The sequence below is a fragment of the Anopheles bellator genome, chromosome 1, assembly GCF_943735745.2.
Source record: "Anopheles bellator chromosome 1, idAnoBellAS_SP24_06.2, whole genome shotgun sequence".
In the NCBI taxonomy this organism is placed as follows: Eukaryota; Metazoa; Arthropoda; class Insecta; order Diptera; family Culicidae; genus Anopheles; species Anopheles bellator.
The window spans coordinates 11,905,635-11,966,529 of NC_071285.1; the positions used below are offsets into that span (position 1 = coordinate 11,905,635).

Genomic DNA, 60,895 nt, shown 5'->3' on the forward strand with positions numbered 1-60,895 from the left:
GAGTGCAGATTTTGGCCAGATACTCTCCGCGTCCCCGCGGGTGTCGCGTCCTGAGTCAGGGGCTGAGAATGCGCCCACTGTGCGGCCGTTTCGGAGCAGAATTTCGAAAGTTTCCGCGACGGCGGCGGAAAATCCGCTACGGTATCGTTCCCCGTTCGTTCCGCGACCCACAGAGCCCGTGGCCGCGAGAGAGAGAGAGAGAGAGCGAGACGGCAATGGTGGAAAACAATCGCTTCCAGCGCGCTGCCGTTGTCCGTAGTCCATACCCCAATTCACACGGATTTATTACTGCTTTTTTTACTGGTGCTGCGGCGGTCGTGCGTGGCGTTTCTGCTGCCTCCAAGACGCGAGCTCGTTTGGTCTCTATCTCGCGGCGGCCAGCTCCGGGCGGGCTGCCGTATCTATATCGTGCAGCTGATTGGTCGGTCCGTTCCGTTCGAAACCCACCCGTCCCGGAGAGCTGGCGAGTTAAATTTCGTAGTGTATGGCAGCGTTTTCGGTGCGGCCGCCGGGGGCCACCGGTGGGCCAAACGGTTTTAAAGCGGTCGCTAGACGAAATCGAATCTCCAAGAAACTCTAAGCGTTTGCCAAATGGCAGCGTCCGTGGTTTGGTTGAATTTGGGAGCATTGAAGAGAGAAAAGTCGGAGACAGGAAAATGACAAACGGTACGCCATCAGCTGAAGTATCTTAGCTTTTTGCTGAACTGGATCAAATTCAAAACAATTTCGCCACGATTTTAGTCGTAAAGTTTGAGAACTCTAACAAAGAAGTCACAGAATATTTTGTGAAATTCATTGTTCTACTTGATCTGTAAGACGCTCAAAAACGCTTTGACAATGAACGAGCGTTTACTGAACAATTTTCATATATTCATTGTAAAGTTCAGTTTGACGATCATTTGGTTATTTTGTAGAATCTTTTTGACATAAAAAAACTGATTTAGAAAATCGCTTGCGAGAGTTTACAACAGCTAAACTACATCCGTTCTCAGTAAATTCTACGTTGATGGGACAATAAATTACTCTTTCTCCTCGAATCGCTCACAAAAGATGATAGTAACTAGAGATATGTTGAAACTGCAAGATTCCACACTTAATTCCGAAATTTAATTAGCAAATAATATTTAATAATTGTAAGTAAAATTATGTTATTGTTGCACTACTGTGACCAAAAAACAGCTCTTTCCGAACTTCCGGCGAAACTGTTGAAAAAAATCAGAACCCCACGTATCTTGAACCAGGTGGACACCTTTTCCAGTCAATAGTTGAGATAGAAGCCGAAATGAAGGCCCTTCGTAATCAGACCTTTTCGGACAGTTTCGAACACTGTACCAAATGTAGACATAGATTTGCTGAATAGAGCAGGAATTTTGGACATGTCTCGATATTTTTGGATACAAAAGTACACCAGGCGAATGAAGGCCTGTCAAAGCCCTTTTAAATAGGAAAACATAAGTTTAAAGTGGCGCTCGAATCCTGATGAAAGGCGATTCTATCAACAATCTGATTGCAATAATTAGGTCCATCAACAGTTAACAACGCTTGGTACTTGGTACTGATTTGCTAGTAACAAAGTCGAAAAGATCGAAGTTTACAATATTACCGTAAAGTTTAAGTGATTATCAGGCATCATTCGAAAGCTTTTAAGCTTTCGTCACCCGTTAGCCGGCCGCTCGATGGCTCCGTTGTCCAACCGACCCGATCATCACCAAAGTGGTGGCCTCCAAAGGCCTGAATGGGCCCGTCTCCCCGCCTGGACCACGGTGCGAATGGCTTTGATTTGTTTTTAGTACCCCCGGGCGGTGCGTCGAGATCAATCAACGCCCCATCTTGGCATATAAACCGGAAAGACGTCATAAAATATGGAGCACTCCAACCCGACTCCAAGCGACCGCAAATGGGAGATCACTCCACACGATCGTTCGGGGTGGGCTGGTGGGCTGGAAGTATGCTAACGATATGGATGCAGGTGAACGGCCACCGTCAGCACCTTCGCCAGCAGCCGTGTTGACGTTCCGTTCCGCGCGCACGCGCGGTGACCTCTTTCGGAGCGGGGAGCGGTGGTGCGGCCGCGGCGGGGAACGCCACGGCAAACGCAAACATTGCATGGCACGTAAAATGATGAATCGCCTGCCGGCAAAGTGAGGTTAAGATTTTGCCCCTTTGCCCACTCGGCCCCCTCCCGGGAAGGGCCAGACCCTGTTACGGTACGCTGAGTTTTCCATCACTTTGCGCAAACTCATCTCATTTGTTGCACGGCAGCAGCCAGTCTTTGTCTAGGTCAGATTGCTCCGGGTGAAAGGGCTTTGCATATCGGCGACGGGCGGGGCCGAGGGCCGAGACCCGGCCCGAGTAATTAATCAAATATGCAATGGACGCGATGTGTTGCCGGAGTTGATGTTGTTGTGTGGGGGAGGTGGCCTCCGAGGTGGCGCAATGGCTCCGCAATAATGGAGCAGTTTTTCATTGCTTCTCACACCGGATCGCCGCTAACGGTAGTGTGCGGCCGCCAGACACAAAACCCCCAGGATCAGACCGGGGCCCCCCCTTACGCCGACAACATTTATCAAAACCGAAACGTCAGTATTAGTCCGCCCCGTGTTTCGTGGCCAGTCGTCCGACCGGAATCCTTCCCGCAAATCTCTGGGTTCCGATCGATCCGCCGAAAACGCCCTCTCCCGGGTCCCGGGAGAAGGAAATCCCGGACCCGGGCGAAAATGGTCGCCTTCGGTGGGGGCCGTCCCCGGATCGAACATTTTCTCACTTTTGCATACAGAGGCAACATAATTTATGGTCGGCCACCTCGAGGGGCCCATCGTGGCGCTCTCTCTCTCTCTCTATCTCTCGATTTCGCCTCTGGTGTGCCTTATGATACACGCGATGGATCGCCGTTTCGTGTTTACCGATCGCATCGGTCGATAGCGGGCCGACGACGACGGTGCGAAGACGGTTCCAGGGGGTCCAGGTTTAGGGAAGGAAGCGCTTAAGAACCCTCGAGTTGCGTGCCGAGGTGTTGCGGCATGTTAATGAATTTGTTCTCCGGCGCGAGAAAGGTGTTTCGCGATCACAGACCGCTGCCGCTAAGAGTCAAGGCAATCCTTCGGAAGGATCTTACGGGCGCGGTGGATAAAACATATTCATCAACGAGGCGCGAGCACACGCGGAATTACATGTTTATTGGGATGATGTTTTATTTATTTAAGGCGCATCGCATGGCCGGGTGTCTTGAAGTCACACCACCAAGGACCATAAATCTGGTTCACCTCGGAGCGGAACACTTGCTCCGATCGCACAGCATCCCACACCATCCAGCGTCCGGCGATTGGCAGATTTTGGCACGCATTATGCCTTCACCAGGCCAGACCGGGCGCATTATTGTTGGCCGTAAACATAAATAATGGATTTATAATTCATTCATTAAGATAGACATCATCCGCGCTGCTCTTGAATTTTAATTTCGCTCTAAAACACGCGCACGACAAGGTGGACCTGTCTCTCTCGCTCTCTCGCTGGGGTCCACTACTTCGGACCACTTCAAAGGGGCGATTTGCAGCCTCCGCAATTTTGGTTTAATGTATCACCCCGAAGAAGAGGAAAACCGCGGCACAGTCACCGTCACCGGTGGCCGTCAGTGGCGGCAAAACGGTAAACTCCCTTCGCCGTGACAAAATGTTCTGCGCTTTCGACTTCTCGTGGCACTGTCCCCCAAAGTTGGCGGGCTTCGAGAGTTTATTTTGAGAAAAATTCAAATCAAATCCATTGTGCTGTAGTTTCCCGCCCGGTCCGCGCAAGGTTTTGGCCACTTTCGATGGTTCGGGCGGCCACGACGGACACGATGCGGCGTGCTCAGGTGAATGGCGTTTTAAAAGTGATAATTTGTACGTTGATTTAATAACCGCCGGCGGTTGAGTTGACCCGTTGATGTCTCCTTGAGTTTTGGGCCGGCCAACGGCCGGCCGTTTTGGCACAACGGCTCATCACCTTCATCGGGCGGCGATGGCTTTCTGTTTCTTTTTTTGCTTCGCCAACGGGGGTCACTGCAGTTCTGCGGTGCCTTTAACCTTAGCCATTAATCACTCCGTTGGATGATTTCATTTGGAGTGGATCACGGCGAGCGAAATTTGATCGAATTCATTCGCTCAAATGAGCAAACCCCTCATTATGTGAATTAGATGCAATCCAAAAAACCGATAAATGAATTGCATTCCAGCGCATCGGAAACGATACCCTTTATGAATGAAAACCAGACCCATAACTCCCATTGAAAACGGCTGAAAAATCACAAACTGCGCCGGATTCCGCGAAAGCCGGTGGAAAATAAAATACATTCTAAGCGCTGCAAAGGGTGGAACCGAACCGCAACACAACGTACCCGGAACGCCGGAATAGAATTTGTGCGATCTTCAGCGTGCTGCTGCGGGCTCCGAATCTCTGATCTTCGATCGATCCGCGAAGAGGAGCCGCTGAGCAAAAAGGCCCAACCGGAACGCGGTGAAGGTATAAAAGAAATAAAAACTTTGACACTTATTAATGTTTATATCGGGCTCATGCATAAAACATCCCTTCCGCGCGGCCCGCGAGGAAGCCGGAAGCCGCGGATGGACGCGGCGCGCTCCCTCCAATCGGAGCAAAATCGAAACCTCGGAAAGCTTCGGCGTGGTAGATGTCACGCGTGGTGCACCCTTTTTGCTCTCCATCTCGTAGTGGGCACCTTAGCGAAGGGACCACGGCACCGGGACTGTCAGGGAACAAAAAAGCAACCCCCGTGGGGGGGCGGTGGAAGGTGTCCGGTGGCGGGTTTGACAGCGGGGACAGCATAAGAAGCGCATAATTTTTGCCACGGACCAAAACGGACTTCCGACGACGGCGACGACAAGCCGCAATTGAATTGCAGCATTGCGGGCCACGGACCTCAGGGTGCATAACGACTTCAAACGAAACGATAGGGCGGGAGGGGGGTACAAGTGAGGGGACCCGCGAATGCAAAAACTTGCGACCGAAGGTGACTCTTCTAAGTGACTCTGGCCAGCGAAAGGAGCCGCAAAAAAAAACGGCAGGAGATGAGCAGAGAGCTCTCGCGCGGAAGCAATAAACGGCACAAGGGAGCAAAAAAAAAACGGGTCCACAATATCGAAGCACCGGGGGCCGAGAGGGGTAATATTGAACCGCTACGGTCGCTACGAATATTCTAAACGGACCTCCTGGTTTCGTTTTTTTTTTCATTCTCTCCGATTCGCTGAAGATCCGTTAGGCAGGCCGCGGCCGCGCTCTACATAAAGTTCGAGGGCCGCGTTGCGTGGCGCATTTTTATTGGATTTTTAAAGAAATCGAAAGCCCTCGGCTCGGTTCGGCTCGGTATTTGCTGCCAAACTAATTCAAAACCAACGACAGGGCATAATACAGTTCTGGATGGGAATTATGCGGCGATCCGTTCGGTCCCCGCATTCAGTTAGGCGAATGGATAGCTGAGGTTTAAAAGATGGTCTGCAGTGGACTTTGTAAAGTTCAAAACTGTCTGTCTGTCTTCCTTTTTACGAACATTAGACAACACTAGTACGAATGAAAGTGGCCAGTTACTCGAAAAGTTTTCAGCCAGTTTGAGCGTGTCCGTAAGAACTGCGGGAGACGATGAACGATCGATCAAATACTGCAGCTACCGGTTAAATCATCGCCAAAGTTCACACAAATGGTGTTAGACCACCCCCGTATATGAGGTCCTTTTTTAAAATGACTACTTCAATTTAAATAAGTTTTAAATATAATTACTATCGCCGCTGTTTCGTTCAATACTTTAAGTGACGTTTGGTTGACTTGAGCCTTTTTCGCTACTTTTTGATTGGACCGCAAGAGATAAAGTTTTGATTTTCTTCTTTCTATTACATTTCATTTTTATTTTCGTCAAGTAATTTTTACGTTAAATTTAATTATGTATAGGTTTCCAATAATTCTATTTGGTCTCTATTACCAAAGCATAAATCCTTTCTAGTTCGAGACTTCCCCTGTCGGCGACAATTGCACGGTACTGTCTGGCGGTCCTGCCCACAGCCTACTGTGCGCCGCGAACCTTATCGACCAATGTTGTCGCTGTCGCCGTTGTCACCGCCTGCCTTTGGAGTCGCCATTGCGTGTAAATGTTGTTGCACTTCTGCGCCCCAAAATGCACCAAAGACCCCGGATCGAAGGAAGGGCCGCTTCGTTTGTCGTTTGGCTGGCTGCGGATGTTGGGTTCTTGGAAATCCCCCTCCACTTTCGCGCTCCTCGAGCATCGCGGATCGACAACATAAGCAGTGCGCGCATGCAGATGCCCGCGTCCGCGCAAGAAGATCACACAGAACCGCGCGCGCCCGCTTTCGCGGGTTCGTCGTCTCAGTCGTCGGAAGATTTCTTTTGACCACGGAGTCTCCCTTTTCTTAATTTTCCACACATCTCCAGGCCCCAGGTCCAACGACGACGACGAGGATCGGCGGCCTTCAGAAGCGTTCGATTCGAGCGGCAGATTTGCATGTCGCTTATGCTTCTGCGGCTGCTTCTGCTGCCGTTAATGCTCGGCGACCCTCGACGACGACGACGACGACACGTAATGCTGCGGGTATTGGCAATTTTAATAATCCCGAAACACAGCCCGGGCTGGCTTGTGGTTTTATTATTCCTTCTCACTCAGCTCGGTCGCGATATCGTCGCCGGGCCGAAGAGGGCATCGCGAGCATTAGGCGCAGCATAGCAAGGCTCGCCAGGAGCGTTATGTTGGCCAGCTCCGGTTGGCTGGTTCGGCCGATAAGTGATTGGTGTGGGCAAAAATGCGTCCAAAGCCGAGCCAAGTCTAGGCGAGCGGCTGGCGCGGCCATTATCACTCGAGCCGTGCGCCGCTGAAGACCCGCATTACGCAAAGCCGGCCCGGGGTCCTTCCGCCGCCGGTGATCCCGATAAGGCGGGAGACACACACAGAGAGACGGAACAATTTATAGTCCCACGGGTGGCGACGACGCACGATGAGATATTTAATCGCAAAAATGTAGAATATATTATATCATTAAATCGTCCTCCGTCCTCGGCTAGACAACGGTTAGAAAAGGGGGGAAACGATCGCGGCCACATACCACAACGCCCTGCGCCGTCCGTTACCGTTTTTCCCGCTCATTTCCATTACACCTTCTGGGCTGGGATGCTAGGGCTGGCCCCGAGCTCGTTAGGTGCTGGTTAGCGATGGTTCAATAAATTTACCGCTACGATCCCGATCCGCGGCCGGCTGCTGGTCAGTAGCAGCAGACTAATGGCAACTATGTGTGGTGTTAGAGCGCGGCGGTGGTACTCGATCCATCCCATGTCCGTGCGCACGGAACGATGGGCCGTAGAAGGGATACTGCAATTGACTGGCGAGGGACTAGCGATCGACGGCGGATTTATGCTATCGGCCATATTTTTAACATTCCACCGAAGCATTCCCCGGGGCGGTTGACACTTTTTCAAGCCGCTATGCATCCATCCCGAGGTTCCTGGGGTCTTGTTTCCGTAAGGGTGGAGAATTGGTTGGCCCGTTTAGGGTTCGGTATGCCAAATTGTCTGACCGGTCGAGGATCTTCAAGCTGTCAGCTTTTAAAAATATCCACAATTTGAAGCGTTGGAATTTATGTACATGTAGCCCTCAAGTATTACATGCAGTGGGTCGAAAGCTGTTCCTGAATTTCCTACCAAACATCGCTCAGCATCTCGAGGAACCTTCAAAACGGATTAAAATGAAGGAAGTTAGTGTTAGCGTCCAGACTCGAATTGGGAGACCAAAGATCGTTCGATCGGTCAAATCGATCTTTATAAAACATGGAGACTCGTCTCATCCGGCACGAGAACCGCCGAGCTACAGAGACAATGTTAATCTTCCGTTGCTTTCTGTAACAGTGTGCTTAACAGCGACGACCGTTACCGATTACTCCATCAACGGCGAATTGGAGAATCGTGGAGATTACGCTCTCAAAATCCGTAGCTTCAAAGTATGTCAATTGCTAACGGCGCGTCTAGGACCTTTCTTGCCGCGCAAATCCCAGCGTTGTAAATCAATAGCTTAGATGTCCAGCTTAGAGAGGTGTAAGGCCGTCCCCGGTCTCGGAGGCTGTTGTATCGATCGGCAGCAACCCGATACACGAGGCGGGCTGTCAGGCGGGTCAACTGCGGCAGCAACTACCGTAACCCGGGGCTGGCCACCGGATTGGCTGCCCTTGGTTTGGCTGCCACCGGGGAAGCCCGGTGTCAGCGACCGACCCCAACCAGCGACCGATCGACCGATGGATATGGAAATAGATACGATCGCTCTCGGGTCGGGGGTCTCGGGTGTATTACAAGCGAGCTCGCCCGCGATCTCGCCTGGTGGGAACGGTTGCCACTGGCCACTTCCGAGGTTTCGAGCGCGAAAAAAAAACATGCGACGATGCGATTCTAATAGGGCTGCGATAGGCAAGTGCAGCAGTGGCCCTTGGGGTGGAAATTAGCTCGTCGAAACATGAACTGCGCGTAGTGCGTAGTGCTGAGTCCTGTGTCCGTAACTTTGGTCCGTTTGTCGAGAGAAAGATTCGATCTTCGGTTCCGTTCGCTTCACCAACCGACGACGGATGTTGTCGCGAAGGGTTGTAGAGTGTCCGGTTCGGTGTACGGAAGGGACGCTGCGCAACAAAACAGCGAAACGACACACTCGTGCTCGGGGACGGTGGCCAATCCCCGGGCTCTCTTGCTCTCTCGGGGTCCCCGGTTCGTTCGGAATGTTTCATGTTTCGTATTAATTATAAGCGCAAAAGTGTATCATTACATGATTTCCACCATCCGAAAATGGGGGGGGGGGTTCGGACTGCCGCTGAACTGGCGGAGGTCAGGTTGGCCGACTCGGTCTTAAACCCGGGGCGAAAGAAATAAAACCTTAACCCCCCGCACCGGGACATGTTGCGCATGTTATGGTTGTTTTTCATGCCCGCCACCCGCCGGCACACGGGGCGCACTCTCTCTCCAGCACCCAAGGAGAGGGTGGCATTCCGATTTAACGGTGCAGTTGCGATCCGTCATGTACACCTGCGCGTGGTGCGTAAGATAGGCGCACGTGGCGGTGGTGGCCCGGAGGGAGGTGTTATGGACCACCCGCTGGCCCCCCTCTAGCTGTTCGGCCCACCCCCCGAGGCTCCGGGTGTAGATCGTATTAACGTGATCGCCGAGCCAACCAGAGCCGAGCCGAGCTGAACTCCGGCACGGCTTGGATCTTGGCTTTCGCGTTTCGCTTGAAAATGCGTAGCCCACCCCCCCGGGTGGAGGTGGGAAAACCGTGGGAATTTGTTGATTGTTTCGTGTGTTTTTCCTCCTCTTTTTGCTCGCGCCACTCCGAAAGCCCCCAGCTCGGTGAGCCGAGCGTCGGCTTTATCGGTCAGCGCACAGCTCAACGCCGCGGAATGGCTTCTGTGTTCAGAGCAGCGCAGCACCACTCAGCAACGGGCGGCAGCATTAATTAAATACGCGATTTAATTTATAATTTTATCATCATTAAATATGTTTTTTCTTCTACGCCGCCGCCACCGCCGCCGCTGGCTGATGGTTGCGTGCGCGCGGTTCGCTGTCTCTCTCCGGATCGTGGCTTCGTTTAAGTCTCTCTCTCTCTAGAGCTCTCCGTTGAGGTTGAAGGTGTATAACTGCAGTTTGTGCAATGCACGCGCGGCCTGTGATTGAACGCCGCCGTCCAACGAAGGCCTCCCCGGGGGGCCTGTGGAGACCTCATGAACCTCCGAACCGTTTGGGGGTTGTGTTGAAAGAGTTGCCCGAGTCTGGGGATACTATCGGACATTTTTGGGAAGCCGCAGAGTTCGTGCAAATAAAACCCACTTTGTAGTGACCTTTTATGCCACCATTAAAGTGGTGGGCATCAGGCAGACCTCGCACGCGTTAGCAGCTTTGCCGTTGGCCGTTAACCGTCCGATCCGATTGCCATCTAGCTCTGCTCCTTAGCCTCAGCCTTGTGTGCCTCAAATTTACGACACTTCCGCCAGATAATTAATCATCACGCCCGGTAATGATTTCCGCGGCGCTTATCGGGGAGTGCGCGGTCCCGTTCATCAAGCTCAGTTTTCCTTATGACCCCTGGGGTCTGGTTTCCCCTATGACAGTACGCGTGACGTAACAGCAGATCGAACGGGAATCGTTCTTTAGAAGCTTCTCCTCAGAGTAGGATAATGTCGTAAAACCCCGAAGTGGCCGCTATGCTGGGGCGTAGCATACGTAGCACCACACGAAAAAAAATCCCAAACAGAACGGGAAGTGATCGCTTTCCGGAAAAGCTTTAACAACGGAACTGAAAACGGAGCAGAGCACCAGAGCGCAGGGAGTAGGAAATTAAAAAGAAAAGGCATAACGCCGAGGGCCCCAGAGGCCGGGAACGGAGCAACGGAGCAACGGGGGAAGAGGGCGAAAGAAGCCCGCATATCGGGCGGCCGCCGACGTTCCGCGGGCGCATTTCCCATGAAAACTCACCGAACCGAGACCGACCCCCCCCCCGGGCAAGGGTGTTGGTTGGGTGGCTGGGTGGGGAAATGAGTCGAGTCTATTTTAGCCCCCCTTTGCCTGTGACCCGACCGACCGGTGAAGCAGGTGAAGCGGTGTGCTTTCTCCTCTTATCAGCCGGAGATTGCGATCCGTTCTCCGAGACCGAGCTCGAAGGAGGCCTCGAAGAGCCGACGAGGTTAACAAGGGACGGGGACGACTACGGGGAAATTGGTTGGCGAATTCAGCCGAAAAATGTCAATAACCTAAAGCACTTTACCCGGGCCAGGGACATTAAAACAACGAAACGAATCTGGCCAACGGTCTGGCCATTTTTTTTTTGTTGACGATGAACTATCATTCGCTTTGTAATTTATTTATTTATACACATTCAATTCGTGGGGGGGGGGGCATTAAGAAGGAAGCTCTCCTCGAAACGATCGGAAACGATCCGCCTCGGGGTCGATACTTTGAAGCCCTTCACTAATAAGTTACTACACACAAAACAACGAGCGGGGAGGCTCGGGCTCGCGAATTACTATTTTTAATGTAATAATCAAATCTTTCAGAGGGAACTTTCCTCCCTAAATGTGTGCAGCACGGCGCGGTCATCGATCGGTTAGTAGAAATCACACACCTCTAGGAAAGCCTAAGGCAGAAAGCTAGTTCCGGAGTGCGGAGTAAATCATAATCCTGGTGATTTAGGCGCCCCCGAGAGCCGGATTATTCTCACGAACCGAGTTTTGTGTGTTTTTGGGGCGTTGTCCATTGATTTACTGCGACCGAGTAACCTTCGCGGGTTATGATCCTAATTTTCTATCCTCCCATCGGAGCGCAGTGCGCGGATTAACTAACCTATACAATGATGCGTTTTTCTGGGCGATTCTAAACCTGGGGTTCCTTCTGGCGCCCAGTTGTGGGATCGTCCTGCATGCTGACGGCCACTGACGGGGGCCCGTAGAAAAGGGATCACCTTCTTACTTAAACACTGGAACGCTTGGTGCGAACGAAACCCGACCGACTTAAGGGTATTGAAAATTTGTCTCACCACTCTTCCGTGTTTTCCCCCTCGGAACTGGATAAACCAAGCTGGGGTCCAAACCCTGGACTTGGACCCACAACTCTCTCCTCCTTTACGGTGGGTTGTCGGTTTTTTACAGGATCGTCATATGTGACCGGGAGTGAATACAACTTAAAAGCTAGCCAAAACTCTAATGGGGGGGGCTTTCGTTCATCTAGACGATTGCGGTGTACCTTAACGAGTGAGTAATGATTTATACGCTTCCTCTTCTTCTTCTCCGTCCTCTTTTTTACATTTAACTAGGCTCCGTCCGGGAAAATCTCTTAATAACGGGGTCCTGTCTGCTGCTTGAGTATTACGCGACCTCTACGGCTCTCAGTTGCTGTAGCAGGTCTTGCGGACCCCGGCCAGGATGTTGCTGAACTCGTCATCCTTGAGCTGCTCCTGCGTCACGTAGATGTCCCCGAGGGTGGCATGATTGGGACCGAGCGCATGGCCACCGCCGGCACCAACGCCGTGCTGGAGCACTGCGCCTCCGGTTCCGGTTCCGGCCGCCAGATGTGAGTGCTGCAACGGGAGCGCATAGAGGGCCACCGGTGTCGTCGGCAGCATTCCGGTGTCGGTGTGCGATTTGGCCATCGCCTGTGATTGTTGCGGTTGCTGGTTGTGCTGCTGTTGCTGCTGCTGCTGCTGCTGCTGCTGTCCCTGCTGGTGCTGGTGTTGCTGTTGGTGGCCACCGGATGGCTGATGCTGGGGCGACTGCTGAGCCAGAAGCCCGGCGCCCGGCGAGTGATGATGGTACCCGTAGTGGTGGTGATGGTACTCGGTTCCCTGCCCGGGCAACCCGTACAGCGAGGAACCCCCGGAACCAGAGTTATTGCCCGCCACGTGATGCTGATAGCTGGCACTGTCGCTGTAGCTGTTAAAGTTCTGATTACTGTCCGGATACTTGAGGTACTTGTCGAGTTCCCGCGCGTCGACCGGCTGCTCCTGCTCGGTGGGGAGCGCCGCGTGCGTCTCGTACATGATGCCGTAGTCCTTGTAGGCGTACGAGTACGTCGGCAGCGTTCCGTTCGCGATCGAGGCCGTTCCGTAGTAGCTATTGATCTGCTCGTTGGCCAACTGTTGCTGCTGCTGCTGCTGTTGCTGTTGCTGTTGCTGCTGCTGGAGATGCTGCGCGTTGGCCGAGTCAAGGTGCGACATTTGGGCGGAGCTGGTCGACACCAGCAGTCCACCACCGTTGGCCGCCTTAGTCTGGCCACCGGCGGAAGTGGAACCGTTCGCGTTCGATTGTTGCGGCTGGTTGTTTGTACTGAGATGGGCGCTCGTGGTCATGGTCGTGGTCCCGAGTGTCTGATGGTCCTCGGACGTGGCCAACGGCGGGAAGTACGTCCCGGTGACGATGTGGCCCTGATCCAGGATGCTCCGGTTCGTGCACATCACGTACATCCCGTTCACCATGGCCGTGGTCGTGGTAGCGCCCGAGCTGGTACACAGATAGTTGCGCTTCTCGTGCCCCAGACTAATTCCTCCGCCTCCGCTACCATTCACGAGGGTCGCCCCCTCGTACGAGTACCGCTTGTCGTTGTTCATCATCCCGAACCCGGCCGCCGAATAATCTCGCTTCAAACTCTCCTGTTGCTGCTGTTGCTGTTGCTGATGCTGTTGATGCTGCTGATGCTGGTGATGTTGCTGATGCTGCGACTCGTGATCGTAGCCGTAAGTGGCCGGAAGTTTCTGCTCACTCTTGACCCCGGCACCACCACCACCACCGTACACCACTTCGTACGTCAGCTTCTGTTTGCTCTTCAGATCGTCGTAGCTGCCGGCGTGGGTCGAGTGAAGGCCCGCCACGAACGGTTCCTTTTCCAGCTCGAGTGGGCTCATCTCCGGCGTTGGCAGCGCGGACGAAACATCGTCCAGCTTTTGGCCTACATCCGACCCACCGCTGGACCCGCCACCGTTCGAATTGGCCGAACCCCCCACGGCCGCCAGCTTCCGGTTGCCGACGGTCGGTGGCACCAGGATCGGTTCCGGACTCTGCGTTGGGCTCGAGTCCGGCGTGTTGAGCGCATTCTGACCGGTGCCGGCGTAGTAGTGCGGGTTGTACGTGTACGGGCTCATGCGATGGGACGAGTCGCCGTCCCCGAAGTTTAGCTCACTCGGGGACGAAGTGCTGACGATGGTCACACCGCCCGACTGGCCCTGCGATCCAGTGGACGCCGCTGAACCCGGAACCCCGACCGGGCCGGCACCGGTGCCGGCCCGGGCTTTAGCGTGCTTCCTGCGCCGCGGACGGTACTTGTAGTTCGGGTGTTCCGTCATGTGGATTACTCGCAACCGTTCCGCTTCCTCCACGTACGGCCGGCGGTCCTGGGGCGTCAAGGAACGCCACTTTTTCCCTGCGGATTGGGGAAGGTGTGTAAGATTAGGGATTGGGTGTATAAAAAAATGGGACCACTTGCCGCCGAACGTCCAAGCCAAAGCTACTCTACGTGTGATCGTGCTTGAGGTGAACTACGTGGTACACTACGCTAAGGGTTAAAAGCTATGTAACTGTGCCCATGGAAAATTATCATTTCAGTTACGATTTTCCAAGCATTATAAATTTTTTTTATAAAAGTTTATAAAATCAAGGATCGGTCCGTGAAATATGTACAATTAATTATTTAAATGAAAGAATTCTTTAAAAAATCGATTCGTTTCGATTTAATATAAAATAGTATTGGTTTAAAAATGAGAACGTGATTTTTGATAACTTTATAGCTAAATGGTCACAATTATCAGCTCCACAGCGAAGCTATGTAAAAGCTAGACAGCAACGAATGAGCGAAATGGGTGAGGTGCATTAACAGCATATCCGAAAAATTCCGATGCCATCCGCAAAGTGTTGCTCCAACTCCAGCGGGAAGGATGCTCCATTCCCGTGCACTCGAAACGGCGCGTGCCAATTATATTTTTCTTACATGCCGCGCGGATCGAGGTGAGAACCCGTAAGTAGGGAACGGACGAAGCAAAAAAAAAGGTTAGCCATCCACCAGCCCTCGGGGCACTGAATTGCCACCCAGAGGGCCGACCAGGCGAACGTGAACGTGGCTGTTATGAGAGGTTCGAATGAGATTCGCGATCGCCGATCGGTCGACCGGTCGGCGGAGGGTTATGAAGACTGCAACGAAGAGCAGCACCGCCGCATCAGGGCGCGACTTAGCGCTGCGACTGGCAGTTGGCAATATTTTTATTTCGCCGCACCAAGAGCCTTTCGTGTTACCGCCACACAGCAGTTCTTCTGCGGGCGGCCTGCGCATCGTCGTGGGAGAGTAAATTATGTTCCGGCGATAAATAATTCGCTCGCTTTCGTCTTCTGGGCGGCCGCCGGGCGGTTTTAAGCCCTCTCCCCGTTTCGTTGCACTTCGTCGATGCGAGTCGCTTCTTTCTCGTGCCGGAGCGTCTTCCGAGTCGCGATCGGTGATTCGAATCGCATTGGCCGAAGATCCTTTCTGGTTTCGTTTTTTTTTTCATGGGAAGAGGTGCTGCTGTTTGGCGCGCAGCGCGGTGCACAGCATAAGAACAGTGCGCTCGCGCTCGCGATGACATTGGTTAAATTAAGTTTGACATTTATTATCACAGCACAAGCACACTTTCGGGGGCCCTTCCGGTGATCGGTCCTGGCGGGGGGGGTGGGGGGGTCTCAGGCCTCGGGGGCTCAGAGCTCATAAATCTGGCGATTGTTAGCGGAAGCTTCGCGACGATGGAGCGGACTCGGTGGCGATTCGTTACGCTGTCGAAATCAATTTAGCGGCGCGACCCCCCGAGCCGGGTGTCAGCAGCTTTGCCACGGTGGCCGGCAGTGATTAAACGCAGAGCATCAATTGCCTCCGAAAGTGCTCATTACGAGAGTGTTTGATGATAAGTTCGGCTTTCGTGCTCCGCCGCAACTGCAGCAATCGTATTATCATCGCATTAAACGGTAACACCATGGTAACGAGGCGAATGAAACGTCCTTTACATCGCAACGAACTGGCTACATGTTCTTGAAAATGATCGAACATTTTGACAAACAAACAACAAACGAGGTTATATAAATTGTTCAATAAAATGTTGAATAAGTATGCCACATTCGATGGGCTGCCGAGTTTTGAATAAACATAATAAAATTACAATCAAATCACACCATCAACCCATCGATCGGACAAATCAACTCCCTGAGCGGCTGACTCACGACTCCCAACCAACCAACCAAGTGCACCGAGCATAGGACAGCATACTATTCCGTCCGCCCCCCACGAGAACTCGGCCCTCGGCCGAGCACAAGACAATCGAACAGTTATGGTGTGGGGTGTTGTAGTGAATTTGTTTTATGCTAAGCCAGCGGCGTCCGCGGTTGACAATTGCGGACCTCGACCCGGCGAGGAACACCCCGATGGAAGTTTGTTTGAAATTAGTTCGTCCGACTCGAGGGGCCACGACAAACCCTACCACCACCGGACCGGGCGGGTCTATTATTCAAATAGACTCCTCTCCACGGCAAGCCACCTAGCGGTCATTGTACCGTTGTTGGTCTTCTCCCCGCTCGCGAACCCATCCGTTTTTGGACCGAGGCGGGCGACGAGGTGGCCCGTGCTAAATGTGGCCGCGCGACACGTGGTTCGTGGATAAAATTTTTAATGCGCAACAGGCTCGTGGTGCGCGCGCGCTCGCGCGCACGCCATTTCTTTTGCGCGCGGCACACAAAAAGGCTTCGGCTCCGGGTGAGATTTGGAGGTATGTTTTCTTTTCTGTTGTTTAGCGGCGGACTTCTTTTGGGGCTCCCGCCAGCCAAGAACAGGTGCCCGTGGTCATTTGGCGCGAGCTCGTCCGTCCGTCCGTCCACCAGAAAAAGGAAAATGTTAATCAAAACGTGCGTCTCTGACGTGGCCTCGCGTCGGTGTTAGGGCGAAAGTCACCCACCAGGCGCGAGTGGGTGAGCACGTGTTTTGGAATTTTCGTTATTATATTTTACACAGTCACCATCTTTCGTTTTTTTGGGCGAGACGGCAATGGTTATGATTAATGTTCGATACCTTTACTAGGACCCTGCCCGGGGTCCACGCAGGAAGGTGGTGAAACAATGGTGGTAATTAATCAACAATTACACGCTCGTCGCGCGCGCGTTGCACGTTGAACTCGAGAGCGTCATCCGATCGATCGCATTTCAACGATGAGTTCATCGGTTTGGCCCTCACGGTTGACATTACTCCGTGCCGTGGAGTGTTATTTTTTCTCTCTCTTGCCTCTGGCGAAGAGGATCTCAATCACGAAAGATGGCTCATTCCGTGGCTTCGTTTTGAATTTGATTTTTCTTCCTCGGGCTTTTAATCGCGAATCGCGCAATCGTGCACCAATTAGCAAGAGTTCCGACCGTGTGTGAGGGGCCCGTGAAGGGAAGCAATTATTTTTGCAATTTTCTCCTTTCTGGCCAACCCCGGACGTGGGTAGGTGGTTGTCATCGGGCGCGCGTCTTGTTGCGATGTTGCGTGTTCCCGGTGATCTTGTTTGGTCGGGCCGATGCTTCGTCCCGGTGTCTACCACAACGCATTAACGCTATTTGTTTTATTTTTCACGCCAACGTCACGCGTCGAGGAAGTCGTGGGACTTCGTTAATGCGTTAGGCCCAAAAATTGGGATCGATTCATTTTGATATTTTTTTTGGGGTTTTTTGTTTAAGGCAAATAAAAGAGATTGAAAATCGAAAAAGCTAGGAAATCGTTAAGTTTGTAAGAGTGAGTGAATTGAAGATAATGAAAAAAGCCAAAGGAACCACCAAAAAGATGTGAGCGTAAAATATAAATTTCATGAAATGATTCCCAAAATGAGAAAATGCGAGAGGGTCGACTAGGAAGATGTGTGCGCCGTGAAGATAATTGTCTGTCTAAGAAACGAGGATCGCCGTGCACGATGAGCGCACGACAGAGTGAAGGCCTGCGTCCCGTGCCTCCAGTAACTCCACACTTAGTCCTATGCCGTAGCGAAAATTATAATCATTCTCTGTGCGACTCGAATGCTCACTCGAAAGACATAAAATCCACCTTCCGCCAACACCTACGGGTGAGTCACCCAGGGCACATAAAACACAAAAAAGTGATAAAGTGGCGGATGAAAGCAAAAACGACGAAAAGAACGAGTTATTACGAAACTGAGCTGAACTGAGCTCCTTGCCAAAAGCCTTGCCTGCATACGGCCCAAACCTGGCCGCACACCGAAGGAACAGCGAATAAAAATCTTTCGCAAACCCGGCTTTTGATGAGTTTTGAATTATTCATTCCACTGCACTTCACGCCGGACCTCTCCGGAACGGCCGCCGGGCCGGGGTGGGGTGAAGTGTGATGGCCTGGCGTTTCCAAAAACGTTAAAAACGCAGCAAAAAGCCCGTGGCCAGCTTTTGGGCATCGGGGGGCCCCGGCAACATAAAAATCGGTGATCGGTGGATTAAAAATTCTAATCAGCCGCCGGTTTTGGTGTTGGTCAATTTCCGAGAATGGCCTGACGATTTCAGTTCAACGGTCCTCACTGCTGCTACTGGGTGATGGTGTCCCCCGTGGCAGGACCTTTCCGAGGTGGCCGAGGAGGCGCAGTAGCGCGGGTAACCGTGCATGGACAACACACGAACGTACATAAATTTCATTGCTCCGTTTCCGCCGGAGCGTGGCCACCGTAGCCGTGCGTAGGTAGAATGCGGCGTGGCGCGGCGTGCTGCGCATCGATCTCCGTTGGCGCCACACATTTTTTGTTATTTAAAATAATAATAATAATAATAGAAAAGGCGCCCAACGTCCGGCGCTGGCCACCGCTAGCCTCCAGCCTGCCTGGCAATGATTTATGGATGGGACCCACTTTTCATAAAAATCGAATCGAACCCCGAACGGATCTCGGGCGGTCACGATTTTCGGCCGACTCCGAAGAAGTGCGAAGTCGTTTCGGGGGTGGGTGGTGATGGGTGTCCCTCTAAAAGTGCGTGTGCCCAATCAGAGCAATGAACCGCGTAGACCGCCAAGCGGCGCCGTCGGTCGGTGATTTGAATTTTTAATAAATTATAACTTCTACTCATGTTCAACCCAAAGTGCGTGCTGTACCAAGGCACGACTTTTGCCGCTCTTCCGGTGCGTAATTGGGTAGACGCAGCGCGCCTGCGTGTCGAACATGAATCAATAGACCACAATGATCGACCGGGGACCAGGGTACAGGCGGGCGATAGAAGTAGGTCTCGAAAGGCACTCGAAACAAACCGTAATCCAATCCCCAAAAACCGAACTCAACAATCGGGCGGAAATATAAATATTGTGGGGGGCCAATGTTGGAATGTTTTGGAGAGATTACACTCCGATCGAACGCAAACGGCATAACAAGTGGCGCAATGCAATGCAACCTTCGAATCCGGGTCAGTTTGAACGAACGAAGCTCGTGTTATCAGTTCGCATTCGCGGGTAGCAGCACTCGCCTCGGTGCGCGATGTATCGCAGTTTATGGCTGGTGGTCAGCTCGACCATACTCGTAAGCCTTGCTGGTGAGAAGCAGCAGTCGGAGGGTCTCTTCTAAGCCTAAGCCCCCTTCCGTCTCGATTGCAGTCGATCGAACGCCACTGCGCTACGTGCCGTTCCGGTGCCGAAACGGTATCCCCGTATCGATCACGTTCCGTTGCGATGGATTCGCGCACTGTCAGGACGCCTCCGATGAGCAGGATTGTCAAGGGCCGAGCCTGCTCGAAGCACCACCACCCGTGGTCAACGTGTCGGTAGGCGAGCGGATGAATCTAACCTGCCGTGGAACGGGCACACCGGCACCGATCGTGTCCTGGCGAATGAACGGAAACGAGCTGCTCGATCCGGTTTGCGATTGGTGGACGGAGCCCGACGGAACCGGCCGTCTTTCGTGTCGGATGCGGCTGATCGACGCCGGGAACTACTCTTGCCATCTGCGTAATCCGCTCGGATCCATCGATGTGCAACCCGTGACGGTGGCCACCGTCCAGGGGAGTGTTTGCGGGAATGGCGAATATTCCCCACACGATGCCGACGGGCCGCCCTCCTGTCTGCCGTGTTTCTGTGCAGGAGTTTCGCAACTCTGCCAAGCGGCTGACCTATACCGGTGGAATGTACGTTTCGCGGGGTACCCGGGGAGATCGGAACACGTTTTAATGTCAACGCATCTCTCGCTAGTACACGATGGCCCTGAACGACTGGAAGATGCGCTTCGCGACGTGGGATGGCCAGGGCCAGGTGGAGAAGGTAACCGAATGGCGCACATTCCCCACTTCCAGACCACTCTACTACGACCTGCCGTATCGGTTCATCGAGTACCAGGCGCGATCGTATGGTGGCTATATCCAGTACGTGGCAGAATCTCACCGAGAGCCCGGTGATGATGTTCCAGACTTGATCATGATGGTAATCCTGATAGGTCTCCCTGAAACCGACCACTAAAACACTCTCTTCACAGGGCTACAATCGCACACTGGTCTACGCCTCATTGAATCGCACCGAAAGCTCACCTCGCTCGGTAAAGATTCAACTCGTGGAGCATAACTTCGGTCTCCTTAACGGCAGCACCATCGATCGGCTCGAGCTCATGATGGTCTTATCCTACATCGATCGATTGCTGATTCGCTTCCACCCACAAAATGGTCACTACGAACCGAGTGGCAACGAAATTGTGATGGATGCGGCCACCACTCTCGACAGAGGGATCGGCAAAACCACGGCCGTCGAGGAGTGTCGCTGTCCGGCCGGGTTCCGAGGGACTTCCTGTGAACGGTGTGACGTCGGCTACGACCGGATATTCATCGGGCCTCCGATGGGCTTGTGTATGCCGTGGAAATGGCACCGTGATCGATACGTTCCGAAGAGCACCACCGAGCGAACTTACCATTACGTGTGAACGAATTAGCTAGTGCAATGTGCGTAGCGAAGGATATGAAAGTACTCTAAGAAGTACGTCACTTACCTAGAAAAGAGACGAAAAAAGAAATTGATTAGTTATGAGCTGGAAAGTAATATTTGAAGGAATTTTCGTATAATCGGTCTTATGAGTGACGTACTCGTCCTGCTAAAGCTTGTTTTTGCTAAGACTGCTTTGAAAGCACACCGTTGCTGCGCAACGCCTAAGCGATCCAAGTAATCTTAGAGTTTATGTTCAGAAATGTCAGTTCTGTGTTTGGAAATGTAAAACCAATCCGCAACGACATTATTTTGTTCGGAGCCCTATTTTGAACTCAAATTCAATTTCTTGTATTTATTTTAGAACCTTCTTGGCCGTGACGGCGTAACGCATCAATGACTCCCCATGACGTGGCCCAGCTGATTTATTTTTATAACATCAAAAAATTGAGTTCATCATCACGCAGAGAGCGTCCCGGGACGGGACACACACGCGGGGTCCGCCGTAGTTCCCCCTTTTCCGGAGACCGCCCATCCTTCCCCGCCGACAGCCAGTGTCGGCGTCGTCGCCGGCGTCTTAGGAACGCACCGCACCCGTTCTGCTCTTGTGGGCCCGCGTTCCGGTTCGCCGGTCGTTGGTGAGAAATTTTCGCCCAACCTCTCCCGTGCTGGGAAAATTCATTCAACCGGCGACGAGGTCTCGCCTTCCCCCCCGGTGGGGAGGCTTTCGCCCACGCCCTGCCAGTTCAAGGTGGTATGAGTGTGGTCGTAACAACATTTCTTCCGAGGGATGTTTGTCGAACACACGGAGCGACGATAAAAGTTAACGGGGAACTAATGTCCCGGCGGCGTGCTGGTGAATCGCCCTGTGCCCTGGGCAGACGATAAAGTGGAACCGGGGCGACCAAAAGTGAGGTCAAGCTTGTTGCGACGACGACGTCAAGAGGTTCGTCCGCCCTGTTGGATGTGTTTTGGTTTGGTTGCGTGTCCCTTTCCAGACATTATACGGGTGAACGAACCCCTCCTGGGGCACCGCGACGTAGTCAGAACTTCCGCGCGGCCCCTTCAGGCGCGCGAGAGCTGATATTTCCGTTCCAGTGAGCACAGGTGTCTTCACTTCCGTTCCGGAGCGGCCCCGTCTTGGGGCTGCCCTCTTTAAGCACCCCTCCGTTTGGTAAAGTCTTGGACGATGATCACATGGCTCTGCGTGTGTGTCTGTGATCGGATTCGAATCGCAAACCGGGTTCGTTGTGGCGAGACTGTGTCTGTGTCGGGGATTAATTGCTCGCCAAAGGGGGTCTGTGGTGTAAATCTTATTGAGACCGCAATGCTTCACTGAACCGAAAGAAGACAAGCATTGGGTGTTGCTCCCGGCCGTGGGAGAGATTTTTCCCAGGATCGTAACTATTTCCGCTTGGTTGCCAACCATGTTGTGGCAGCGTGAAGGAGCGATCCGTGTTCGTTTGCACGGAATTCCGATGAATGAGTTGTAAACATTCCCCAAGGTCACGGCTAAGTATGTCTTCCGCCACACACACCGGGATTGTGCGTTGATGTGTTGAATATTGCACCTTCTCGAGGGCACTCAGTTTTTTCCCCCCCTTCTCGACCTCGATTGCATGACACAGGAACACAAGAATCCGGAATACCTACCGGATGCACCTCCTTCATAAGCTAAATGGACTGCCATTCGATTTTTGGGGATTGAGCCCCGCAAAAACCAGCGTATCGCGGGGCCTGCCGAGAAAAAGTCGAAGCCCGTCCGAAGAGTGACATAAAATTAATGCCTCCCTCCCGGAATGCCAAAGACGTCCTCTGGTTGGCAGCGCAAAAAAACTGCACGATGGGCGATTAATTTACCTTTGGCCCCTACGACGACGGGTCGGATCAACGGGTTGGTGTATTTCTGAGGCCCAACTCCCGAAGACTGCCGCCAAAAAGCAAAAACTCAAGCCAAGCCGCACGTCGAACAAGGAATCGAAGAATCCATTCCAAGAAATCGACACACGTCCCGATCCCGAAGACGGCCAGCACAGGTGATTGATCGACATCGATCGACGACGAGGACGCAAGAAAGCGGGAAGAAGAAGCAGTCAGACATAGGAACGCACAGTTGGCTCTGGAATCGCCGCTTGATTTGTTACTTCCTTGCGTGATCATCGCTTTTCGGTGGTTAGATAGCTTCTTCATTTTGGGCCTCCCTCTTATCTGCTTCTTGGTGGGATTTGTTTCTTGGTTTCTCCCAGGTCCCAGAAGCCTACTGGAGATGGTTTTGACAAGTTGTCCGCAAACCGCAGTCCACCGAGCCACACCCAACCGGGAAGTCTTTTGGGCGCAAAACACGAACCTGCGGGGGGCGACCTATCGGACGAGGACCATCTGTTTGACGTCCAGCCCTCGAGCGAGGGGATCACGTAGCAGCACGGAGGGGCAAATCAATCTTCGGATCAAGCTTGTAGCGGATCCTGTCAGCATATGATCGCGATGTGTATCGCCAAACACGGGTAGCTCCGTGCGGTGTGTGCTGGCGAAGGCACAGGAAATACGTACCGCGATATGATCGCGACGACAAATGTCACTCAATTGACTCGTTCCAAAATGGCGTCAGCTCTGTCCTGGACACGCGCGTCTTGGAGTCTGAGCGGGCCCGAACCATTCTCTCTCTCCCGCTTACAGAATTACAATGTGTACGCGAACGCGTAATTAAGTCGTCTATGGGAGTGAAATTAGACGCACGATGAACTCGCGATCGCGGAACCTCACTTTAACGATCGATCGCTCGCTGATCTCATCGCCTGATCCGACGTCCGAACCTGACACAAAGATCGTCTGGGAGATTCTCGGCGCCGGCGGCGACTTCGATCTTTCGCGATCACCCGAAGGCGATAGCGCTGCTCTGGGGATGGCGTGCAATTTGCCGGCTAATTCACTTCCATTAACGATCGCATTATTGGACAGCGAAAATGGCGGACGCGCACGGCAACTATCGATGATGCTATTGCTATAGCGACGAGCTTATTAAATATTTAATTACACAATGTCGTGCACCGTGATTGGCGCTCCGAGCGAAAGAGAGAGAGATGACGCTCGACATGATGGACGACCCCCCCCGGCGACCCGCCGCAATTTATGATAATTTTTTCGCTTTTGATTGCACTGTGCTGTGTTTAGAAGAAATAAAGTCATTTCGGGCGTTTGCGCGGCCAATCTCCAATCCGTCTCCGGGAGCGACGTGATCTTGATTAAACTTTCCAATTTCACTTTTCACTCCCGCACCGCACCTTGGGGGCGATTATTAAACCTTGCCGGAGAGCACACATAAATCATCGTTCACCGTGGCCCAAAAAGGTGCTGATGAGCTGCTGCTGGCTGAGCTTTCTAGTTCCGCTCTGACCCAGACACGGGATCCACACGCCATCCCCAGCCCGGCCTGGGAATTGTGTCACAGCGCGGGGTCCCTCTCATTAACTGGAAGCCACCAGCCCACCAGGTTGGGGAAAGTGTGAAAAATGTTTTCCAAATGTAAATCACCGGCAAGACCAGCTTTTCCTTCCGTGCTTGGTTGACAGAATGTAGTCTTCTTTTTATTGGAACTTAAATCCGAGACTTTCGGTGGGAGGTGCGGCGCCCATTAAAAATGGCATCCCAAATCGCGACCAATAAGGTGCACAGGTCCATCAGATCACATCACGGGACCCCGGAGCTACGAAATGTCCAGGGTTTGGGCAGTGGTAAATGAGGCACGCCTGGTGAAGAAAGTGGATTAAGCACGACGGCCGCGCACGCGGCGTGGCGCGCGTGAACATCACCACATTAGCATATGCTCCCACGCGACGCAACGCCACATGACGACGCAGGGCGCCGAGGGTAAACAACATAAATTTTTCATGTACTTTCTCTTCCTCTTTTTCCTCCGCTGGCTTCTTGGGGGTCCGCGGCCCGCCCGGAACGCGGAATGAACCATTTAATGCGTACGGCGCGCGTCTACACTCCCTGCGTAAGAAGGATCCATTCCGTGCCCGTGCCAGTGTGTGAGATTTATTGAGGATTACGACGGAGCACGAACGGGGTGGTGCCGTGGCGTGAAACAATGGCGCAGCATCAACCGCCACCGCCGCATACCGGCCGAGGCCGAAGATACCACCCGTCCGTCAGCCACCCTGAAGGATGTTATCGCACGTGGAAAATTTTTATTTTTCTTATTTGATTTCCTCGCCCGGGGCCACGGGTTTCTAATCGAATCGATCTCATTCCGTCGCTGCCGAGATCGACGGCGAGCGATTGCGAGCGTCGCTCGGGACGGTGGCACCTCACTCCACGCGGCGTGTGGTTCGCCGTGGCGAGGGCTTCCAATCTAAAAAGCATCTCGATCACCGTTAGGTGCCGTTAAGGTTCGTTCCGGGGATCCCCTGATTGTCACCGTGTCGACCGGGAATTCTGATGCATCCCGATTTTCGACTGGAACAGTTCGGAAGTTTCTGAAGAAGTTCTACACCACAAATGAAGTGGCTCAACGAATCGAACCAGGCCGGAAACCAGCGGCCATCCGTTGAAACACCAGCACGGCGAATTGTTTTGATGTTTGCTCATTAACATTAACCCTACCCTGTGTCCTTCACCAAGTACCATCCACTTGGCGCACACCAGCAGCAGCACCATTGCAAAATCGCGACCGCAGGCCGCACTAACGACATGCTAATGGCTCCGCCATTCGGCGACACTCGTCAACCTCTCGTCAGAGCGACACCGCGAGCTTGCTGATGATCGGCTACGATCAGCGATCCCACGAATGACGTCAACAGCTATGTGTCTCTGATGTTGTTCATAAGTTTTACATTGATCATTAAATACAGTTTAGACCCTGCAAGCTACTTGTACTGGAGACTCCTCCACACGCTGCTGGGTTGTGTTCGGAGATGATTTGTCCGTTCATTTAGCATCGATTTTTTTATCCCCAATGGGGCATACGAAAAAGACAGTTCTGTGAAGGACAAGAACTTTGCAGAAGCAAACAAAATTGTGATCGAAAGCGAAAGAATCATTGCAGAGAATGATCATTTGATCATCAGTGTATTTGGCCGCACTTTGGCCTTTTTTTTAATGTTTGCAGGAAACTTTTAAAACGAGAGAAACAATTGGAAGTAGAGTAATACACTAAGCTGTTCAATAAGTTCGTGGCCTCGTTACCAGAGCGTGCTGTTACGATCCTAATTGTTTTTTGTTATATTGGTACACTGTTCATATGTTAATAGTTTATTAGTTCATATGAAGTGAAGTTTCATTTCAATCGATCATTTAATTCTTTTTTAACAAGCCATTCAGTATCGACCTGTCACAGTATTGTTTACACTGGAAAAAATTAAGTATCGTGCAGTAATTGAATTTTTATTTTTGGAAGATTTTAAAGCAAAGGAAATTTATGAACGAATGTTGAACGTGTATAAGGACTCTTCGCCTTCAATTAGTACTTTAAAACATAGTCTAACACCATGATCCTGAATCAAAACAAGAGGCTAAGGAGTGGTGTGAATCTGGATCTTCGGTTCCGAAACGAATTAGTGTCCAGAAATCGCCCAAAAAGGTGTTCAGTTTTTTGAGATACGAATGGAATTTTGTTAGAGGATTACTTGCAAACGGGTAAAACAATAAATTTCAGGAAGGCCATACTGAATAATAAAATGAATTTCAAACCACACAAAAATGTGTTCTTCTTATCGACCATGCGAACTTATTGAACAGCCTAAAGTAGAGGGACTAATTATAAAGGGGCCAGGATAAATAATGAGTCTAAGTCAAATAAACATTGTAGATCGAGAGGCACCTTCTCCCACTTAGTCCACTTAGTTCCACACGATTAATCCGGGCGGCGGAACCGACTCGTCGCAGGTTCAGGGCATGTTTCTAACAATTTTGCCGTCTTCCTCATTGGCGCTCTCGCGTAGCCATTACTCCGGTGCTTATTAAAACTTTGTTGCAGACCGTTGGACAGCTTCCTGTTAGACGCTAACACAGGCGTATCATGCCAACGTCTTCGGTTCGCCCGGTTTTTCCTCATCGAAGTTCATTCCGCAATCTGCGCAGAAATCTCATCCGCCCCGGTGCGCTGCGCTGCGATAGGCTGCTGGGCCGCTGTTACACGGAAAACCTGCAACCAGCCTTACCACCCACCCCGACCTCGGGATATCTGACGTCCGCCATCGCCCGTCCCCTGTATGGCCATATTTTCTTTTCCGAACTCTACTGCGGCGCTGTTGGGCAATGTTTGTGCGGTGCGATAAGGAAAACATACCGTTGCAGCACCAGTGCCGGGCACTACACACTGGTACTGGTGTCCGTGTATTTGTGTGTTTTCGTGTGCCTCCGTGGGCCTCGTCGCTTTTTTTGCGCTCCCATCACGTAATTTGCGGGCGGCGAGACATTCGCGAGATTTCCACCCATTGTTCCGCCTCGCACATGTTGTTGTTGTTCCCACAGTCTAGATTTTTCTAGTTCTTTTTTTTTCGTTGTTGTTGTTGCAAAGTGTTTTCCCCGCACCCGGTCCGGTTCCTGGCGAAGCAGCTGCCGCTGCTACTGGCAGGCTGCTGCCAAGATGCTGATAGCGATTTCGTAGCCACAACAGCTGATGATGATGATGATGCTGCAATGCACGGGCTAGACGCTAGAGTTGCAGGCTGCAATTGCAGTAATTGTAACACGCCCCGCATGTACTGCAGTTGAGGTCGGCCAAGATGTAGAGGCGAAAAAACATACACATTCACCACGACAGAGAGAGAGAGAGAAATCTCCGGCATCTCGCCCAGTGTTTAAGTGTAATTCGTCGTTGTGCTAAATGCGGCAGTATCATTAATGCGATTACTGTTTTCTTAATGATCGTCATCAACATCGCCCGTCATTACGGCTCACCAGGGACGTGGCAGCTGCTGTTGCGTTGGCACGTGGTGCTACTTGGCAGCCCCCAAAATCCTTCTCAGATCGAGGATCGCGAGCGTCAGCAGATGATAGCCAGTTGATCGATGAGGGCCGTCGTGTCATCCCCACAATAAATCTCGAGTAAACGTATGCACTTTACAACGTGTAATAGGCCCTCAGTACGTACGGTAACTGCGATCGTGAATTGATTCGAAAACCGATCGGGAATTGCCATAGAATTATTCTCTAACGAACCCAACGCCCGACAAACTATTTCCTGCAAAGGTATCACCACTCAGGTGACAGAGTCTGCTTTGACTCACGTGTCCCCCTGCGTGTGGGAGAGACCGACAGAGAGAGAGAGGCGAACACACCCTATTTCGGGTGCTCAACCGATCGCGTCCCAAAACAGGAAGCGACCGTAATTGAAATTCATAACACAGGCCAGATTAAATCTACCTTTGCCCTACATTTGGGGGCTCCCCCGCATCGACCGGCCGTAAAGCCTATTCTAACCCGCCACGCCACCGAACGGTACTTTACGCGCGCGCTCTCTCTCTCTCTCTCACTTGGTGCTCTTCCAAAAGTGCGGGATTCTCGAAGCCCACCGCACCGCGCATAACCGGATGTTAAAAGAGACTAATGTCCCCTGGGCCCGGGCCCGGCTACGGCAGGACGCAGGCTGTGATGAATGAAGAATCAACCCTGCCGCTGCCGGGTAATCGATCGCCTGGCTCCTGCAATGGTTTGGAGAAATGGCTTAGAAGCGATGTTCTGATGGCCGCGCGACTAGAATCGGGAAGGCGAAAAGCTGAATGAAATCCACAACCCACAGAGCGGCCACATAGCCTCCTGGGTGCCCATCATAGCCCTCGTCACCCGTACGTGCCATCGCGAGCACACGCAACAACATATAAATTAAATTTATTTTATTTCCCTCTTTTGGTCCCGCTCGCTGGTCCGCTGGACAGGCGGGGGGCACAATGCGTACGCTGGGCACGCTTTCGTCCGGAAAATGTTTATTTCAATCACCGGCAACTGATCGGAATACGTAATGTGACGTCACCAACCCCCGGTCGTCGATCGGCCGGTAGTTTATCTCTCTCGTTGGTTCTTCGCCCATTTCTTGTGGCTTCTGGCGGAGATTCGTGGTCCGATCTATGCTCGGTCCTAAGCCACGAGCGAGGTGCTAGGTGGCGTGCTATTATCGATGGCACGCTGCAATATTTATTTGTGGGCAGTTATCTTACTGATCGATAGATGGCGCACTCAGTTGGTAAGCTGTCAAAAGATAGATCGAGTAGTCGTTGGTGTTCAAACGAATCTAAGTCGATGTGCTGAATACTCTAATTCGAATCTAACACATAAAGATTGCTTTCAATTATTGAACTTATTTTATTACAACTTCAAGGTGTTGCTCACTTGTTCTTATTTTACAATCATAACCCCTTCCCATAACCCTAATTTCATGTAAGGTTTCAAGTGTTTATTCTGTTTCAACACATGTTTCCACATACCTAATTTGTTTCATAAATAAGACCCGAAATCGTTGACCCGAATTATTCGGAGGCATGCCAATTAATACTAATTACCGGACGACGGTTAGAATCATAAATCTTGGGGCGTGTGCGCAGCACTCTCAAGTTCCTCGCTTCTCTAAGCCCTTAAGTCCTAACGAGAATCCACCTCATCAGAAGCCATCCCAGGGAAAAAGACGACCCGGTGGCTAACGGAACGGACATGCAGCAGGAACATGCTCCTATGCGGCGCACGGCCGGTGGAAATTGCATTGAAATTTATGATGTGTCAAAATATTTCGCTTGCCATGCGGATCGAATCGTCGTTGCTCCCATCGTCCTCGGGGACTCCTGTTTCCTCCTGTCTTTTATGGTACTCTAAAGGGCCCAGTGTCAGAACGTCGTTAGAAGCCGAAGCCGATCGGGCTCGCCTTTAGCGCTTTGCCCCGTTCGCTGGGTTCCCTCCTGAGTTTAGTTGGACCTCCCCATCAACAGCAGCGGCAGCGCATCGCGCGTAATAAATTGCAATTTATTAAAGCGACACTCGTCGTGCTGTTTTGAATATTCCTTTCGCCCCGTTCTGGACCGTTGGCGCGCCCCAAAGCAGGCCCTGGTGGCGTCCCCGCCGGTATCAGTCGTCGTGGCCACACCATGCCAAACACGACTACAATGTAGCCACTGATTAACGCAGAGTGTGTGGTGCGCCAGGCCCCAAAAAGCCGGCAGGCGTCGGATGGTAATTTTGCGTGCTTTTCATCGTTAATTATCACCCGGGCCAGTGGCGGCCATTTTCGGGCCCAATCTGAGCTGGGCCCGCCACACACGTGAACGTGTCCCGGATGGTGGCGGTGGCCAAACGGTAAACGATACATGAATAAGCGCCCCTCGGGAAGCGTTCAGCTTTCCCGGATAGCATACCAAAAAGGCGGTTCTCGAAGGCGCCGTGCGCGTGTTGAGGCGGCACGAATAATACCATAAGAAGCCAGGCGAGGCGGGTGGCACAACATTTCGCTTCGCGGAATCCGTTTTTCACTCGTCAATCGAAGCCGCCGAGTGGCCAAGTCTTTCGGCTTTGGCGTCCATTTTGGAAACGATAATCAATATCCGGTCGGTGCTATGTTCGGTCTTGTGGTGACTTTCTGATCAACAAAGCAAATTCTGTGGCTTGCAATGTTGCGCGAAGAATCCACGGCGATCGCGTTCCGCGTTCCTCTTGTCGCATTGAATCCGGTATCGTATGGATGCAATAAATGTCAGACGGAAATGTTAAAAAGCTCGCCGAGAGCGCAGAGAGAGACCTTGCGCGTGCGCCTTCGGCATCATCGCGTTGGCCGTGTTGTTACCGTTGTCGTCTAGCAAATGCTCATCCATCCATCCGATCCATCTTGATCCGATCTGCGCCTGTCGTCCGTCGTCAGCCGCAGGTCGAAGACGACGGCGGACGGCACCGTGACACCAGTCTCCGGACAAAATGGCCCGTGGATCTTATCGTCGCTCTGGCCCTGAATCGCCCTCCCCTTGGGTCCCTACGCTGGGGGATCGGATCTTTCGGGCGACCATCACCATCCGGCCGCGGTCGCTATCGTGACGCAGCGATCGCAAATTGGCGACGCACCGAGCAGCAGGAAGATGCACAACGCGCACGCACGCGATACACATTTTGTGCCCTCTTCCGGAGGCCCGGAGCGGGGTGGGCGATGCGGGCCCCAAATGTGTCGACTAACGAACGCCCGGAGATTGATCGAGCGGATCGCGCGAGCGAATCTGACGTATTTCGAACGCAATTTCCAGCGGGGGGGGCAGCTGAGGCTAGGGTGTGGGGAGTCGATAAGTTCACCACCTCTCTCGGGCCGCGCACCCCGCCAGTGCTTGGCGCATTTGTCATTAAAACTAATGACGAAGCCTCGGAGTCTCGGGTAATTGAACGGTACACGCCTCGGGGTCCAGCGGCTTTCTTCACACACACACCCGCGCCGCGTCTCCGGTTTCTGGCCGGTTCGTAGAATAAATGAAATAAATCTCATTATGGCCCCCCATCGGGCGGATTTTAACGGACGCGGACTCTCCGAGCTGACACTCTCTTCCTCGAAGAAGAAACCTCAATTTTCCACCCAATGGGAACCCCGCCTAATCGCTACGCCCGGCGCTCGACCGACGACGACGAAAACTCAAGCGTGACTTTCTACGGCGGCCACAGAGAGAGAGGAGCGAAGAGAAATGAAAAAAAACTGTAACGAAATCACGGCCCCGGCGGCCATTTTGATAGGAAAATGGTGAATGAAGAGCAAGAAGCCGAGGAAAAAAATAGAAACCCCGAGTGGGGGCCGACCGGCCATTTGATGGTCGATTTTCGACGAAGCAATTATTGGCCTTCCTATCTACGCTCCGGGGCCCAGCGCTCGAGTGTATCTGTTCCTTCATTAGACGCAGTTTTATAGGGAAAACGGCCAGATAGGTGAACGCGGTTCGTAAGTTGGCCGCCACCAGCCTATGACGGTGCCTCCGACTCCGGCCAGTTTGAGCACCGAAAACGTTACCTCCGCGCGGCCGGCTTGAGTGTTTCGGTTTTTCGTGAGATTCTAGGTCCGTTCGTAGCGCGGGCCGCTCGCAAGAAGGCCATTAAAAAATATCCACAGTCATTAAAGTCATTCGGCCCCCACACTTGAAATCAGAACCCGCCGCGGAACCGAACGAAGTAACCGTTTTTGCCGATGTTTTCCAGTTTCCAAACCATCCGCGCCACGGACCGTAAATTAGACGGGGAAGCCACGGCAGTGAAGGAACGTAGTTAACCCCCTGGCCGGGTCCGGGTCGTTTCCATTTACGCAGAAAGCAGGCGGAAGATTGCTTATATTGCGCATCATACACGCGATCGACAAGCGATTCGTAATTTAATTTAACTCAGCTCCATATGAGCCCATCCCATTCCGATCGGAACTCGATCGGTTGGCTGCGGGTCGGTAAATTGGAGCAACCACATTGATCACCCTCAAGACCACACCCCGAAACCGGGGGCCCCGTCGAACTGCGTGTGTGCCGCCAACTTCATTTAAAATACTTCAAAATCATCGACGACGACGACGATGCCTGACGCAGTTGATGGAAGTTGGTGCTGGAGTTGGTGCCGCATGAGTGCCCCACACCGTGGTGAACCGGGATGGGATCGTCATTTCCGGTTTAATTCCCCTTCGGCACCACTCGCTCCCCTGAATCATCATCAACCATCGTCGGGCGAGTCCGGTTTTTTTTTCTCGTACTGGCTGGCCGTAGGATGATTGTCGACTTTTTCGGTGGCCAAAGCGAAAAAAACAACAACCCACCCGGCCTCATTTGCATGTCGTCGATTCGCTGCCGGCCAAAGTCGGGATTTTTGGAGGGTGCGCGTTGGAGAGACTCGATTCGATCAGAGCTTGAGCGCAGTGTGGCACCGAATTCCGGCACACCACTCACCGGGTTCGGTTGCTGCTGCTGTTGCTGCGATGGATTGGGTTTTTACGTTTTTCGAAATCGAGCTGTTGCAACACACAGCCACCGGTCCGGTATGAAATCGACCTCCCGAAAAGGGGGCTCCCAACTGAGACCCGGTCCGCAAAATCATTACAACGTCTGGCGTTTCTCAACCGCGGGTTAATAGTGGCGGATGCCGAAGATGGCAGACGATGGCGCGTAAGTGCCTTGCGGCAATCGGAGTTTAACGTCGATAATTACTGTGGGTCGTAAAGTGGTCCATTTTCTGATGTTTCGAGGCCATTTTGAAAATAATGACTGATGAGGGGGGGCCCGGGCATCGTTCGAAGGGCGCGCAAGTGGCCCAAAAACGAGTTGATGCTTCAAGAGAGGAGCTTGTGTCAAGGCTTTTACATAAAACTGTTGTCTAAATTAGATACAAACCCGACCCATTAGGAGTAATTTAAACGCTTTCGCTAGCATCGATCATGGCGGCATGGCGAATTCGACCGCGGAAAAAGCGGAACAGAGAAAGAATAATTGCTCTCGCCCGAAGGCACTCGTCCGCCGACTGGACCACGACCACGGACTAATGGTTCACAAATTTCCCCGTGGCAAGAAATATGCGCTATCCGCTTACTGGTGACAGTCGGCCGGCAATTCGAAACAGCTCCCGGACGTCTCGAAGTCCCCACAATCCATAGGGGACGATTCGGTTCGATTTGGCACGGAATTATGTGCTCCACCGGAGCGATGCTGCAGAAGTAGCTAGTTCGTGGCCTGCGACGGGTAATGAACGTCCCGACGCTTTGATTTATTAGTAAACAGTCTGATTTACAGCCCTCCCGCGGAATGCCCTCACGATGGGAACGGAGTTCGGAGCTCATCTCGCGCTCGGCAACGAAAGACTTCAACCGGGTGGCTAAAGCGACGAACTCGCTCTCTGCTGGTGTTTCCATTGGCCACCACACACACCGTTACCGTTTTCTCGTTGGACACACTCACGCACACCGGCACTGATTATCGACCAATCGGATCGAATTAAAAGAGGGCGGCGTCTGTAATTGCCTTTCGGTCGCTCGATCTTCGCAGCCTCCCAGACGGCTGCGAGAACGAGATCAGTCTGGAAATCTGAGCCCGCGAGCGAGACAAATCCATACGTTACCGATCGGCATCAATGTACAGCGAGCGTGCTGGTTCGCTCGCACACACCGACTGGCATGCTTCGCGAGCGGGACAGCACGAAAAGAGACAGAGCGAGCGAAATCCATACAGCACGCACTGCGAGAGTGAGCAAACAAATCTCTGCTTCGCGGGTGAGTGTCGCGCGTTCAGTAACTCAGTGTGGATGTGTGCATGGCTGTGTGCGAGGCTTCAGCGCGATCGTTACTTGTGCCGAACAATAAATAAATCTCATCGCACAACACAGGACAACTAAAAAGGATTTGCTAAGAAAAGGGTTGCGCCCCGAAGGCACGAAGGCACGAAGGCATCTCCGGCTGCGGTTTCTTTTCCACTTATTTTCTGCGCTCCGAAGACGATCACCATGATCCACAAGGACCGTCGCGATGATGGTCTCCATTGCAACTTTGCAACTCGGTCGCTTTTCTGCGCGACATTCTGCGGGGCGAACAGAGTGTGCGTCAGTGTTTTATTTCGGTTTTCTTACGCTTCAACGACGACGATCGCTGTGGTGGTGATCGTTAGACGAATAGCATCGTCGTTGTCGCGGTCTCGGTCGATAATTTATGCGGCACACTTTGGCCCTAATTGGATCCGGCAAATGGAGTAGTCGTAGTGATTTCCTTTCGGCCCGCCAAACGACGGGCCGCGCTTGAAGGAAATGGCGGACAACGATTTTGTGTAATGTTTTAAAAGCCGCTGAAGCGTGCCCAAAAGCCGAATCGAATTTAACTCGAGCAAACACTGTGACTAATCATTTTACAGGGCAAACCACGTCAACCACATATTATCGGCAACCATGTTATGTTTGCTGGCAACAAAACCATTTTTAATCTAATCTGTAGGTGGCCACCGGCACAGTCGGACGAGAGCAACCATTTCGTGGTTTCGCTTGTGCCCCGGTGGATTTGCCTCAGCTTAGATTAACTTCGCGGATTAATTAGGTAATCCATCCAAAGGGGGTCCGACAGTCCGGCCCAGAAAAACCAACTCAAACCGAACCAATCACCGTACATAATCAAGGTGGAGGGTTTTGATTTCCTATTACACCACGCCACGAGTGACACACAATCAGCCGGAAAAAAGGTGTGTTACAGTTACGGGGCAGATCGGTTCGATTCTGATTTGCACAGACTGCGGGCGAGCAGCGAGGGCTGTGTGCCGTGCAATCAATGCTCAATTTAATTTCGGTTAATCTGAATTGACTGGATGGCCCGGCTGGTGGTCGCCTGTGCCGGGAGGGGGAAAACCCGTTGATTACACACCGGAAATTACCCGGCGGCGCTGTGTTGTATTGTGGCCACCTTCCCCCACATGCCGTGACTCACGCAACGTTGTTACGTAAAGCACCTCATTACTGCCTGGGGCTGGGAAAATAAGGTCCACGCCACATCGGACGAGTCCAGCAGGCCAACCCTTTCTGAATCACCCTCCCAGGGCGACCTGGAAGGCTCTCGGGTCCCTCGGGAAATTAAATCAACTCCGTGATCCCTCTCTCAACAGCTGTTTCGAGCCTTAATCCGTGAAGCTGTTGAATGATTTCTCAACCGATCCACGGTCGCCCTAGGGATCTTATCGGAGACGATAAGATTAGGAGACTCTGGCGTCACACCGGACACCCGTCCGCTCACATCAGGTGTTCGCGTGACACCGGGGAGCCACCGAAAATGTGCCCCGTCGCAATCACCGTCTGCGTCTGTCTTATCACGGGCGCTGATGTGAGCTGCGCGGCCGTCAACAGACACTTGGCCTCCCCTTCGTTTTTGGGGCGAGGACCACTACCACTCCCCCCTTGAGTTCCCTCGTTGAGGTGGATCTGGCGATTAAACTGATTGATTGGCCCATTGATTCGGGCGGACTTAAGGTCAGCGCGGAGCAGGCGCCTGGCGGTAGGCGCTCCGCCGTCGCCACCGCGGACAGGAAGTCGTGGGACTCGATCGATGTGTCAATATTAGTGTCGTAACATTGGTAGTCGTCGATGGTCAGGGAATGTGAGCTACGTTGCTACGCGTTGTCAACTTACCGAGCATCTTGCTGAGGTCAGCGTTGTGCAGATCTGGATTCTCGTCGGCCAGCTTCTTCCGCTCGACCTTCGCCCACACCATGAACGCGTTCATTGGCCGCCGGATGCGCGCCTCCTTCGCACTCTTCAGCGTCCCGTGCGGTCCACCGAGCTTGCCGGGTCCGTGTCCGTGCGGTCCACCGTAGCCCTGGTGTCGCTGGTGCAACACTCCATAGTTCGAGGCGCAGAACTCACTCTGGTACGGGCCGGCCAAAGCGTACCCACCCCAGCCACCGCCACCTCCTCCGCCGCCACCTCCGCCACCCGGTTCGGCGTCCTGCGGCAGGATGGTGGGCATCGGCACGTCCTGGTGGTGATACGGACTGTACTGGCTCATGAGCGGCGAGCTGGACAGCAGCGGTGACTGGGATTGGAGTAGGGCGCTGCCCGAGGAGAGTAGCGGCGAGTGGGACTGCATGAGCGGCGAGGGCATCATGCCGTTGCTACCGCCCAACATGCCCGGGCTCTGGGGGGCCAACATACTTCCACCGCCACCGCCACCACCGAGGTTCGAGAGTGGAGACCCTTGCTGCTGCTGCATCGGGTGCACATAGTCATCGTAGTTCCGGTGGTAGCTCTGTTGCGCCTGGTGCTGAGGAGAACTGAAAGGGCGCAGATGAAGAAAACAGTTATTGGACTTGAAAATAGGGTTTCGGACTTCTCAAAAGAAAGTAGAACTTAAAGAAATGCAGTGCGATTGCTGCTACTCCCGACGTTGCACTGGTTGGCGCCCTAACCCGGGGGACCCGCCGTCACGCCGATAAGGGTCCCACCAAATGGGTCACACAGTAGGTGATCCCCATCGAAACGCTCGCTGTAAGCGCGATACCCTTACCCACCGCACCGCAGATAACGAAGTCAGAAGCCCACGACCGGTGCCCCAGCAATTTGTCCAGAATCGGCTCCTCCGGGGACTCACGAATCAAGAGCTCCTGTCGAGCAGCCGAACTCATGTCCTTCCTAGTGGGGGGGCAGCATGTCGCTGGAAGATCATGCAATCGTTGAGACGAAATCCCGCAGGTCACACAGAACATGATCTGATTCACGAGCAGTCGTGACACAACCGAACCAATATCAGCTGATCGATCTTATCGGTGATCGGTGAGCTTACGTGTCAACGCCCCACAATCTGGGAACGGTGGAATGATTCTGTTTCGTTACGCTAATCCCATGTCCGAGTCTGTGCTGGAAAGCCTATTTTCAAATTTGTATTGGATACTCAGCCATCTACAATCTAAAAGACTTCTAAAATCAAAGCTAAAAAAAGGAAATTGGTGCTCGGAATTGAATTTTAAAATGGCTTCAGTTCATATAATTTTGTACGATAATCGAGAGGAAGGCTTCAGTGTTGACGAAGTTGGACCCGAACTAAAATGAGCGACAATGATGATGGTGAATGATTAAAATTTAATAGAAAATCAAAGTTTCATCGTATTCCTCAAGGAAATTTATTGAGACACTAACGGAAAGCTGGTCAAAAGAACCAAAATCGACCCCGTCTGTGGTCTACAAAATTGGCATAGACGATTGAACTGATCGTTGACGCAAGTGTCTGAGGCTCGGGAAGGGATTATTTCAAATACCGAACAGCCCCACAGGTTGAAGGATCGGAAAATTGTTAAAATTCCAACAAGTTAAAAATAGCCACCCCGGGGGGCTAAGAAGACAATGGAAACATAAATATAATTTGCTTCCCCATTTTAACGGCGCCCCAATCCATTCATCAATCAGCCCACAGGCCCACAAGGCCCGCCACCCGGGTCCGTCTATTCCGAGCGGAGAATCTAATTATGAAACAAGCGTCACCTGTGGCGGCGTTATGAGCTATTTGCATTTCGCTTAGAAATTGGCGACACGAAGAGAAGCCGCGACGCGAAAGGGTTGGTGGCGACAAATATGGCGACACAAACAACCGCACGCCCCACCAAACAACGAGCCGCACAGACAACAATGCAATTCGGTGGGGCATTTGAATGCACTCCCGGGTCCCGCTGGATGGGTGGCCACCGTCAGTCGTCAGACAGCATTTCAAGTTCGAGGCCCCCGACTCCTAAGCCGCCCGGTGAAAAAGAGCCGTACGTTCGATCAGCTGATTTTGGCCTTTGTTTACATTGCAGTAGGCTTTGCTCTGTCATCATCGAGGCAGCAGAAAAACCAAGATGGGCGCGCTGAGAACCATTCTCAGGCGTAATTAGTTTTCGGCCGGCTTTTCCCGACCCACAAATGGTTGGACTGTCCGGCATTGTGTTTGCACACGGCTTTAGAACCCCAAGAATGTGGATCAGCAAAAAAGTGCCCGGAAGGCGAACCCTTTCGGGAGGTGAACCCGACAATGGACTCGGCCGATTGTTGTCTTGACCTTCGCTGGGAACCGGGTTTCGTTTTTTTGGTTTGCCGGGGGAATTGCATCGCCCCGGAAACTCGCCCTTATCGGGCATCCGAAACCGAAAGTTAAACGTCAAATGTTCAACTGTCACAGCCAGTGTCGACGAAGGTCGCAACCTGCCGCAACCTGTTACCACCTGTGGCTTCTAGTGGCGAATTCTTCTAGGCCCCCGGGGAGGGGAGCGTGAGTGAGCGGGGATTCGCCAGACGAGTTCGGTCCGTTTCGGGCAGTCCTCCGGGCGGTTCCCGTCACCCCCGGAGAGGAGGGGAACTCCTCGGGAATGGCGTGGTAATTTTAATACAATAATCAATTGTTCTGCCTTCCCTGTCCCGGGAACGTCGGGTGGTGGGTGGTGGGTGGAGCGCGCCCGTCTTTGACACAAGTTTTCCACCCACCACCACCACCAGCACCCCCAAACAGGCGGCTGGGAAGAAAACCGGGCCACTGGGCCACCACAATGGGCCCTCCCCCCCACACGGCCAGCCACGGAGAGTCCATTTTCTTATATGGAAACAAACAATGGCTGACAATGGATCAGCTGTTTCGACGACGGCGCTGACGACGGACGAGGAGTCTTCCGGGAAGGGAAAAGTTCGTCCTTGAGAGACGCAGCCCACCCTTCTCTACCGAACTGCCCCCGGGGAGCCAAACAAAAGAACCAGAGTTTCGGGGGAATGCCGGCCGGCGGACAACAATAACAATGGGAACTCTCTCGGCCAAGGGGTGTGGATGGCCTCTGGCGAGGGGAGCTTTGTTTACATTCCGAGAGGCAAAATGGACGATTGTTTCGATTTTTTGTATCGGTTTGCTGATTCTTTTAGGCGCCAAACAGAGTGCGGGATCTTGAAGTGTGAACGACTCACCGTCGATCGGACGGGATCGGTTTAAGTGTCTGTATTCAGTTCTTCGTCGGGAAGTTTCAGGTTGCTGGGGTTGATTCGCTTTTTATTCGACACTCTTTTGGACCAGATCCTGGTTATGCTTAATGCTTTATTAGACTCATGCCAAGGCCAAGCCCTTTTGCTCGTGCTGTCTTGTAAAGCACAGCGACGGACGCCGTTACAACATACGAAAGCTAATGCTGAACTTTGGCCCGGACAAGGTTCTTGACGATCGCGTGTCTCGTTATGTTTTATGTTTCTTCTGGCTCAGACCTCAGGATCGCGCGCTCGGCACACAGCTTGGATTCTTAGAACTGACTTCAGCCCACCAACAACATCAGGGTCCGCGAAATGGTGTTGACAACGCCAACACACCGTCGTTTTGTACCATCAACATCTGGGGTCCGGGTCAGAGAGTCGCCCCTCGCATTCGTAGCCCCCCCTGCCAGACATTTGGGCCGTTTCTAAAACCCAAAACAACAGGCACGTTCGCAGATCTTAGGTCGATCTCTCCGTACAAGGCTAGAAAGAAGGCTACGATTTCTACGCACGATCGTGGCACATTTTGGGGCTGAATCTTACAATTCCCTCCCCAAACCATAAACTCCCACACATAACACGCCCGACAGATCGACCTAAGGCCTCACCGAAAGAAAAAAAATCGGTGTCATCTCGCCGTTCGCGCAGCACGTGCCCAAATGCGCCGCGCCAACCTTTCGTGTAACCTTTCGGAGATTTAAGGCAGAGCCCGGATCTTCGAAGAGAGAGAGTGAGAGTGTCTCGTGCGTGCGTGCGTGCGTGCATGCGCGGCCATAAATGACTGGCACGTGCCGGCCGGCCCGGCGTCCTTTAACGCCTTGGGTCTTGCTTCCTGAGGGCTGGGGCCCGCACAAAAACCCGCTTTTTAATGATTCACACCGTACGTTGGCGACCGGTTTTAGGTGGTTTATGGAGCCCCCGGACGGAGCAGACAATAGCGGTCCGTAATATTGTGTCTTGTGTCTGAGCCGCCGCCAACCAACAAACGGAGGTTGCACAATCTTACGGGAGGCCAAACTCTCGCGATGGCCTTCTTCTCACAGTAAAAAGAACGCGTAAGAAGACGAGGGTCTTATCGCCGCGTAAGCTGGGTGTCTGGGCTTCGCTTCGGCATATGACAGATGCCTGGCCGCGTCGATGATGATTGATTTGCGTTCGATGATACGCCGAATCACGGCCCCGAGTGCCACACGAGAAATGAGTGGAAAACCCGCCCCAAATTTGATTGATATGCGAAGTGCTACGAAGGTGATGAGGAAAGCTGCCCCCGTATCAGCCCAAGGGAGTGCTAGACCAACGTGATCAATTCGGTGTGATTAGAGGCAAATCAATGTCCACGAATCGATCCGCCGGGCGCCTCCGGGCGGTTGTTTTTCCATCATGCAGGAGAAGATTCGCCTCAAACTTGTTTACACAAATTAGCCATGCGGAATGGAGGCTCAGCAAGATCCGTTAGGATTTTTGGTTGAACTTTGGCCGGACAAACCGGTAGCTGTTAGAGCGATCCCCGTATTATCTGGTTTCATTTTTCTCAGCACCACAAACAGCGTAACATCTAAATCCGACCGGGAAGATCCCCATCGTCGGGTCTGAAGTCACAGAACTTCCGCGACCTTCCGGGAATCGGTGACGATCTCCCGGGGACTCTGGCGGCGTGCTCTCTTTCGCTCGCGCCGGGCAGACTCTACCCTTTGTGTGACCCCCAGCAGGAGTGCTAGAGCAGCGATCGGGAGCAGGCGATAAGTGGCCGTCGAATCCATCAACCCGCTTTTCGGCGGACGACGAGCGCCGCACGCTACGAGATTCCGTCCCGGCGATAGGATGCGCCACAAATCATGCCCTCTATCCCGATGGATCCCGCGCAGCACTCGCGATCTCCGCTCCGTTCTGACGAGCTGATGACGATTGGAACCCCGAAAGGAACCACGTTCTAGGGAAACATCAAACGCGCTCCGGGCTTGGCTTTGCAGCGGGCCAGGTCAGTCGTAAACATTTTGGCAAAACATTTTTCGTCCAAATTTTGGCTGCCGACGCATCCACCGGTCGTTTCGTTGAAGGACATAATATCGGAACCAGGGATAACATTAGCGACGATATTACCGCGCTTTATGGGGGTCATTTTGGGGGCTTCGGTCGGCGAACGACAACGACCAAGGCGAAAAGATCAAGCCGCGCCGCGGCGGTACCGAAGTTCGCGAAAGCTTCGTTCCGAGGTCCGTTCTAAGCTCCGAGCGCGATGAAAGAATGTTCTAGAGATCCATATCTCGCGAAAGTAACCGTCCAACGGAGGCTTCCCGCGTGGCTCATCCGAGGCAGCAGCAGGGCCCGAAGATGAACGGACTCGGTTACTGGTTAAGTCGTGACACCGTCGTCGGCCGTCGGTCGATCTCAGTCATTGGGGACCTCATTTGTTTTTATCGTTTGGCCGGTTATGGTTTTTATGTCCATATGTTACGCTCGCCGATTGGCCCCCAGACGGACTGGTCCGAAAATTGCCTCAAATGTTTATTGCCAACGCGCACGCCCCGCTCACACATCAGACAGACGGCCAAATGGAGCATTCAAATTAATTCGAAGTTTGTGGAACTCGGGCTGCCTCGGGCAACTAATATCGTATAAAATTATAATAATATTCAAAAGGAAGCAAAATATTAAAGCGAAAAACAAGAAGGTCTCCCACCAAGACTTCGCCAGGCCAATAAAAATAAGTCACCGCCAGACGCATGGTCCGGCGATATGGTTCCATCGATCAAACTCTGGCATTCCTTTCGGAGGCCCCACCACCAATCGGGCGGCAATCGTAATCGTTTCTGCCTCATCACTAACCCGGACCCCAAAAAACACATTTGGCCTCCCTCCGGCACGCCGGGCTACTAAATGCACGCGTAATTAATATGCCGACCGTGCGGCCAAAAGCTGACGAAATGGGACGAGAGACCGAGACCGAGGCAGGCCTGACACACATAAACACGCGGCATTTTTTCGCAAACATTCCCCAAACGGTATCGTAGCGTTAAAACTTTTTTTTCGGGACACGTCTTCGGGTCCCGCCGAAAAGAGTTAAGATCTTCGAATTTCGCGACACCAAAACTGCAAATCGACGAAGCGACCCAGCGAAAGCGATCGAAGATGGCGGCGAAATGGCAAAGCACGCGGCTGGACGAACCGCCGGCGGCCAAAAAGGACCTTTTGGGCGGCTGATTGACCGATACGACGAGGTGGCCCGCCAGACGGTGGAATTCTGGCGCCCTTTGACGACACATAGGCATTGGTCTGGATGCCGGGCCAAAAAACGTGAGGGAAAACAACAGACAGATGGTGTGAAGTCTCATTGCTGTGTCAATGCACGATCAGAGCGCGCGATGCTTACTGTGATTAAATTCGGCTAATATCGCCATATTTCGGCAAATACTTCAATTTTAAATGTTCAAATGAGTGTTCGTTAGAAAATATTAATAAAAAAATATACAACAAATGCTACCCAAGTTTCCAAGAGTTCGAATGTCTCGTTCGATGATCGAAGGATGATGATTTGATCCCCTTTCGGCCGATATTTACCAATCACGTGCACAATTTTTAACAACGTCTCCGGTTAATCGCGTATGATTTTGATCGATCGAGGTTTAATCGAGCAAAAGTCCCCTCTATGATTACAGCGGCCGTCGTCAACGGCATCCGATTATGCACCGGCGTTCCGATTCCGGCGCGGTGCATAAAAATCCTACCAGACCAAAGTCGCGCAATTGACTGGGGTTTGGACATGCGTGATTATCGGTAAATGGCGCATGTCGCGTTCCCTTCGTTCCCGGTTTTATCGTGCTTTTTCCCCGAAACGGCACGGCACGATAAGGCACGGCGAGGTGACACCAATTTCACGGCGAGTGGACAGACTCACCTCGAACAGCGGGCAGCGAGCTGTGAAATAGTAATCGGTCGTGTTAAATTAGGTGCTAAAAGCATGTCAACAACTCGCTGCCGCTGCCGCTACCGGTGACCACCGAAATCGCTTCATCGCCGGTGAGACACACGCAACACGATAACGCGCCCGGTACGGCTCCTTGCTAAATTGACCACAACTGCGCCGTGTTCGGGGGTGGGGGGGTGTCTTTATCGCCCTGTGTTCCGAAAGCTAGGCCATCTCATCCATGACACGAGGGGAGGGCCACCCGTCTATGTGGAGCATAAATCACAACTGTTGCGCGGGGCGTTTCTTTCTTTTTCACAAATAACGTGTGATTATGACGGCAGGGGAGGGTCTCTCGCATCATCATTTTCCATTGACCACCGCACCCCATCACCTCCATTTATCACCTCGGTGGAGCTGTGAAGGCTTCCGGTCCAGAAGCTCCGGAGCGCCTTGTCCGATGCTTCACGCCACGCTGGGCTGCCATCGTCCGTTTAATGTCACTATTTATGGCCCGGGGGCCCGGGGTCGCTTCGGTGGCTTCCCTTTTCTCCGCCACCGGGCGGGGGAGAAAATCGTTTAAATTTTTCCTCAAGAATGATATCTTAAGCACGTCCCCACGTTCCGGTACTGCACCACCGCACCGCACCGCACCGCGATTTAGGGAAATCGTTGTCATTAATTTTGTTTTCGTACCCTCCCCGCTTTTAACCACTGTTATTATGATGTTTTTCCATTTATCATAAATTACGCCCGACGGGAAAAGTACACCCTCCGAGAGTGAGTGTGATTTTCCGGCCAGCCGGTGGTGCCGAACTGGCCACGAGGTCGCCCGCCGATACAAAGGACAGCCCGGATGGGAGGCCGTGCTTGGCCGAGCATGCTCCGAAGCCACATGTGCATTCTGCCGGAAACGCGCGCGTTGCGTTTTAGGTTTAGCCCGTCAGTATTTGACGGTTTTTTTCTCTACTCGCTTTCCGGGTATTCCCGCGTGACCAATTTCGGATTTTACCAAAGCTTCATTTGTGGGTCGGCCAGGAAGAAAAAGAAACAGAAATGTGTAATAAACGCCCGCCCGAAGGTGATGATTTTCACTTTTTATCACCCTTGTGGGTGACTTTATGAAAATCATGCACTCAGCAAATTGCTTCATCGTTTTGTGCGGTGGTTTAATTTTTACCAAAAAAAGAAGCAGTAACGTAAATAAATGTTTGTCCAAAATTGCAACTGGAAGGATCCAAAAACAGGGGGGGTTCCTCGCGTCGTGATCCAGTGCAACTCCTTTACTCCAAAAACGCCCAGAATTATATAGGGACAAATTCCAAAGGCATTTTTGTTGGCAAAACCATCACTTGAAGCTGATTCGTTGAGCCTGGTTTTATTAGAGTAGTAACTAATACTGGTCCTGGCTTTCGGAAAATTAACTATTCATGATCGCGTTTTCGTGCTGTAGACCTGACAGCTCGATATCATGAGTAAATGATCACTAAAGCACTGCTTAGTGGCACGAAACTGCAGGAGTTCTGATTTATTTTCATGTTCCAATTTTCAATCCACATTGCAAAGAATGGTTCGATTCTTCTATTAAACGTCGCGATCGTCAATCAAAGCCTGAAACAGATCAAATGGATGATGCGATGCATGGGATCGAGTTATTCATTTCACCAACGGCCACATCAGAACAGCCTAATAAACGACTTTAGCAAAGTCACTAAACGAATCCACTTGCCGCGTATGTTTCCAAATCCTAACCTGAATGTCTTTAAACATTGTACAAAACACTTTTCTGTTCGTGAGTGACGCTCCACTCTGTCGGAATGCGGCCGATCCGTTAATGCGATCGCCCGGTTGAGATCGGATGTAAATCTCTGGCCCCATCCACGGCTAATGCTGACACGGCATTCACTTTGTCTATGAGCGACGTACAGGCGGGGAAAATTTGTTCTCCCTGACAGGCCGCCTCAATAAAACGGAACATCTACATCCCGGGCCATTTCCCGGTGATGGTACAAATTTTCCACCCGCTTGGCCACCCGGTATAAATAATACATTTCCCGACATGGGGCCTATGTGTGACGGGGCTCACGGTGGCGTGTAAATTATGCATCTGATACTGCGTTACCGTGCGCGAACAGCTGTTTCGATGCTGTTTCTGCGCTACCGTGGCCCCGGCCATCGGATAGAATATCGGATATGAAATGCAAAAAATGAAACGCTTTCCCAACCTCCGGACCCCCCCTCATAACCAGAACTGCCATCGTCATGGCCCCGCCCGGCTGAAATCCCTGGCTTTTCCTGCGCAACATCCCCCGGAACGGACGGGCGGCGTCGTGTCGGACGTGGCACTTTGTTGCCGAACATTCTCTGATGGAAGTGGAAGCGGAAAAAAAAAATCAAAACGATGTTCAATCGACCAACGAACCCCGGGGCCCGGGAGCCACACCGTCAGGCCAAGGCGGTGCCGTACCATTTCGCGGCCACACCTTTGGATACGCAACCCGCGGATCCCGCGCGCGCACGCACCATGACGCCCCGGCGACGCCCTTCCCGGCGGTGGCTGCCATGGCGCACTAAACTCTCGGGCGGATTGCACCACCGACCGACCGGCCGACGAGGGACACGGCGAACCGATTTCAGCATTTCTTTCCAGCCGGATGCACAACTAAACGTCCGCCGTCCTCCGAAATCGGACAGATTCCGAACCGTGAACTGACGGTGGTGGTGAAGAATCTTGCCGGGGAGGGGTCCGTAACGTGAGTGGCGTGAGTGTTTGCTTTAGACCCCACCAACCCAACTGGGCAGAGTACCGGGCAAATGAAATGCAAATTACGTAGCAGGGAAATAAATAGTTTATTTTGCGATGGGGCCGAGGCCACCTAGGCTAGGGCTTGGATTTTAATTATGTCGAAATGGACACACCTAGAGACCGAGAGAGAGAGGGAAACACATGAGCGAGAGCGAGCGATCGAGTGTCAAAAAAAATCTGTGCCAAGCCTTAGTCCAACGGATCACGGGCTAGAGTGGCCCGAACTCGAACTCTAATTTAAATCCGATCGAGTGGAGTTCTCCCATCAGAACCGGTAGCACGTGTAGTGGAGGAACCTAATCTACTGAGCGGCATCTAGTGGCATTAAAAGGCCTGAGGAAGGGACACACCACTGGCGATGCTGGTCGAGCCACACAGCATTTGTCCATTATTGGCCCCGGCGTTAGGTGTTACATGTTTCGCGGCCCGCGGTCCGTACATGCCTGTTTACGGCTCTCATTCGGACAGACCTCCTCTCTAATGCAATGTCCACCTCGTCTGTCTCCGTTCCTCGTCACCAGCACCGTCACCCGTTCGATGCAGTTTCGCAAAATACGCAGTTGCATACGGAACACGTTGCACGTTGGACAGCGGATCGGGCCGGAAAATGAATGGCATCAGTTGGGCGATTAATTAAAAGGAAGCATGATTGACAAATGGCACAGTGTGGCGGCACGATGTGCGATGCTGCTTGACCGGTTCGAGTTGGCCGGTTTTTTGTTTGGCCCCCGGCCAGACCAGCGGAAGGAAGTTGCTCTTTTGTCACCCGCGGGTGTTTTATTTAATGCCACGTCCGCTGTGCACGTTTTGCGGTGCAACGAGTGTGCACAAAATGGACCCCCGCGAAGAGCGTCAAACCGTACAGCCAGCTGTACAGTTATTTGTCCCCGTGGTGTGGACAGATTAACTGGCAGGTTTCGGGTGCAAGTAATAAATTCATTTCAAGTTATTGACTCGCAACGCGCAACAGCAAACCCGATCGAAGCGGGGTGCTATAAAAATAAATCACTTCAGCAAACGATCGAAGCAAAACCTTCGATCGTTTGATCCGATCCGATCGATTCCGATCAGTTTGAAGTGATCCTTAATTAAAGATGCGTTGGTGAGATTTTGTAAAACTATTCCGGTATGCCATTCAAATATTAATCTATTTTTTCAACGTCTAGCTAGTTAATGTATTTTTAAAAAGTTTCGAAGCAAATTTCAATATCCGTTACAGTAGCACAGAGCTTCGTTGTTGGAGTCGCGTTCAGTGGCCGCGCCGCCGCCACCGCCGTGTATCAATCAATGTCCGTTCGGAAAAGGGTAGTTCTTGATCACATTAGTAGTCACAACCTTCAGCCGCATTTATTCGCAACCCAGCTACTTCCATCTGCCACAAACTGGTTGCGGTAGCCCCTGCAGCTCCCCTCTGCACAGCCCTTAGCCGCTGGGAATTTAATTATTTATTTATATTTCTAATGAAACCAACGATTTCCGTCAGCCGATAAGGACGGCACAAGTACCCGGCACAGTACACAGGGGTGGAAAACAACAAATCGCTGCCCGCTGGCACCAGAAAATGGCGGACCCTGGGAACCGCAGCCTTTCGGTGCCGGTAGCAATCAGCTTATCCGTGCGCTCGGGCAAAAATGACACTCACCGGGGCACGCTGTGCCGCGGGGACTTATGATTCGCCGCCGGCCAGGACACAGGCGCGGGAAACCGTGAACGCGAGTGCACCCCCCGTGGAGGGCGCTACAGCTTCGCCCGGAGGCTGCAGTTCTCGAACTCGCACAAAGCGCCGAAATCGAACCCTTCCTAATTAGAGAGCGAGCGTTGAGGCTCGTCGAATCGGACCACGGGCGAAAAGGCGCGCGAATGCAAAATGGCGTCCATCGTCCCCGCGGTGGTGGCGTCTGGGAAGAGGTTAAAGGTTACGCTAAGATTTGATTCCTGGCGCGCGCGCGCGCGCGCTCTCAAGGCAGCAGCTGAGCCCGGTGTTGTCAAGAAGGACTACCAACAGATGGGCTACCAACCGACGGACGGATGGGCTAAAAAAACCTACAGCACCATTGTTGGCCGACATTGTTCACGGTCGAACAATGGAATGAGTGCGCGCGAAATTAAGCGCGTTACCCTGATTTTTCCGATTGCAATGGCGTGCGTTTCCGGTGCCCTTTGACCTACGGGAAAACCTTCCGGTCTTTCCAGGTGCCGGTAACCGTTTTTCCTGATTGCTGACTCCTGAGACGGACGGGTGCGGACGTCACCCCAAAGCGGGGCACTTAATTTTGCTTCGTGGAATTCGAGTTACCACCACACGAGAGAGGATTATCGGTGGGTCGGGCCACTGTTTGAAGATCACTTGAGGCGGCCGCGTAGAAGTTCCAACAAGGCGTCGGGCCGAGTTATCAACTTGGAGTGGCGCTCGCGATGTTGATTTATTCGGCCTCAACCTTTGCGGTGGTGATCTCGAGTGGCGGTGTTAATGCGCGGCCTGCTATGTGGCCGTCGCCCATGTGACTGTGATACCGTGGGCAACGCCGCTGTTAAACAGCATTAAATGGCAAAACAATAACAAGCTGACGTTTCATTCATGAAACCCGACGACGTCGCAGTAGGCTTCAAAATGCGTAGCAATTTTTAGGGAAGTGGTTTGAGCGTTTTTCATAATAAAGTATTAGGACATTTTTTTCACGGAGATCTCGAGGATTACACACTTCTTTTGAGTATTCGCTCAAGTGTTCAATTAGAAAATGGCAGGATGCAATAAATTAAATGAATAATTCTGCAGGATGGTCCTCATGCGCGATGTGGGCCTCCTGATTTTTAAACAACGAATGTTTTCCACTAAAGAGACGCTATAATATAATTTTATGAATTTAACCCAAAGTAAATTGAACATTCACCTAACATTCATCGCGGGAAGAACCCGGGACTTTTCTTCCCAGTGAGACGGTTGCAAGCGGAACTTCGTGAAACTTATTCGTATCGAATCGGCTCGGCAGGACATCGTCATGCCAGCCGCGTGATCGCCGCTGATGTTCGCGAAGCAAACCAAGAACTGCGCGAACCAAACGAAACCAAAAAATAAACACAGAAACAAGAACAATCTACCGGCCAATTGATCATGCACCGCGCGCGCTCGGTCAGAGTTTTGCGAAAATAAAAAAATGGTATCGTCCATTTTTTGCCCTATGCTCTGCTCCGTGTCACGCAAGAGCGAAAAAACGGGCCAAATCGAAGACACCAAAAAACAACGTCCCCCCCGGAGGAGAACTCGGATTTTCCAAAAAAGGCTTTCCGACATTCCCGGGCCGGCTTCGTTGGAACCGGAAAGGGGGAGGGTGGGGGGCGACGAAACGGGAAGAAGAAAAAAGGAGTAGCAATATCGGACCTGACATCCGAAGGATATATGTCACACGGCATTGATTTATGCTCGCTGCCCGGGTGCTGCTCGTTTCGCCCCGCCGGACCCGGACGGACCAATATGTATTTATGCATGTGGCTGGCTGGCGAGCGCATCTACATACCAGCCCCGGCCCCCGCCCCAGTCGGAGATGTCTTTGCGATCGCGGCCAGGCCAACCAATTCTGGCCGGCGTTGCGTTGCGTATGCTTTCTTTGCGGTCGCGCTCTCCACGCGCATCATTTGCGCTCCGTTCCGATGTCGATCCGATCACCACCCGCCCTGCCTTCGCCATCGCTGGCAGGGTTCTTGGGCCCACTCGGAGCTTCGCACATTCCATGCAACTGCCAACTGCCAACTCCGAACGCCGAACTCCCAGCGCTTCGCTCTCGCGCTCTCTCTCCCTCTCGCTCGCACGCTCTGTCTCCCCAGATGCAAAATGTGTCCCCCCTTTTTAAGCGAAAAACAAATCACGACGGGGTAGGTAACACACGCCGCCGCCGCCGACGAAGTGGCGTGGTGGCGCGGAGGAAGATTTGTGTTTCAAAAGAGATTACAGAATGGAAGCCGCTTCTTGGCTTCAGCTTCGAAGGACTTCATCTCCCATCGTCGTCCACCCATCCAGCGGGTGGGAGGGGCGGCCTGGCAGTCACAGGGTGTCCACCGGTTCCGAACATAATAAGACGGCAATAAGCATACACGACGGACGGGCGGTGGCGGTGGTGGCGTGCGGTGCAGCAAGCCGGCGATGTGCGCACGATTATTTGAATTGCCAATAAGCGAAATGGTCTCAACGCGTGCGCACGCCACACCAATCTCTCTGCCTCGCTCTACCGTTCTCTCTCTCTCGCTCTCTCTCTCTTGCTTCGACGGCGGAGACTCCCTCCTCAGGAGGATCGACCGGCCCTTCAGAAGAGCCGTTCGAGATAGATCGCTATCGCGCATCGCGCGCTCGGACACCGACTGTTGGCGGCCCTCGCAAGGCACCTTCAACATACACCACCAACCCAAACCACCATCATCAGCGAAAAAGGGGGGGGGCTCAGCGCGTTTAACGTCCCTAGCGCTGCTCCCAATCCCGCCACGCCAGAGATCATAAACTCGATCGACATACGACGATCCTGATCCTGTTTACGAACTACGGAACCTTCATCCGATCCGATCCTGACCGAAGGGAACACAAGCGGCAACATACCTCCAGTGGAACCGAGAGAAGATCGAAAGAGAGACGGAGCATACCGAAACACATAAACGGCATATAAAAACTGTCCACCCTGCTGCTGGTGGTGTCCCGGGGCCCGGACAATTTTATGCTACAATTTTTGTCGTTTTTTCCTACGTCGTCCCGCTTTTTCCGGCCGCTTTTTCGAGCGAGACCGATGAGCGCAGAGGGGGAGTTTTGCAACCTTATTTTCCGTTTTTTGTGCGTGCGCATGTGTGTGCCTTTTGCAGTTCTTTATGCTGCAGGATCTACGCGCCGGGGCGATTCGGCAGGGACACCACCGTTCCGGCCCATTTTATTGGGATCGCGGCGTTCGGTGAGCACACTTTTATGCTGATTTTATGCTCCTCTCGAAAGGACACATCCGAAGCGCGCCCTGGGCAGAGCTCGGGGTCGGTGGTGGCAAAATATGCACGCGGACACGCGGACTCCAGCGACCGCGCGTGCGAGAGAAAGAGAGAGAGAGAGAGAGAGAGAGGCTTTTACCGGGAATCGGGGACCCGGTTGACGAAAGCCGTTTTTGATGTTGGGCGCATATTTGGGGACCCCCACAAAAGGACTCCGGGCTCGGTTTCCACAGACTGCGAGATTTATGGTGATTCAGTTATTTGAAATGCAGCCGCAGACGGGCCACGTCCCGGTCTGTCCGGTCCGATTCCGTGTATCGATCGTTTGATTCGCGATTAGCCGCAAAGGGACAGAGACAAAAAAAGACGCGAAACCACTAAAGAGCGTGTTCCGGACCTTGAGACGGCTCGCTAAGAATGTGACGTCGGCTAACGGGAATCTGGCAGGCTTCCAGTTTTGGGGTTTGGCCAAAATTCAACAGAACACAAATTAATTACACTAAAGCCCCGACGCCGGACCGACGTGGCGGGTTCAGTCAAATGAGACTGTCGGGTCCCTTCAGGGGTCTGTGAGCGCGCCCGACCCGTATATGCTGGTCAGTCGTCGTCGTCGGGTCAACCCGCGCCTTGATCAACACCCCAACAATGATCGTCACCTTCAGATGTTCTTTTACGCTTTGCTGCGCAACAGCGCGTTCCTTGCGCACTTGAGGCATTCCTTCTCTACGTTGGGGTCTTCGGAGCGGCAGTACTGGTGGCATGTGGGACTTGCGTCGTCGTCTTGAGGGCTGGCGCAAGTGCATGGGAACGCAAACTTTGCCCGCACGTGCGAGAGCGACAGAGTGCGAAAGAAGCGAAAAGAAATAAAACACCTTCTGGCTTCTGTGAAGGGCTTGAATAGGGCTTGGCCCTTCCTTACGCATCGCGCAATCGAACACACTATAGGGGGTGTCAATGCGAGCGAGGAACAGGTTGCCGCTGGCGGTGCGCAGGAACCGCACACTACGGCTCTCTGTCTCTACGCATCACCAAACCATCGCGTGGGCTCATTTCCGATCGCTATTAACACTTCCGGTGATGCGCTACTCGCCTGGGGACGCTATCGGCCTCCGGAGCGCGGAGGGAAATTAAACAGCGGCCCCACGTTTCGGTCGTATAACTTCGTCGTCGTCCCCGAAGCGGGGAAGCTTTTTTGCTGCCATCCCTATCGCCAATGCTATCCGCGGGCCCTGCTCGGCTCGAGGGTGTTATCGGGTAGAAGCATTAAATTTGTATGTTGAACACCTATCGAAAACCGATCGACTGGCCCTTGGATTCTTGGATGGGAACCGGGGCTTAGTGCACCCCGCGTTATGTCCCGTCGATTCGATTAAAACAGAAGAAGGAGCAAACTGCTTAAGCAGCTTGTTTATTTTCCAATGAAAGGAAAAATGATCGTCAGTAAGCCGTTAACACGTTGCTCACCTTCTGTTTCGATTAAACGTATTAGAAGAAAAAACAAATAAGTGAGACATTGTGGGAAGAGATCTGATAAAAGCGGACGACATAAAGTGGCATATTTTAATTCATTAAAAAGCATTCATTTTGATCTGAGAAAGATACTAAAAATAATTATTTCTTCCCAATGGATGATCTTTCTACATAATGTTCTTAACTATTGGAGAAATTAGCGCCATTAACTTTGCAAACCTCGTCTAGAAACGAAGAAGTGATGAAAATAAAATAAATGTTAGCTTCCCAATAGCACCTGGTGATGTCTCGTGGCCGATGGAGAGTAAATTATTATACTTGAACAGGTATACGTCGCCGCAAAGTATAACCTTGTCGTAATCATCGGAAAATCGGTGTGGTGACAATTTGTAAGTTATTTTTATCCATCTAATCGCTCTCAGTCAACCAACAGTTCCGCGCCACCCGCGGTAAATTCGGGAAGCGGACCGACCGGATACCCGGGCGATTAGCGGACGCAAATTTTGTCATCAATAAAGCAAGGCATCAAGTTTGAGCCACACACTCGAGCCGATCACAGCGATAGCAGCCAGCACTAGTCGCCTGTAAGTGACCGTTTCACTGGGCCAATCGAAGTAATCGAGGGGCTTACGGCGCGCTTACCAGCCGTGCGCCTTCGAGAGTTCGGATCGGCGGGCACCGATTACACCGGTAGTCCCCGAGGGCCAGATAGCCGTGTGGAGTGAAGTTGGTTGCATGATTTATGGGCGCCAATCAAGCGATCGTCGATCACCGGGCCCTGATAGACGCGCGACACTATCGCCGCCGTCGCTGTGACGTCACTGGTCTGACCTGCGCCAGAAGTGCCTTATCGCCTTCGGACCGCTTCCGATGCCACGATAAAAAAGGGACGCTGGGCGCTTGCTGCCTTGCAACAGCCTCGATCGAACAAGAAGAACCTGCCTGCCACTACATAAAAAAACAAACCCCAGGATCGATCGAATTCCCACCGATCACGAGCCGATAGAGATCTCTCGCGCTCTCCGCTCGCTTGTCATATTACCGATTCGGCACACGTGTTATCGTCGTCATTAAGCAATTGGACATCAAGTAAAAAAACAACAGGAACCTTAAAGGGGGGCAAAAAGCTGAGAGCGCAAAAAGCGCTCGTTGTTCATCTGGAAGAAGTGAGAAGTTGAGGTGTCCGCACGCACGGCGTCCGCTAAACTCCCATCAGTCCGGCGAGCTGAAAGGAGTTCGATAAGTGCGGGGACAAAAAGGGCGACAGCACATGAAGATATTCGCCGGGCGATAGGAAGAAAATTCCTGTCGTTCCCTGCTGCCGCGAGCTCGCCGACTCGCGGCCAAGCATCAAACGTAACACTGTTGGGAATTGAAGTGCCGTCGATCGGGGAAGAAGATCCGCCATCCGCCACACAATAAATGCCACAATCTCACGGTTTTGTCAATGGGTCCCCCTGCCGTCGGCTTCACGCTGTGTGCCCGTTCCTTTTTGTGTCTGTCTTGGAATGGAACGCATACTTTTTACACTTACCACACATAAACGGATTGCTTTTGATTGGATTTTGAGCATGATTCTACAATTCTTTTCCCGCAACAGAAGATAAAATTTTAAACCATTACTAATGAGGTTCCTAAGTAATGGAACAACCGCAAACTCAGTGCCAGCTCACAGTGGGTTTACATGACCCCAAAAAATCATCGCCAATGGTGTGTGTTTTCGTTTCTGAAATTATGACGCCAGAAACACCGAAGCAATCTTTTTTACGCCTGCCTTAAATTATCAAAACGAAATTTGATGGAAAAACGGAATTATGAATAATTTGATCCCCGTGAGTCTCGCAAGTGCCAAATTCCGTCCCCAAATTGCTCCATTACGCCATGCCGTATAGAAGTTACCTACGTCTTAGTAACCCTCCTTCCCGAGGAGAAGAAACACAAAAACTGGGGTCCCGACCAAAAGAGGTGTCCCCCAAAAAGGGTTAGGCAATGGTTCGGATTAAATTGAGTGAAACACTTTCAGTTTTTTGTCAATGGTACAGCGTTTTGATGGTGGTTGTGTGCCCGTTTGATCGCGGAAATTAATGCTAAGGACAATTAATTTATGCGCCGAGTTCAACGGGCGACGACGGCGGGCTCGTTAGGGTGACAACCGAGGCGCGTCCTAGCTCGAGAGACACCTCCTCCCGCCGGAGGACACGGCGGAGTTGTGTGGAGTCATCGTTCGCACCGTCGCCGCGTAGCGCAAGTACTATGAAGCGATTAGATTTTCCACGCAACTGTGACAAACTATCGAAGCAAAGCTAATGCTCTTACATGCGCGGCTGCGAGCTGCCGGTGCCTAAACGGCCCGCTTCCTAAACGGCCGGGCGATCGAGCGCCTAATGTTGGATGGTCCTGGTTCGGGGGGCGCCAGCCGGGTCGCTGTCGCCTTTTTGTGGGTAAAAGTGAGAAAGTGTTTCCCTACGATCGCAGTGACGACGATCACAAGTTTCCGGCAACTCGTACCGAGCCATCTCGAACGAAGAACGTAATAATCATCGAACTGGAGCAAACACGCTGGCTGGGAGTTTGAGTGAAAGTGCTGCTCTGGCGAGGCTTTAACCTTCCCGTAATGGCCGCGGTGTTACAAGACGCAAATCGAGCCGCGCTCGAGCGTGTGCATCGACAGTGACCGTGACCAAAGCATGACTGCCTAATGCGGTTATTTGAGTGTAAGGCGCAACAGGGGCCAGTCACATGCAGATGAGAAGGAAAAGTTTTGAGTATGCCAACTGCTTACACGGGGAATAATATATTCAATTTTATAACGTAGTTATTGGACATTAAAATGTTGTTAGTAGACTATTAAGAAATTGGTTTTTTTATACAACCGATTCACGAAGTGAAGCTACTACTAAATGTTATGGCCAAACAAGATTAACGAAGAATTAGTAAATATAATATTCCAACATACCAAACAAATGATAATCGTCTTTCTTTGAATTAGCTTGTGTTTACGTTTGAATCTTGACTGTTGCTTCTTAAAAACTGCTGCGTTAACTCTAAGGCTACTTGATCAGCATGCTGCTAGCTTTGGAGCAGCTCTGCAACATAAGCGCCACCTATGCTACCGATTGAAGCACTTACATTAAGATGATTCCCAGATCGAGCTCTGAGGCCGGCAATTGCTCTACATACCTGACGCTACCTATCCTCAGTATGCTAACCGTCTCTATCGCCCCACAGCCGAATTCCTTTCACGTCCCCCGAAAGTGCACATTAGCCCTTCTGTCGGCAAGCCACCCAAGCCAAACCAATCGGGAGAGAGAGAGCATGTTACAAGCATGCCTAAGGCGGCCGCAAACTCCCAAATCAGTGGCATCCGTCGCGCGCGGACATTTTTATCGCCGAGCGCCACTCGCTGCTTTGCGCATGTACTTTTAAAATACCGACAAGATTGACCCCTTACCGCCACACTGCAGCACCCGCACAACAAGGAGCCGCGGGAGTCGGCGGTCCTTAAACGCCGAGAGGGGCCGAAGTATGCCGATCGGACTGGCTCTAATCTGCGCGCGCGCCATTTGGCTGATCAAAGAAAGCACTTAAGTTATTAAAATTATTATCAACGTCCCATAATCGCGCGCGCTCGCGGCCACGAAGGCCGGAACATCGCCCCACGGTGGCTGCCCGGTGGTTCCCGGTGGCTTCCTGTCTTCCCGCTCATCGGCGGACCGGTGTTTTTTTTTCTGTTACCGGCCCTGGATTCACTTTTTCGTCAGCCGTCGTTATTATCGGCGCAACGCGCGCGGCGCGTTGTCTCTCGCGCAGTTTTTTTTTTCTGTATTTTTGTTGCACTGCACTTTTGGGCGGCCAACTCTTGCAACTCGTTTTACAAGTTTTATTCCCTTGCCCGACCGCGGGCTCTGGGGCTCGAGCGATTTATTTTACGCGCCCTCCCGAACGGGGATCTACCACCGCCGGGTGATCCTTTCTCCCGGCAGCGCTTTCCTCGAGCGCGCGCGCCTGCGCACTGCACACTGCCACCACCACCACCACCGTGCGCTAATATCTAGCTTTGCGATCCAATTAAAATCCTTCGAAGGGTTCGGCGTTCGGAAGACGCTTTTTTCGCTGCTGCCTATGCTCCTTCATTCGCCGTCGTTCGCGGGCGGCGACGACACAAAACTCGTTGCCACGATCGCGAAAGATCGCACCGCCGCCGACATCGACGACAACTGGTCGCCCTTCGACTCACCGGGGACGCGACCGGGGGGCGGGATGGCAGAAAAGCTCTTATCCAAATATGGACACGAGCTTACAAGTCGCGGGACCTTAGGCGACAGGCAGTAGCCGCCCGCCGGACTGATAAGCCGAGCCGTGCGGTGTACCCAGGCTTCATGCCGCTTCAGGCTTGGTGCCGCGGAGTCAATTAAACTCACTTAAGAAATTAGAAATCATGTTTCGTTCGGCGAAAAATGGAAGAAAAATGAGCCCCGGTGCAACATACTTAACGCCGCGCCTATTGCCCGCCCCGGAATGCTCCGGAGCGAAGCTCGGCCCATTTCCTTCCCGTTTGGAGCCGAAGAGCAATTTATGATTAATTATCCTGATCCATCCGGGGGTATCGGTGGCATGCCCGGAATGGTGATCGACCACCCCTAGGCTTGGGGAGGGCTGGCCTCAAAATGGAATAATTATTTAACGTGGGGCGTGATGAGTCGCGGATGAGACAAAAATGGGGTGATTATTAGCACACTTCTCTTCGGTGGCTCGAGCCGATCAGGGTCGGACAGGGAAGGGCGAATCGACGAGTGAAGTCCATCTTAATTGGGGACGGGTGTTGATTCGCTGATTTTGGGGACGCTGGGAGGTTTGTTTTCACTTTTTTCACCTTCGAGCGGGAGCATTGTTTTCCCGCTAACTGGGCGCGCCCCACCGGGAGAAGAAAATGAAGCTGTCTCCCGGACTTTCCCGAGTTGATTATTTATTTATGTGTCCACAACAACTCCACTGGTTAATGAAACGTCAAACTGTTGGCCGTTGTCGTCGCCATCGCTGTGGGTTTGTGATTAAGATTCTCAAAATTTCACAAACCCGCTGCTCGGGACTCGGGGAGAAAGTGGGAACGCCGCCGTTGCAGAGCGTCTCATTGTCTCGCCTGGGAGTCCGCCGTTTTGTGCATCACCTTAGTTCGAGACGGTGATTCGGACACATTCTGGACCGGAGCGGACAGTGCATTTCGCGCATTAAAACGTGATTTTATACGGTGCGCGAACGATGCGCGACATTCATCTGGATGGGTGAGCTATTAACACCATTTAGGTCGCTGGCCGCTGTTCCCGTTTTTGGGGGGATTAGTGTCGCGCGGTGGTGGATTGCGCGAGAGCGATTAACAATCTGCACCCTCTTTCGGTGGGGCTTCCTTCATTGTATGATAATCGGCGATGATGGACTTATCGTAACGAAACTTTTAAGGCCTGCACCGTGTACAGAGATTGTATCTGGGGTGTTAGGAGACGCTGTTAAATGGTACAATCACAGATTTAATAGCCACATAAAGTGTTCTTCAAAACACGCAATGAACCGTCGTTTGGCATACTTTCTACGCTAGGCGCTAGGCACAAAAGTCAAGGACCCTAGGCAATAAGAAAATATGCCAAATTTCGCGTCGAGTTTATTGTCTCCAAACCGTAAAACGGAGATAGCGTGCAATTTTGATTTTATTGATTCCGTTCCGAAGATTCAAGAAGTTGAGAATCGTTACAAAATCATCTCATGCATCACTTACGACAACATTAAGGAAAAATGGACGGAATAAAGTCGTAAGGCGGCTGCTCCTATGAGATCTCCTATGAAATGCTAAGGCCGAATTTTCGTTGGTTCCCATTTCACGTGATACTGAATTTCGTTAGAATTAACCTAATATTTAATCAAAACTCTCAACAAACTTCTGCTGGGAGTACCCTCCGGTGTTCTAAAACCGACGTCTTCGGACTGCCCCGTAATCCCAACCAAAGTAAAGTTTCCCTAAGTCCCATTGATGAATGGGATTTCTTCTGCGGCCCGTTCCACACACGGCGACGTACCAATCAATCAATCGATCGTTCATCAAAATCGGAGTGTATGTTTTGGTGCTATTTTCTCTCTCTCGCTCCTTCTCTGGTGTGGCACCGGAAATGGACCATTGGGTGGGACACACCCCGGGACGGAATCGCCCTCCTCCAGGAGCCTGCGATGCCTGCAGAGTTCAAGAGCACCCCGGACACGGGGTACAACGTCAAGAGAGATGCCTCGTCATGTGGGGCGTCCTGTTGCCCTGGCCCGGCAACGCCAACGCGTGAAGGCGATTTGACGAAAGATCAAAGATCGAGTAAGAAAATTTGTCAGGCCGACAGGCCGTCGCGACACGATCGCGACGGCGTTCGATCCATCCACCGCAGCCGCAGCCGCAGCCGCTGTCGTCGTGGGTGTAAATTGCTGATCGACCGGTGCGCCCAGGACGACGCCAGGGAGAGTGTGCAGATCGTGGGCCAAGCCGCGCCGCACCGTGGGTTCGTTCGTTCGCGCCGGCAGAAGAACCGTCTGGCGACGCCCGGCGAAACCTGTAATCAAACCTCACACGCCCGAACGTGGCGATGACGGCGAACATGGCGAGTGGCCACTGAGGAGGACGGGCGGGCGATCATCACGATGATGATGATGAGGCAGAGGACGCGTCTTGTCGATCGCAGATCGTCTTCGTTTAGCCGAACAGGCTCGCTTCGCCCTGGGGCGCGCGATTTGAGGTGAGATTGTCGCCTGGAAACACGACGGCGGCGCTCCGGCGGCGAAGGGATGAAGGTAGGTTCCAAATTATACAAATTATCTTTTATAAGCCCCAATTGAATGTTTGTTTTCCTCGGCTTCGGCCCCGCTTTTGGGAGTCTGCTGCTCCGGCTCGCGATCGTGTGCGATCGTTCGGTTCGTGCGAGGGAATTATGATGTAAAATATCCGGCAACATACATCGCGGGTACCACGCGTGGCCGCACTCGGTGTCACATGATTATCACGCGCCGGAAGAGGCTCATGTTCGCGCCCCGGGTTGGTCTGGGATGTGATCGGTTCGGTTCAGTTTGCCGACCGCGGTCCGGAAAGGGCTCGCTGGCTGGCTGGTGGAAAACAAATTTGGATGCAAATTACACCCCACGGTTTAAAGTCTTAATTTGAAGCACGGTGTTCTCGAACCCGCGACGGACCGGCGCAAGAGCCTCCCGATGGAGAGCCGGAAAGGATGTTGCTCTTTTTGCTTCCCTTTGCCTTTACACCCTGTGCATCTATCGGTCTCGCTGTCTTCATCGGTGCATCGTTTGAACGATTGAAGTCGTCCTTCGCCAGGCTCGCGATGATAGGTAATTGAGATAATGCCAATGTTAACATTGTTGCCCGGAACACGACCCGGACCCGTGTGGCCACTGTGAGTAGACTAGACGGTAAAATGCGCCTAAGAAGTCTCGTTGCAACTAGCCGAGGAGGTTGTGGGCCACTTGCCAGAGCCGTGCAAATTATATGATCGTATGATCGTAGCCAGAGCCTTGAGGATGCTAGAGACGCTGGCTAATGAATACCAAATCGATAGACCAGCCACTCCGAGACCAGCGTAAAGCATTCCAAGGGGGCTCTTGTAAAAGGCATTATGCGTATGGCCAACACATCCATCATCGACAGGGGGCTTAGACAAGGCAAACAACGGAAATTAAAAACCATCCCAAGGGTGTTTCCGCTTTACTTTGCATAAGCAGCACCGAAACAGCGACCGAAAAAAGGTTTGGCCATTAAAATATTCATAAAAAAGTGACCCTAAATCGTCGGCTCCTTCAGTGGGGGTTCGTTTCATCTGGAGCTCTTTGTTCTAACTGCTCATTACCCGTTTCGTGTCGGTAGCGTTTGTGTTGTACGCCACCTTTTTCGTGGCCAAAACAAAATACACCAAGGCTTGGGATGCGCTCCGTCGGTCGTCGTGCGCCGTCGCCTTTGCCAAGAACGGCGCGGGCGTTCGGATGGAAATCATCGGAACGGAAATGAATCACCACCATGAAAAGCCGCGCCGTTTTGCCGTCGGCCAGTGCCGGTGGAGTGCGAATACTTCTTGAATCTTAAAACTAAAACGCATTTTTGTGTCACTCACTTATAATGACTGTAGCCGGTGTCGCGTTCTCCGTCCGATTCCATGTTGCTGGCGTGTTTTTGATAATCCCCCCCGGCCACTTGGGTCAGACCACTTGAAGGGACAATTCCGCCGCAACTCAATAACTTTGTTTCACACACGAACAATATTTGCTTCTTCTTTGGGGGAAAACGGGATACTTTCGGGATGATCGATTTGTTTCTTTTATTCCTTCACGAAGCACGCACGAAACCACGGTTCAAATTCCCAACTCCAGCTGTCGGCTGGCTCGTGCACAACACTGCTTTGAGTATTACTTCACTACGTGTTGTTGTGGCCATTCATTTTGATCGTACTTTTGATCACTGCGAGAGTCGAGATTTGCCCCAAATTGTTTCGAACCACGCACATTAATTCATAAATTATTACGAACCGTGAGAACTCCACTTTGTGCACCCTTCATTCACTATCTTCCCCGTCACTAGCCGGGTTGTGGACCCACAAATTTTCCGATCACGAGCACCGATCACCGATTTGCCGAACTCTAAACTCTCCGAATCCAATCCGATCCGCCGTTGATGCCGAAGGTTGACGAGATGATCGCAAACGGTGCGGGGTGTCTTTGTCACGGACGGAAAGCCTTTTTCTCCCGCGGAACCCCCGCGCGATCAAACATCCAACGAAACGGAAACGGAAAACGTGATGCGTTCGCGCAAGCGTGTTTTGTTTGCGTGTGATGATTTTTCTTTGATCTCGGACTCTCTGTTTTTTCGC

At 52.3% G+C, this 60,895-nt stretch overlaps 2 protein-coding genes across 2 annotated transcripts; one reads left to right on the forward strand and one right to left on the reverse strand.

Annotated features, from left to right (window-relative positions):
* Positions 1–11,899: 11,899 nt before the first annotated feature.
* On the reverse strand, positions 11,900–60,203 carry LOC131216242 (putative transcription factor SOX-15). The gene is made up of 3 exons (XM_058210683.1): positions 60,143–60,203; positions 35,512–36,152; positions 11,900–13,926 (listed from the first exon to the last, which is right to left on the reverse strand). Exons 1-3 carry the CDS (start codon positions 60,184–60,186, stop codon positions 11,900–11,902), a joined length of 2,712 nt encoding a protein of 903 aa, XP_058066666.1. The 5' UTR covers positions 60,187–60,203.
* On the forward strand, positions 19,002–20,696 carry LOC131216243 (basement membrane proteoglycan-like). The gene is made up of 4 exons (XM_058210684.1): positions 19,002–19,064; positions 19,126–19,652; positions 19,717–19,944; positions 19,997–20,696. The coding sequence occupies exons 1-4, from the start codon at positions 19,010–19,012 to the stop codon at positions 20,432–20,434; spliced, it is 1,248 nt and encodes a 415-aa protein (XP_058066667.1). The 5' UTR covers positions 19,002–19,009; the 3' UTR covers positions 20,435–20,696.
* Positions 60,204–60,895: the final 692 nt, after the last annotated feature.

Excerpts from the sequence above, each read along its gene's own strand:
- LOC131216243 (XM_058210684.1), top strand. The coding sequence starts at position 19,010 with ATGTATCGCAGTTTATGGCTGGTGGTCAGCTCGACCATACTCGTAAGC. Across the intron at positions 19,065-19,125 it reads CATACTCGTAAGCCTTGCTG|TCGATCGAACGCCACTGCGC; the intron begins GTGAGAAGCAGC and ends TCTCGATTGCAG. Across the intron at positions 19,945-19,996 it reads TTCCAGACTTGATCATGATG|GGCTACAATCGCACACTGGT; the intron begins GTAATCCTGATA and ends CTCTCTTCACAG.
- LOC131216242 (XM_058210683.1), bottom strand. The coding sequence starts at position 60,186 with ATGGAATCGGACGGAGAACGCGACACCGGCTACAGTCATTATAA. Across the intron at positions 36,153-60,142 it reads ACCGGCTACAGTCATTATAA|TTCTCCTCAGCACCAGGCGC; the intron begins GTGAGTGACACA and ends GCGCCCTTTCAG. Across the intron at positions 13,927-35,511 it reads TGACCTCAGCAAGATGCTCG|GGAAAAAGTGGCGTTCCTTG; the intron begins GTAAGTTGACAA and ends CCCAATCCGCAG.